Here is a 72,089-nt window from a genome sequence, read left to right on the forward strand (position 1 = left end):
TAGAGTGAAAGGGTGGAAACAAATATTCCATGCCAATGGATGAGAAAAAAAGGCTGGTGTGGCAGTCCTATTCTCAGATGATATGGACTTCAAAGTGATGAACTTCAAAACGGACAGGGAAGGGTGGTATATTTTCTTGAAAGGGAGGATCCAGCAAGAACCAATCGCCATTCTTAACATTTATGCTCCTAGCCTGGATGCACCCAGCTAAGTGAAACAACTACTTTTGGACTTAAAGGGAGACATAAATGAACATACAAAAATTCTGGGAGATCTGAATACCCCACTAACACCAATAGATAGATCAACGCAGCAAAAGCTCAACAGAGAAGCCACAGAACTCACACAAACAATAGAACAACTGGACCTAGTAGACATCTATAGAATATTTCATCCGAAGGCCACAGACTACACCTGCTTCTCAGCAGTACATGGCACCTTCTCCAGGATAGACCACATAATAGGACACAAAGCAAGTTTAACTAACTACAAAAATATCAGAATCATACCATGTACCTTCTCAGACCATCACAGAATAAAACTGGAAATCAACAACTCAAAATGTCCCAGGAAACATGTAAACTCTTGGAGGCTGAACAATGTGCTATTAAACAAACAATGGGTTGTCAGGAGCCAAGCACTATAGCCACACTGAAGCCATTTTGAATATAGACCTATGGGACAGTGGAAAACCCCCAGTTGGCTAGATGCTTGGGAAAGAAGTTATGAAACTAATCACACGCTTAGCTTCAATTGTTCCTAGCAACTGTTTCAGAATGTGATTGATGCTGTACTTACCAACATCTTGTTACTGATTACCTATGCTATTGTCGATATGTTGGTTACTATTGTTGATATGGTGGCTGCTCAAGAACAATCGGTTATGAGACCATGGCTTGCGTCCCAGTTTCTCTTTCCCTGAGCCTTAGTTACTGAAGAATATAAAAACCCTCAGTTGAAATCAATAAACAGACAGCTTGACCAGACCTACTGTCTTGCTGTCCATTCTTTGTGTCTCTTGTCCCTTCATTCTCTCCTAGGTGGCTGCGACCCCGTTGACTGTCCTGCTGGACAGGACAATGGGTCAGAAAAGAAATTAAAGATGAGATCAAAAAATTTATGGAAACCAATGAAAACTCAGATACAAAGGTCCAAAACTTATGGGACACTGCCAAAGCAGTGTTACGTAGTAAGTTTATTGCAATTAGTGCACATGTCAAGGCCCAAGAAAGGCAACAAATGCAGGAATTAAGCACACACCTCCAGGAACTGGAAAAGCAGCAGCAGAAGGACCCCACAAACAAGAGGAAACAAGAAACTATCAAAACAAGACAAGAACTAAATCAGAAAGAAATTAAAAAAACCATCCAGAAAATGAATGAATCATAAAGCTGGTTTTTTGAGAAGATAAAGAAAATAGATACCCCACTGGCACGACTGACAAAGAAAAAACAAGACAAAGCAAGAATTAGCAGCATTAAAGATGAAAAAAGCAACATAACAACAGACACTACAACCATTAAGGAAATAATTAGAAATTATTACAAAGAACTATACGCCAACAAATCAGATAACCACTGGGAAATGGAAAGATTCCTAGACTCCCACCACTTACCAAAACTCACCCCAGAAGCAACAGAAGACCTGAATAAATCCATTACCGAATCAGAGATAGAATCAGTGATTAAAGAGCTCCCAACAAAGAAAAGCCCAGGCTCAGATGGCTTTACCGCAGAATTCTACAAAACATTCTGAACAGAGCTAACCCCAATCCTCTACAAGCTCTTCAAAACAATAGAAAAGGAAACAACACTTCCAAACTCATTCTATGAAGCCAATATCACCTTAATTCCCAAACCGAATAGAGAATTAACAGAGAAGGAAAAGTACAGACCGATCTCCCTGATGAACACTGACGTTAAGATTCTCAACAAAATTCTAGCCAATAGAAAACAAAAAAACATCAGACAGATCATCCATCCAGACCAAGTAGGTTTCATCCAGGGAATGCAGAGATGGTTCAACATAAGGAAATCCATAAATGTGATACACCACATCCAAAAACTGAAGAACAAAAACCATATAATAGTATCAATAGATGCAGAAAAAGCCTTCGACAAAATCCAACACCACTTCATGTTAAAAACCCTAACCAGAGTAGGGATAGAAGGAACAATCCACAACATGATCAAAGCAATATATGAAAAACCCAATGCCAGCATCATACTGAGTGGAGAAAAACTGGATCCCTTCCCACTCAGATCTGGAACAAGACAAGAGTGCCCACTATCACCACTGTTATTCAACATAGTCCTAGAAGTACTTGCAGAGGCCATAAGACAAGACAAAGAAATCAATGGAATACAAATTGGAAATGAAGAAATCAAGTTTTCATTATTCGCAGACGACATGATTCTTTACATAAAAGAACCAAAAAACTCAATACAAAGACTCCTAGAACTCATACGAGAATTTGGCAGAGTGGCAGGATACAAAATTAATGAACAAAAATCAACAGCCATAGTGTATGCAAACAGCCCCAAGATGGAAGAAGATCTAACCAACAAGTTACCATTGAAAATAACAGAGAAAAGCATGAAGTATCTAGGAAAAAATTTAACCAGAAGCATAGAAGACCTTTATGAAGAAAATTACAAAAGACTTAAAAAACAATTATAACAAGACCTCAAACGATGGAACAACATCCCATGCTCCTGGATAGGCAAAATCAATATCATCAAAATGTCTATACTACCAAAAGCAGTAAATACATTCAATGCAATCCCAATCAAATTACCTACAACATTCTTCATTGAACTGGAAAAAATGATACACAGGTTCATCTGGAAACACAAAAAACCACGAATAGCCAGAACCACTCTGAAGAACAGGAACTTATCAGGGGGAATCACAGTACCAGATCTATGGACATACTGTAGGGCAGTGGTCATCAAAACAGCGTGGTACTGGCACAAAGATAGAGAGGAAGATCAGTGGAACAGAATAGAAACAACAGATGGAAACCCACACAGATACAGTCAATTAATCTTTGACAAAAAGACAGACAACAATCCAAGCAAATGGGAATCTCTGTTCAATAAATGCTGTTGGGAAAACTGGTTGATAGCCTGCAGAAACAAAAAGATAGACCCACATCTTTCACCATACACTAAGATCAAATCTAAATGGATAAAAGACCTAAACCTACATCCAGAAACCTTCAAACTTTTGGAAGAAAATGTTGGAAACACCCTGCAAGATTTAGGTTTAGGCCCTGACTTCCTAAAAAGGACTCCAAAAGCACTAGCAATCAAGTCCAAAATAAACAAATGGGACTTCATCAAACTAAGAAGCTTCTGTGCAGCAAGGGAAACAATCAACAAAGTAAAAAGGCAACCTACAGAATGGGAGATCTTCGCACACTACATAGGAGATAGAGGGCTGATCTCCAGAATATACAAAGATCTCCAGAGAAACCAAAACACCAGAACAAACAAACTACTCAATAAATGGGCACGGGAAATGGGCAGACATTTCACAAAAGAACAAAGCCATATGGCAAACAAACATATGAAAAAATGCTCAAGTTCGTTGGCAATAAGGGAAATCCAAATGAAGAAAACAATGATGTACCACCTAACTCCACGAAGGATGGCACACATACATAATACCACCAAACTTGCTGGTGAGGATGTGGGGAAAAGGGAACCCTACTCCACTGCTGGTGGGACTGCAGACTTGTACAGCCTCTATGGAAATCAGTTTGGCGAATACTCAAACAACTCAAAATCAGCATACCATATGATCCAGCAATAGCACTCCTAGGAATATATCCAAAAGATCTGCTACACAAGAAACCAACATGAATGCCTATTTTCATAGCTGCATAATCTATAATTCCAAAAACCTGGAAGCAACCAAAATGCCCATCAACAGAAGACTGGATAAGAAAGCTATGGTTCATCTACTCTATGGAATACTACTCAGCTATTAAAAAAAATGAAATGCAGTTCTTTGTGGACAAATGGGCCTGACTGGAATCCATTATGCTAAGAGAAATGAGCCAATCCCAAAAGATTAAATATCACATGTTTGCCTTAATCTGAGATGAAAAGATGTCAATCTGGAAGATAGTACCTGTATATTGTAACAGTATTGCAATCCCTAACAGTCTGTATCCAATGCAACAAGATAATACGATGTAATCTATAAACCAACAATTAATATCAGACTGCTTATGATCTGCATTGAAAAACTGTAAAACTTAATATACCTTTAATACCCTATTATACTCCGTAATGGAGAGGGAATGCAGGGAAACCTTTCAAAACCAAAAAAGAGTGAGGAAAAAGTACAATATAGCCTATCAAGATCAAATCTCGTAATTCGTAGACAACAGACTCAAATCAGCACTAGACAATTGTAAAACTACTATACTAAGGCATGAGGGGCCAATCGGGAGCGATCCTGACAGCCTCTTAACAGGAGGTCATGTGCGTGGAGCGGGGGGGTACTCCAGAGTGGAGCAGATGGAAAGGAGGAGGCTTGGATCCCAACCCTGAAGACTCCCAGATCTTCACCACGGACTATTAATACGAGCAACAAGGACTATCACCCAACTGCCAAGGAGGCCACGGGGAATTGGAGTGCCCTTGGAGGCCGCGAACTCTGAGGTCACCCACCCTCAGCCGGAGCTTCTGTAGGGCATGGAAGAAGTCCAAACACTACCGTGCAGAAACCAACGTCATCGGAACGACAACTAGAAGCCCTGAGCGGTCCGCAGAAACAGAAGAACAATAAGCGTCCTTCAGGACCAGGGAGGAGAGCTTCCTCTGGTTCTTGCCTGGTTCCAGCTCTGGACCCCCACCCTCCCTTGCAATGACCATCGGGATCGCTCCAGAAACCCCTCATAACAAACAAACAAACATACAAACAAACTAAAAAAAAAGCCTAGAATAAATAGACAAACAACGAAATGTAAAGCTTAGAATCTGACAGGAAAAGCTAGCGTAGATTTACTCATACCTCACTACTAGGTAGGACACAACACCATGGTGTTGAGGACTTCTCTGCACACCCCTCCAAAAACAAAATGTTCTGCACCTTGATTGTAGACAAATGTCTTGTTAGAGTTATAAGCCAGTCTAGATTATCCCCAAATCCGCCAAGTTCAGCAAAATTATACTTCAACACTATAAACTGCTAAATATCAAAATGAAAACAGAAACGAGACAGCAGAATAGTACCCTATAGCCATTTTAAGGTGTATAGCAGCCGGTTCTGTATATAAACTAAAATTGAAATGTCAATGAGCTAATCAGAGGATGTGGTTAAGAACTTGCAGTTTTTCTTAACATACTGGTTACTCAAAACCATGTCAATTCCATAATGTTGTAAATTGTTGTTGATGTTATGTTAGGGCTCTTAATTGATTGGGATGATACTCTGCCAGCTCTACCTTCAGACCAGAAATGGTCTCCCCAAGAAACTGTTGAATTTATCTGTAAAATAAGATGCCTGACTCTATGCTTGGTATAAGTTTGCAAAGAAAGAATCATGATTGAATTTGAACTTTAATACTGCAACAAGGTGGAAGAATCCACCATGGGGGAAGGGCATGGGGAGGGGCTGGGGGATTCCCAGAGGCTATGAAACTGTCACATAATGCAAAATAACTAATAAAATTAAAAAAGAAAAAAAGAAAGAACAAATATCAATTTGTCTCCAACTATCAAAACAGTTGAATGGGAGAATCCCTTCCAAACACATCCTTATGAGAACCAGAGAAAGACACAACAACAAAAAGAGAATTACAGACCAACATGCTTGACCTTGATGCAAAAATCCTCAGTGAACTACTAATGCAATAACACACAAACACACTGACCAGATGGGATTTTGCCCAGTGATTCAAGGATGGGTTAACATAAAGAAAGCAATATACATGATATATCACATCAACAACTAACCTTTAGAATGAAAGCATTTGGTAAAACAATATTCTTTTCTGATTAAAAACAAACGAATGAACTTTTGAGAGTTGAGTATAGAAAAGGCTTAATTTTGTTGCAGTATTTTGGCCACATTACAGTGAGGAAGGAGCAAAAACCCATAGGGAACCAAGGCCCCTCTCCCAGAACCAGGCAAGTGTCCTACCACCTGAGCTAGTTCCCCCACTTGCTTCTAAATGTCAGTGCACCACAAGCAGAAATATTGAGACTGTTTGAGAAACCAAAGGACTCTACTGTAGGAACATCTACATTAAAATAGCTAGGGTACCAGTGAGGACTACTCAGCGTCTGGGATAGGGAAGGAGACCTTCAAAAGAGAGTAGATTTTTTTTTTTTTTTTTTGCTTTGTTTTTTTGTCTGAGGTAAGGGCCGCTTCGGCCTAGGTTGGCCCAGAATTTAGTTTAGCTGTGATCCTGGGGTAGCTGCTGGCTACCGCACTTCAGGGTCCTAGCGCCCTTCCAGTACCGTAGCGCTTCGTTATGGGGGAATGTGTGTTACTTAGCCGTCTCTGTCTTTGCCTGGGTCCCGCCAAGGTTATTAATATCGCCACCAGTGCTAGAGGTTTCAGCGCTCCTGCAGTCTCCAGCCGCCACTAGAGGGGCCTTGTGCAATGATCCCCCAAAATTGCCTGTATATTTTCCGGTCAAAACTCCCGCCGGCCTTTCCCCTGCTGGGTTCCCAACTCACCATTTTCAAGCTGCCGCGCCGCTGAGCCAGCCGCTGAGCGCTGCCTTGGTTTTTTTGTTGTTGTTATTTTTGGTTGATTCTCCAAATTGCGTGGGTCTTGTTGATTCCGCAGTGTCCTGTGGGATTCGCACACCTGTGTATACTATTTTTAACTAGACTTGCTCCTTCTTCTGGCACTTTTTAGGCCTCTTTCTCTGCCTTCCCCTTTACATCAACCCTCCATACAAACTAAAAAAAAAAAAAAAAAACCTAAAATAAATAGACAAACAACAGAAAGTAGAGCTTGAAATCTGACAGGAAAGAGCTGGCATGGATTGGCTCATGCCTTGCTGGGTGGGACACAAAGATTAGTCACTCCTCACCATGGTGTTGAGGATTTTCCTGCACCCCCCCCCCAAAAAAAAATGTTCTGCACATTAAATGTTGACAAATATCTTGTTAGAGTTACAAGCCAGTCTAGATTATCCCAAAATCTGCCAAGATCAACAAAATTATACTTCAACACAACAAATGGCTAAATACTAAAATGAAATAGACACGAGACAGCTGAATGGTACCTTATAGCCATTTTAAGGTATATAGCAGCCGGTCTGGTCCTGTATATAAACTAAAATGGAGATGTCAATGAGTTAATCATAGGTTGTGGTTAGGACTTGTTTTTTGTTTTTGTTTTCGTTTTTTTTAACATACTGGTTACTCAAAACCATGTCAATTCGATAATATTGCAAATTGCGGTTGATGTTATATTGGGACTCTTAATTGACTGGGATGATATTCTACCAGCTCTAACTTCGGACCAGAAATGGTCTTCCCAAGAAACTGTTCAACCCTTCTGGACAATAAGTAGCTGGACTCCATGCTTAATATATGTTTGCAAGGAAAGAATCTTGATTGAATTTGAACTGTAATGCTGCACCAAGGTGGAGGAATCCACCGGGGGGGGGGAGGGGAGGGGGTGGGGTGTGGGGATTCCCAGAGCCTATGAAACTGTCACATAATGCAAAATATTACTAAAAATATAAAAAAAAGAGAGTAGAGATGCTGGAAAAGAGTCGGGTTTCCGCAATTTGACTGTTCAGGCTAGTGTGTGAAAAGACTCTGGAGTTAAGACACTGGTGAGCAGCCACTGGAAGGGCAAGGCTACAACCTGGTGTTGAAAGGAGTGTTGCTGTCATTTCTAGAAAACAGGCAAGAAAAAGTCCCTGAGTGCCTCCGAGGTCAAGCACTACACTACAGAAACAACAATGGTGGTTTTCTGTTTGTTTGTACATAGATGTTTGAGATTTTTTTTAAATATTAAGCTAACAAACAGATATCCTAGATCGTTGCTGTACATATAGTACTGGCCTGACAGAATTCTGACCTCCATGCCTTCTGGAGGGGAAATGACCATTATTGAATTATTGTTCCCTCATTTTTTCTGGCTCTTTTCCAGTTCTTTCTTTCTTCCTCTCTCCCACCAGCCTTCCTTCTGCCTTCCTTCTTTCTTCCTCCTCTTCCTTCCTTCCTTTCTTCCCTTTTTTATGTAGCATCTTGCTTGTGTTTTACCACATGTATGTTTCTTTGAATTTCTCCTGCTTGATATTCATTTAATTTTTAAAAAAAGATTTATAGGTATATAGAAAGAAGGAGAGAGAAACACTTCCCTTCACTGGTTCACTCCCAAAATGACCACAATATCCGGAACCAAGCCAATCTAAAGCCAGGAGCCAGAGGAGCTGGATGGGAAGTGGAGTAGCCGGGATATGAACCGGCATGTGCAAGGCAAGGACTTTAGCCATGAGGCCACCATGACGAGCCCTTCATTTTTTTTTCTTCTTCTCATATTTAGGATGATGCCTTTGCCGAACCTGGAAGTTTTTAGCCCCTAATCCTTCGAATAAACTCATTCCCTTTCTCTCCTTGTCTGGTATTAAGGATGTGTCACGAACACCCAGCCCGGTCACTCAAACAACGCCACCAGTCGAGAGAATGTATGCTTGCAATCAGAGCTTTATTCAGCCAGCACACACCAAGCAGGATGGGGGAAGCCACCAAGAGCACTTCTTAGCTTATCTGTCCTGGAAGCCTGCTGGGCGTTGGCTCTGGTCTGGTGGGAGCCTGTTGGCTTCGGGTGGAAGCCAAAGGGGGTTTGGCTCTGAGCTAGTGGGAGCCTGTGGGCTGCAGGTGACTCGGACCAAGGCATGGGTTTATATACAATTCAGGGGGTCAAGCCATTAGTTGTTTACAATGTTTTTGGTTGGTTATTATTTGTTTACAAAATATTTCCATTGGTTACTTTCACTTTCACAAACATGTTTACTTATTTTTAATTGGTTATAACTTATCTATTGGTAACACTCTTTGCTTTTTCTTAAGTCTGCAAAACATGTTTTTTTACATATTTGTCAAAACATATTTTTCTTCTTTTATAGTTTTTAACAGAACTTGTTTTTTTAACCTGTTTACTTGCATTAGAGCGTCTTGACAGGTGTGATATCAGAGGTGACTCCATTTCACCAGTAGTCTAGGAAGATGGAGTCACTTCTGTTCAAGAGTTCCAACATACATACTATATCCCTTATTAAGTCACAGCATAGTTTACATAAAAGGTCTATTATTGTAGCTATTTCTAGATCATCAATCTCGGATAAAAGTGTAGTAATATTAAGAATACAAGTAAGATTATTGATAATATTACTACCCATATTTCCCATGGATTCATTTTTATCTATACCCATTCAGGTATGTATTGATGGAGCAGTGTAGATGGAGATGGGAGTAAGTAAACACTTATAATCAGACTGTTCCTATCAGGATGTAAATTTTGTGTGGGCTGCATTCAGCTCATTTGAGTGTCTGACACTGTTTCTTCCTTTTCCCCCTGCCTTGATGCTATTGGTTTTTGTTTGTTTGTTTGTTTCCTTATCAATACACCAAGTGTGGGACTCCTTGTCAACTCGATTTGCAAACCTTCGAACATTTTTCTGGAATATGTGCTTATCACTTGACACAGCTCTCAAAGTGTGCTCTGTTGTGGCACATGTTCACAGACAGAGGTCTGCCCAAGGTGTTCACAGGAGAGGCCAGACTGTGCGTTTGTTCCTCTGATCGTCAGAATGCTCCACTTTGCTCAGACGAGTTTGAAAGCTGGGACTATTATGCTGCTGTGGGGCTTAGATCTGTGCTAGGTTTTGCTTTTGTTTTAAAGATGTGTAAGTTTTATTGGAAAGGCAGATTTCCAGAGGATGAGATACAGAAAAGAAGACCTTGATCCACTGGCTATTTTCTGCTGCTTCCTCAAGCCACAGCAGGGAGCTGAAGGAGACTGGAGCAGCCAGGAAAGAAATCAGTGCCTGTATTGGATCTCCTCGCATGCAAGGTGAGGATTGAGCCTTGAGGCCATCCAGCTGGAACCTGTGTGCTATGTTTTAAACCACAGTACAGAAGGAGACAGACACACTACAGTAGAATTATTCCCTTTCTGTAATCATTTCTCTGAATTCCTCTAAATTAAGTGGAAGGAGTAATTCAGTAATTCTAAATGTGCATTTTACAATGGATGCTTGAAGAATTTTTCTGGATGTTTCTTCTCCGTTTCATAACATTTCTCCTCGGTTTCATATTAAGGAGTGTGGAGAATGCGGACATGGATCCCACCACCTCGCCCATGCTAAGCCAGCACTCAACCACCTGAGTTAATTTCCCACCACAAAGAACTAGCCAATGTCCCTTGTCACTAGGAGGCAGGCCAGCCGCGCCCGCACCTCACTGCCTACTGCCAGAAGCACCCAAGACCTCAGGGAAAGCCCAGCCTCTTCTGGAGCTGCTGCGATTTCCCAGGCGGAAGATTTACCTCTAAACAGCCAAGGCAAAACCAGGACTGCTCACCCTCCGCCAGGAGGAGAGACAAAGGGTGCGGGGAAATCTGTGGGGCCGCCAGAACGGGACCACTTCCACTAGCGTACTTGTTAAGGTGCTGGGCAACGGCTGGGCTGCGATTTCTCCCTGGGGTTCTGTGAGGAGGGTGGGATGGTGAGGCGAAAAGCAAGAGAAAAAAAAATAATAAAGAAATCCAACTGTTTCCACCTGGTTTCAAACTGGGAACCTCTTGTGTATTAGGTGAGCATGATAGCCACTACACCATGGAAACTTGACAGGAACATGTTTTCTCTTCCTTGATGGGTACGTTTTCAAGATTTTCTTACTACTGAGCACATGGTTTCCGGTTTAGTTCTCTGCAGGATTTCAAAATCTTTTCTTTAGCACTTTGGTTCATCAGTAAACGTCTTTGACTTTGTCCTGCTCCAAATACCTGTGATTTGGGAAGTATGTAGAATGATATTTTCTGACAACTTGGGAAAATTTTAGTGCTATCCCTTCAAATCATTTCCACCAACCTCCCCCCTCCACCCCCTCTCCAATCTTTGTGGCAGATTATTTCTGACTCAATATTCATGCTTTAAACAGAGAAACATCCATATGTTGAAGTTGCTAATAGCTCATGCGTGTTTCCAGGCACTCTGAATGACAGAGGCTGAGATGTCATGTTCTTAGCCAGTGATTTGTTGCCCAGGGATTTTCTCTATGACTTGTATCTCTGAGCACCAGGTGGATTATCCAACTGTACTTTCCAGACATCCTCACTTTGGAAATTGTTTAAATGTGGTCTAGGTAGCTATTTAGAATAAATTTCAAATATCTCCATGGAACTTAATTTTAAAAATCATCTTTGGGCACTTACTATGAATGTTTTAGTGTAGGAGCAACCAACTCAAAGGTTCCTGTGTGTAGTAACAACAGTCATTTAGGGTTTTATTTGATAAGAAAATTCCTAGAAATTCACACTGCCATGTCTCGCATTCCATCAGAAAGGCCTGCAGTGTCTGTGAAAGCAGGCGCACTAGTTCTGGAGGGACATTGGGGGTAGGGGTGGGCCCTGCTTCCCAACTTTCACTCGGTTTAGAGAAACCCAAAGCTGCAGAGACCCAAAAGGCAGGTTGGTGTGCTTTCCCTTCTGGGGTACTTCCACTTCCCACTCTGGGTTCTAGGCAGCAGTGAGCAGGATGGAAGCTTTTCCAAGCTATAATTGAGTTAATCAATACTATGATCTTTCTTTCTGGTCACCATGGTTTCTAGTAAGAAACACACTGCCTCTAGAACTATGGTTTCTATTTCATTTTCCTTTAGCTGCTTTCAGGATTTTTGTCTTAGGTTTCAGTAGTTTGATTGATGTTTTTAGATATGGATTGTGTTGGGTTTATCCAGCTTGAGCTTTGCTGGATTCCATTAATCTGGTTTATGTGGGACTTATTTTGTCAAATATTTATTTTTTATTCGTTAGTTCTTCACAGTTCTCCCCTTCCATGGATCATTTCTCCTCTTCTTCTTTTTTTTTTTAAGATTTATTCATTTTATTACAGCCAGATACAGAGAAGGAGAGACAGAGAGGAAGATCTTCCGTCCGATGATTCACTCCCCAAGTGAGCCGCAACGGCCGGTGCACGCCGATCTGAAGCCAGGAACCTGGAACCTCTTCCAGGTCTCCCACGTGGGTGCAGGGTCCCAATGCATTGGGCTGTCCTAGACTGCTTTCCCAGGCCACAAGCAGGGAGCTGGATGGGAAGTGGAGCTGCCGGGATTAGAACTGGCGCCCATATGGGATCCCGGGGCTTTCAAGGCGAGGACTTTAGCCGCTAGGCCATGCCGCTGGGCCCCGTTTCTCCTCTTCTATGGGTGCAGAGATGTAACTACCAGATTTCCTAATTTTCAGATTATTTCCTGGTGATCTGCTGATTTTTAAAAACAAGCTCTGTCTGTTCAGATTGGTGGGTACTCTCCTCTAGTTTTACATTTACTGCCTGCTTCTCACACATCCACATTCTGCTAGTAAACAAAACAATTCCCTCCATTAGTTCTGGTTAACACAGGGTCCCAAGGCTTTAAGTCATTCTCTACTGCTTTCCCAGGCCACAAGCAGGGAGTTTAATGGAAAGTGGAGCAATTAGGACATTAGCCAGTGCCCTAATGGGATTCTGGTGCTTAAAGGTGAAGAATTAGCCAGTTAAGCCATTGCACCAGCCTGAATGGTAGGTAGTTAAAAGTAGCAGAAAGGAAGGAAAAAGCAGTGAAGACATTGGGAGAACGTGCATGATTCGTCACCCAAGTATGACATCAAATTTGTGAGTTGATGAACCACCACTCAGAAACCAAGGGGCAGAATATGTAATATGCTTTCCTAGTGTATGTCCCCACTGAATATTAGTTATTTTAGTCTACAGATAACACGTTAGCTGTTTCTTGACTTTCTCCTCCTCTTGGTGTTTCAAACTTCTAAACTCTCACAAACCCAGCAGCAGTGAGGAGAGGCTCTGGCCATGACTATTCTCTCACTGCTGCTCTAGAGAGGGTCGCGGCTCTAACCCAGGCAGTGAGCTGAGTCAGACACCTGCACCCATGGCTCATTTGTATTGTTGCATGATGTTGATACTGTTACACAGTTTTAAGTGAATATGTATTCATTTTTTGTTACATTTCTTGTTTAGTTTCCTTATCATTCTTAAGTGCTACTATGTTGGCACTACTTGAGAAAAACATTTGTCAATGCTTTCTTCTAGGGAGAAGTTAATCAACCTTTGCTGTGTTCTATCTCTTTTTTAAAGATTTGTTTCTTTTTATTGGAAAGGTAAATTTATAGAGAGAAGGAGATAGGGAAAGATCTTCCATCAGCCTGTTTACTCCCCAGATAGCCACAATGGCTGGAGCCGACCTGATCAAAAGCCAGGAGCTTCTTCCAGGTCTCTCATGATAGGACATGATCCCAAGATTGGGCCTTGCTCCATTGCTTTCCCAGACCATACTCAGGGATCTGGATGGAAAGTGGAAAGCTGGGACATGAACTGTCACTCATATGGGATGCTGGCACTTGCAGGCAGCACCAGTTGAGGCACAGCCCCACACTGAGTGTGTTCTGTGTTACTCCTATGCCTTACTTCAGCACACCATGCTTGATAATTTGTATCACCACGAACTAGTGTAGAGTTTTCTCTGTGCCAACACACCGCAGCTGGATGAAAGCTTCAGTTTCGTGGGAGATTTTTATCTTCCCTCTAAAAAGAATCTAAGTCTGAGACATAAAGTAGTTAAAGAAAATCTATATATTTGATAGGTTGGACATGTGTCTCAGATTGAAGAGGGCACCCATCCTGTGTATACCTGACAGACCAGGTAGGTAACTCAGTGGAGATTTAAAAGTATGGTCTGTATTGAGACTGGCGTTTTTCTGGATATGCCAATTGGATCTCCATTTCTGCTTTTCCCCCACCTTTTCTCTTCTGGTGTATTTCTGGGTGGAGGGGGCTTTCTGGGTGTGGAGTTCCTAGAATTCCTCCCTGCTGTTGGATTTAGTGCAGGCGAGATTTCCCCTAAACTGCCCTTGCAAGAGGACGGGGACGCACCCAACCCACTGACACTGCTGGTCTGGTTCTAAGGCATGTGCTTACATTTCTTTCCTAATTCAATGGCAGAAAATTTCCCAGTTTCTTCTGCTGTCTCACATACAGGTTAATACCTACCCTGCTAGTTATTAAAAACATTTTCTCCAGTTCTGTGAATAGTTTTGTTTTTATTTTCAGTGTCCTTGGATGCACGAAAATGTTTTAATTTTTGATTAAGTCAATTTTATTCCATCCTTTTCCTTGTTAATAGAGCTTTTGACTCATATCCAAGAAGGTGTTGTCAAATTTAATTAATTGTTTCTTTAAAGAATTTTTAAGAGTTTGCACTGCCTAACGTATGTCCTTGAACTATTTTGGGTTTATTTTTGTACCTCGTTCAACGTCATTCTTTTGCTTGTGGACATCTAGTCTTCTAAATACCATTTGCTGAAAACTATCCACTCCCTTTCCCATTGAAAGACCCTTGTACCTCATCTATATCATTTGATTACATGTATGAAGACTCATTTGCAGATATTCAATTTTCTATTCCATTGCTTTATATGTCTATTGTCAGTTCAATAACACAATTTAGTTAATGTATCGTTGTAGGTTTTGGTATCTGGAATGTGAGACCTTCAACTTTGTTCTCTTGCAAAATTCTTTCAGCTAATCTGAGTCCCTTTAGATTCTGTAAGAAATTTGTATTTGGACATTGCTATTTGTGCCAAAAATATCATTGGGCCTATCATGGGATTTGCATAAAATCTATGCATTTCTTTTGCCAGTATTGATAGCTAAACAATATCAGCTCTTCCAGTCCACCAATATGGGGTGTCCTACCATATATTGTTTTGTTTTTGTTCGGTAGTTGTTTGTAGTTTGCAGTATACAAATTATTTTGCTTTTATTTTTAGAGGGTATTCCTAAGGTTTTGCTTTTGTTTTGATGTTAAGAATTGCTTGTTTGAAAGGCAGCATGAAAAACAGGAAGGAAAAGAGAGATCTTCCACTCAACGGTTCAATCCCCAAATGTCTGCAATGCCTGGAGTGGGCCAGACAGAAGCCAGAAGCAAGGAGCTTCATCTGGGTCTCTCATGTGGACACAGGGGCCTAGCACTTGGATTTTCTGCTGCTTTCCCAGGTGCATTAAGAGGGAGCTGGGTTGGAAGTGCAACAGCTGGCTGCAGCTTCTGCCCTGTGATTGGCCATACGGGATACCATTGTCACAGGCTTAATCTGGTAAGCCATAATGCCAGACTCATCCCTACATAGTTTGCTCATATTGATGGTTTTTGAAATAAAATTATTTTTCTTAAGTTCCTTTTCAGATCGTTCTGTTTGTGAGTAGAAAAGTAGCCAGTTTCTAGTGCTGACTGTTGTAGAGTGAAACATTGCAGAATTTTTAGCTCCAATTAATGTGCAATCATCATGGTTTCTACATGTAAGACATACTTTTGCTTTTTCTGATCCAGATTGTTCCTTCTTCTGTAATTACTCCAGCAAAACCATCCAGTCTCATGCTGAACAGAAGCGCTTTTTGTAGGTCATCTTGCTTTCTCTAAATTTACAGGAGAGCTTCAATCTTACCATGGTATATGATGTAAGTCTAATATTGGCATCTTTGGCTTTTACCATTTAGAGATAGTTTCCTCTTAATAACTGTTTTATTTCATGTTTTTGTCTTGACAGAGTGTTAATATTTTTCAGTTGCTTTTTCTGCATCATTTGACATGGCTATGTGGTTTTAACTTGGCTCACTGTTACATTCATAGCCTACTATTTCATTGCACCAGCACCAGTTATAATATACTTTTCATGGTGGAAATAAACTCTCTAATTCATACACAAATCTAACATGCAATGGTGAACAAATGACTCAAAATGTCAAAAAATATATATATTTTTCTTTCACTTAAACTAATTAAAAAATTTCTGTTGATTATTAAAACTCAGAAACAATCTATGAAATAAATGAACACCTAATACAAGTGTTAATGCCTTCACAATCTCTATCCTTGACCAATTGATCATGCATTTTCATTGCAATAGTTCTAAACAAATGCTATGCAGACATTTAAACTGTGCATCATTGGAATGTAAACTAAAGAATTTAAAATTTCAGAAGCTCATGCTGTTATAAATACAAGGCAGAATAAATAAATATAGACAGCACAAGTGTTAACCAAGACTTGTGTAGGTACTCCATCTTCCAAGAGCTATATCTGAAATCATACACTCCATCTTGTGAAGGAAAGCACCACTTGGGGGCTTACTTCCCAAGCACAGAGCAAGGTGGTTGTTTCCCTGAGTGCTGAGAAAACTGCAACTCAGCTGAATGAACGCTGGGCTGGGACAGGGTCTGAGGGTTGTGGCCAGCTTAGAGGAGTAGGCAGAGGGCAGACTCCGGAGGAGGAGATGGAGGGGGGCAAGAGGCGGGAGGGGTGTGTTCTGGGCTGGGGCACCCCACAACTGACAGTGTCTTCTCAAATGACTGGTATAGCTTCTGCCCTGTGATTGGCCACTACCAAGCTAATGCACAGTGAAACCAACCTCACAAAGACAGAACTACGGAAACAAGGTGTCCAGGAATCCAAGCCCGGGAGTCCAGAATGCCACCGCCCACCTAGCACTCTTCAGGTTTTCCCGTCATTCTCTTCCGGAGCCTGATGGTCCTGCAGCGCTCCCTGAGACAGACCTGGGGGAGCGTCCGTCTGGGCACCCAGGTCCAGAGGAGCCAAACCTACTCCCTGAGCTGCCCTTCCAGCCTCTTCTGTGTCGCCTCCTTCAGACTGAGCATCCTGTAGGGTGCCTGTGCATGCCCTGTTGGAAGGGAAGGTATATACAATACCCTCAGGGGACCAGGTGGCCTAGTGGTTGAAGCGATGGACTGCAAACTCATTGTGCTCTGCATGCATAAGTTTGATTCCATCCCGTTTGTCAGTTTCCTCATTTTAAATTGTAGTTTGTGAATGGCTTCCCTTGGAGGCTGCAGAGCAGGTTGAGCTGAGCGTTCCTTCTGGCCTCCCTCCTCCTGAACCGGCTGCTTTCCCAGGAGCTACTTCCCTCCTCTCTCCCTTTCTCCTTTCAGTAACCCAGACTGTTCTCACACTTACGGCATTACATTGGAAAATGTCAGAGATCTTCCCTATAGTCCTCCCCGTTTTGCTCCAACTAACACATTGTTCCTTCGATACTGGCCATACTCCTTCGTTGGGTTGTTTTCAACACTTTCATATGTAATATCTACATAGAATCGTGCAGAAAGGTTCTTAGTTGAAGAGATGAGAAGTGCACAAAGACACTGGAAAGGAAGATGGATGGTTAGGGCAGTCCAAGCTGCATCCTTTGTTTATCTGCATAACTACCTTGCAAAATACATCATGGCTTTTTCAGCCAAACATGTTTGAAATGAAATTGATTTTTTAAACATTTTTAAAATATTTTTTACATAGCTAAGCTGAATACACACTCATATGAGCCTCTGATTAGAGTGTAAAGGGTCAGGTGTGAAGGAAAGTGGGTGAGATAAATGTTTTAGAAACCTCACACTCAGGATCCCAACCATTTGCCCTTTGCTCCTTGCTAACTGCAGTGTTTTCTGCTTTTGTGCCTTTTGCTTTGCTTGCTTGACTGTGGGGCTGTGTGAGCTCCAGACCTGACAATATATGTGACATTTGACAGGTCACATGGACAGAGCATTGCTCAGGAAGGAGGACCCTAGTGTGCTTTCTAGATAAAAGTTACTCATTAACCCACAGCCTGCCAGGTTGTACTATTTGAAAGTTGTTCACTTCAAACCCACCAATAGCAGCCTGCCAACTTGCTCTTTTTAAACGTTCATAGTAAAATCGACCAATTGTGACTGCGGAATTGTCCTGAAGTTTATGAAACCCTGTACTGCCCAACCTCACTGCTGCTGCCACCCCCCAGTCCTGCTGGTCTGGATGATGACTGGGATACCAGACAAGCCTGAATAAACTGCCCTGATGTATTTGCATCGACTTCAGACTCCTGATGATTTTTGAGGATCTCAAAAGCTGGGTACAACATTTTAATTTATATTTCTCCTGTGTTTGCAGAGGAAGAGGAGGGGACTGCTCCTTGCTGTCAAACTACATCAGCACCCAGAGATGGGAACAACCATTTGATGACTCAAAGACTCTGGTATGGGGAAGAGTGTTCCAAGGGTGTTACTCGAGTGATTTTAATAGCTATGAGAAGTTGTTGGTTCATTCATACAGGGTTCAGAAAATCTTTCCAAGGTTTGTTGGTTGACAAAGTCCACCTTACTGCATCCACAGACTCAGAAACAAGTTTGCAAAGGAGAGTGTTCCAACTTATTCTTTCCATCCTGTGATGGAAACAACAACCAAGGATTCCCTGTCCTGATGCATGCATTCCAAAGCTGGACCACATATTCAGATATTTTTCCCTGTGACCACCATTTGAACCAGCGATCCCCCAAGAAATCTCCTCTGGGTTGACCTCAGAATTGACTCTTAATATAAGCCAGGCAGTGCAGCATCAGGCTTTATCTGTCGCATGCACCAGCCAATGCACAGAGGATGCAACTGCTAGGTCAGTTCTGCTGCATGAGAACCAATGGGTGCTGTGGTCCAGCCCAGCCAGCCTCCACAGTTTCAGTACTCACACATACCAATGGGGTGCTGTGTGCTAGTTGGGGGCAACCCAATAACTCACACCAGGCCTGGTTTTTGAACATACCAGCCTCTGCTACAGCTTAGTCTGGCCCAACCTGCATCCCATCCAGTTCTTGTAAATTCCCACATGCACTGCAGTGCAACTCAGCTTGCTCTGCCCCAAGCACTGGCTCTCATGTATGCTCATAGATGCAGCTGCCTTGTCCAGCCTGGCTCATCCACAGCCGTGGTTCTCATGTGTGTGTGACAAGGCCCGGCAGAATGTCTCTGGTCACCTCATTGCTGCCTCACCCCATTGTATGGACACTCAATCACCTCTCTTATGTTTCACAGAATTCTCCTGAGGGTGTTGTTATTTTTCTGCTAATGTGAAATGATTCCTGTAACTGGTATAATACCTCAAACTGATCAATCATGTTATGATAAAAACATCTTTAGTGATGTAAGGCAATGACACACAGCTTAAAGCATACAATACTACAATTGATCTCACAATGTCTCCAAACTTCCAGTTATGTGCCCACCTTTTCCTGAAGCTTGCCCTAATAGAAGTAATTTTTTCCTTAAGAAATAGCTTGATAATATTTTGGAATAGATAGCAATCATGTAGGTACAAAGAGTTTGTTTAACCATGTGCCTCAAGCTGTTACAATACATGATATGACGCATTTTGGTTTCTCACTAAGCAAAGCATAAAGTATATGGGGCATCTTCTAAAGGGAGACAAATGTGAACCCCTCAAAATGGCTTAAAATTTCTACCTTATATTGGCACTCATATTTAGGGAAAGAAAACAGTTTATAAAACGTCTACCTTATATTGGCACTTATATTTAAGGAAAGAAAACAGTTTATAAAATTTCTACCTTATATTGGCACTTATATTTAGGGAAAGGAAACAGTTGGTAAAGATAAAAGGAAGTTTCTTGCAAATGCCCTCTGTTGGTAGATTGGCTGAGTTGCCCTGATCCCCTTTACTGCCCTATAACAAAAGAATAAAAATAAAATTGAATCAGGTCTGGTGCAGTGGCCTAGTGGCTAAAGTCCTCGCCTTGAATGCTCTGGGATCCCATATGGGCACTGGGTCTAATCCCGGCTGCTCCACTTCCCATTCAGCTCCCTGCTTGTTGCCTGGGAAAGCAGTGAAGGACGGTCCAAAGCCTTGGGACCCTGCACCTGCGTGGGAGACCCGTAATAAGCTCCCTGGCTTTAGATTGGCTCAGCTCCAGCTGTTGCAGCCACTTGGGGAGTGAACCAGTGGGTGGAAAATCTTCCTCTATCTCTCCTCTCTGTAAAATCTGCCTTTCCAGTAAAAATAAATAAATCTTTAAAAAATTGAATCAGCACTAGGTGAAGGTGGTGGTAATTAATGCATGATCGATTATAAGATTTAATAATCTATGTTATATGCTTCTATAAATTCCTTTCATTTATGATCTTTACTTTTAACTCTGTACTATTGATATTTTAAGCAATAGTAGTTTGTTTTTGTCTAGTGAGAACTGATTTTGGATATAAGTAAACTACTTGTCACTATGTGACTGGGCTAGGCTGGGCTAGGCTGCAGCCCCATCATTTCACATGAAATGGGGTTGTGACACAGCTGAGCAGGCAGCTATATCCACCTATATATGTGTCGGTTGGTACAGCTGGTGGACCCTGCACTAGCTGGCACACATAAGACTCAAGTCTGAGATCACCCTTGGCAAGATTTCTTGGGAGACTCTCCAGCTAGATTCTTGGACTCAAATCCCAGCCACAGCGAACATCACAATATAATATTGTCCAACATTGGAGTGCACATATCAAGGCTGGCCCTCCTCAACTGCTTATGCCTGTGGTTATTCCGGATGTCTTTTTTTAAAAAAAAGATTTATTTATTTTTATTACAAAGTCAGATATACAGAGAGGAGGAGAGACAGAGAGGAAGATCTTCCGTCCGATGATTCACTCCCCAAGTGAGCCGCAACGGCTGGTGCGCGCCGATCCGAAGCCGGGAACCAGGAACCTCTTCCAGGTCTCCCACGCGGGTGCAGTATGCCAAAGCCTTGGGCTGTCCTCGACTGCTTTCCCAGGCCACAAGCAGGGAGCTGGATGGGAAGCAGGGCTGCCGGGATTAGAACCGGCTCCCATATGGGATCCCGGGGCTTTCAAGGCGAGGACTTTAGCCACTAGGCCACGCTGCCGGGCCCATACCCAGATGTCTTAGGAATGACAGATGTCTTATCTAGGCCAGCAGGGTCATTAATTACCTTCTCAAAGTATGGAAATCAGAACAGGCCAGACCTCTTTCCTGGCCAAGCTTTGCAGCAACTGTCTTGGTCTGTGGATGCACTAAGCCAATAGACCTTGCAAAGGTTTTCTCAACCCTGGAGCAACGAAACTGGCAACATCTCAGAAGTATCAATACACTCAAGTAACACGCTCAAATCATTCTTCTGTACATCAGAGTCTCTGAAGCATCATAAAAGATCATTTCCCATCCCCAGGTACTGATGCAGTTTAACAGCTAGAAGAGGATCCCTCTCTTTTCCTACTCTCCAGCAGACAGAGGAGGAAAAAAAGAAAAGTACTGAAACAATTGTCCCAACTACCATCCTCAATACCTTGACCTTCCCCACCAAAATTAGAGGCCCACATGGGCATGTATCCCTTTCAAACATGTGAACAATATAAAAATCAGGTAAAATGTTTAAGAGAAGTACTCATGAAAAAATTTGTATAAATAAAATAACAATTTCATTCATGCTTTGGTTCATGCACTACCACACACACATTTTGTCTCAGAAATATGCAAATCATCTTTTTTGCTTTTCTGCATAAACATTGGCACATTTATGAATGATTTTGTGATTTGATCTGCAAATGCGTCCTCCCAGCGGAGCTTGTGCATGTTGGTACATGGAGAACTTCCCATCCCCCTAAAGTCACAGAGCACTCCACTCTGTGATGCAGCCAGATGCACTGGACCCAGGCTCCTCCTGATGGGTGTGTGTGCTGCTTCCAGTTGTTGTTAAAAAAGACACTGACCCTGAAGACATGCATCACTTCTCATGTGAGAGTAGTCACAGTATTGATTTCCAGACAAGGTTCCTGAGTCAAAGTGTACAAACATCCTGATTTTTTTATTGCCCAATTATTCACTATAATGATTAACTGAATGTCACATCCTTCCCTGAAGTCATGCTTTCGTGGATGTCTGAAGTTTTCTCTCCAAGATTTTCCCTGATCATATCTGATTTTGTCTTGTGCTTGCATTCAAGAACACTATTTACACAGAACATGTTTGATTTGTGTTGCACAGAACTTTTGCTGCATTAAGCAAATCATGAAGTGATTTTTTTTGTTACTGGAGAACTTAGTAAGGAAAGTATTTTTCTGAATTTTCAGTGAATAAACCAGCAGGTTACCAGTTTGGCATCCCTGCTGATCAGGATAAAAGGGCTGCGACTGGCATAACCCAGCTCTAGAAATACTTTGATACTTAATGCACTTGGTTCCTCAGACCGTGTGATTCCTGTGTAGAACGAAAAAATGAAATCTGCCCAATAAGACAACAGGAAACAGGTCATGAGAATGAGAATACTCTGAGTAGCTCTGATCTCCTGGCTGGGATATTTAGCATACCTGGAGCTCTGGAGGTAGACGACACGCTTGTAATGTTTGTACAGATGGAGAGTCATGTACACACTGCTACAGCCCATGAGACTCTGAAAGGTGAGGTCCTGGAGAGCCATGAGGCAGAGGAAGAGCCATCTGACCACTTGTGGAGCTGGCAGCATGTAGGAGTACCCAATGTATGTTTTAACACTAGACCCGGCTGGAGGGGGGGAGGAGCTAGCTAGCACGATCCAGGCGGGGGCCCAAGCAGCTTGGCCCCGGGCCGCCATGCGGCCCGGGTGCGAGGGTCCCTGCCACGATTCCAGCCCAACACAGCCAAGCTTTCCACCACCTGCGCAGGTACATGGGGTGCGAGGCTCTCGGGCAGCTTTCCGATTTGCCGGGGTCCTGGTCTGATGGCCTCCTTCTGGGCGGGAAGGTTGTCCCAGGACCCTGAGAAGCGGGTTGGGAACGCCTCTGAGCCGCCATGCCAGGGGCTGGAGGGGGGGAGGAGCTAGCTAGCACGATCCAGGCGGGGGCCCAAGCAGCTTGGCCCCGGGCCGCCATGCGGCCCGGGTGCGAGGGTCCCTGCCACGATTCCAGCCCAACACAGCCAAGCTTTCCACCACCTGCGCAGGTACATGGGGTGCGAGGCTCTCGGGCAGCTTTCCGATTTGCCGGGGTCCTGGTCTGATGGCCTCCTTCTGGGCGGGAAGGTTGTCCCAGGACCCTGAGAAGCGGGTTGGGAACGCCTCTGAGCCGCCATGCCAGGGGCTGGAGCGGGGGAGGAGCTAGCTAGCACGATCCAGGCGGGGGCCCAAGCAGCTTGGCCCCGGGCCGCCATGCGGCCCGGGTGCGAGGGTCCCTGCCACGATTCCAGCCCAACACAGCCAAGCTTTCCACCACCTGCGCAGGTACATGGGGTGCGAGGCTCTCGGGCAGCTTTCCGATTTGCCGGGGTCCTGGTCTGATGGCCTCCTTCTGGGCGGGAAGGTTGTCCCAGGACCCTGAGAAGCGGGTTGGGAACGCCTCTGAGCCGCCATGCCAGGGGCTGGAGGGGGGGAGGAGCTAGCTAGCACGATCCAGGCGGGGGCCCAAGCAGCTTGGCCCCGGGCCGCCATGCGGCCCGGGTGCGAGGGTCCCTGCCACGATTCCAGCCCAACACAGCCAAGCTTTCCACCACCTGCGCAGGTACATGGGGTGCGAGGCTCTCGGGCAGCTTTCCGATTTGCCGGGGTCCTGGTCTGATGGCCTCCTTCTGGGCGGGAAGGTTGTCCCAGGACCCTGAGAAGCGGGTTGGGAACGCCTCTGAGCCGCCATGCCAGGGGCTGGAGGGGGGGAGGAGCTAGCTAGCACGATCCAGGCGGGGGCCCAAGCAGCTTGGCCCCGGGCCGCCATGCGGCCCGGGTGCGAGGGTCCCTGCCACGATTCCAGCCCAACACAGCCAAGCTTTCCACCACCTGCGCAGGTACATGGGGTGCGAGGCTCTCGGGCAGCTTTCCGATTTGCCGGGGTCCTGGTCTGATGGCCTCCTTCTGGGCGGGAAGGTTGTCCCAGGACCCTGAGAAGCGGGTTGGGAACGCCTCTGAGCCGCCATGCCAGGGGCTGGAGGGGGGGAGGAGCTAGCTAGCACGATCCAGGCGGGGGCCCAAGCAGCTTGGCCCCGGGCCGCCATGCGGCCCGGGTGCGAGGGTCCCTGCCACGATTCCAGCCCAACACAGCCAAGCTTTCCACCACCTGCGCAGGTACATGGGGTGCGAGGCTCTCGGGCAGCTTTCCGATTTGCCGGGGTCCTGGTCTGATGGCCTCCTTCTGGGCGGGAAGGTTGTCCCAGGACCCTGAGAAGCGGGTTGGGAACGCCTCTGAGCCGCCATGCCAGGGGCTGGAGGGGGGGAGGAGCTAGCTAGCACGATCCAGGCGGGGGCCCAAGCAGCTTGGCCCCGGGCCGCCATGCGGCCCGGGTGCGAGGGTCCCTGCCACGATTCCAGCCCAACACAGCCAAGCTTTCCACCACCTGCGCAGGTACATGGGGTGCGAGGCTCTCGGGCGGCCAGTGCGCCATTTTGCGCCAGGCTTCGCCTGCTGGCCGCCCGGCCAGGAAGTTCTGGAATTTGGTTTCTCTGATATGCTGCATGAGACGCTCCGTGCTGAACCCACAGTACTCTGAGAATATGTATTAGTCCTTAAGCTTTTCAAAGGCATTTAATCTTCCTCTGAAGAACCTGTAGTCACTTTATAGTGCCGATCGCCAACATCAGCTCACTTAAAAGGCAAAATTCCGGGCTTTTCCAGCAGGATGCCCCATTACCTGATAGGATGAGGGATCAGCAGAGGGGTCACAGAAGGCATTACTATGACACTGACTGGCATTCAAGCACCATACTCGGGGCTAGAATGTGTAAGGCATACGTGGACCAATGCCCTGACACTCTGACCCCATTGGACGGTTTAGAAGGGCCGGTGGAGTCTATGCAGGAGGCATGACAGTCTATAGGACGCTCTGGGCTGACCAGAGCAACCTCTGGCGTAGTTAACACTGGCTGGCAACAGGCCTGGTTGGAGAGCGTGGTGGAGGCCTTGGCTGCGTGGAGCCTACCACTAAGGGGCACAGGAACTGGAGGGAGGCTGAGTTCTGGTCGGGTCACAGTTGTAATCCCTTGACACAAATATCAATTCGGCTTTGACGCACCATGCCGGATTAGACCACAGCACAGTTTGGTGCTCTGGAGGACCAGGATAGACGTTGGACGGGCTCGGCTAGGCCTCAACCCCATCTGAGCCATATATGAGATATGCGTGGGTATGGACGAGCCGTGGCTGGGCTGAAACTCTCAACAGCAGGAACCAGAATGGATTGAAGAGCGGAGCTGGCCGAAGGACCTGCTGGAATGTGTGAAGCCCGACACCATGAAGGAGTCGGAGGGAGGAACCTGAACAGATCCTCTGACAGGACACTGACTCTGCAAATAAACGCAAGAAGCATGGAGGTAAATAACCCAGAAGAGGCTTTGGAATGTGACCCACTGGAATACACTTGGCTCGGGTGGGGCAGACCAGGCTGAGTCAGTTCACGTCATCCACTGGCAAGCCCAAGTGCTGAAACTGTGTGGGGGCCTGGCCGTGTTTGGTTGCGATAAAAGAAAAAAAAAAAAAAAAAAAAAAAACAGTACAAAACACAAAATGCCAAGGTGAAATGGCCTGTGCTAGCAGGGAATGCAACACCCGACCAGCACTCCTCCCACTGGTTTAGGTGAGGGACAAGAGTGTGATGGGCAGAGCCGGGGAGAGATGCGATACTCATTGGTTCCAATAGAGGTCGGGGCTCAGAAGAGAACCAACCCAGGGGTTAAAACCATCAGCTGATCGGAGTGATGGACGGTGGCGGGCACTGTGCTTACTAGTAGTACTTGTAGGAGCCTGGACTGGGAATGCCTCAAAGTTTTTTTTAGGGGGATTCCCCTGAACAAAATGGAGGAATCAAAGCATTTATCAAAAAAAGATGGAAAATGGAGTAGATGAATCAACCACCTCAGCTTTATGCTTGCAGCGGAAAACTGGACAAGGGGAAACCCTAAGACGGACTATGTCAATCAGTGGACTCTGCACCAGCCTCATCATACCTGGACTGTTGCTGATGATATGTTGGAGCTTCTAATTGATCGAGGTGACGCTCTGCTGGCTCTGCCTACAAACCTGAGAGGGCCTCCCTAAGAGGCGGTTGAACTTGAACTGGACAAGTGGGATGCTGGACTCTGTATGGTGTAAACTTTTAATTAGGGAATCTCAACGGAACTTGAGCTGTGGTTATGCATCAAGGTGAAGGAATTCATGATGGGGGAAGGGTTTGGGGTGAAGGGGGGGGAATCCCAGTACCTATGAAATTGTGTCATGTAATGCAATGTAATTAATGAATAAATGAATATTTAAAAAAAAAAAAAACACTAGACCCATTGCTCTTTGTGATGTGCTAGAGTAATTTAGAGCTTATGAGAAAGCTAAGAACCTGGAAGAGGAGGAGGTGGGGAAGAACCTGCCATGCAGTGCGTGGTTTGAACTTTCTCCACAAGGTGTTGCTGGGACTGATGGTGATGGCCTGGACTACACTGAGGAGGCAGGTGGTGCAGATGGAGAGACTTCGAGCCACTCTGTTCAGGTAAATCACATTTTTTACAAATAATATTGCCTAGGAAGTTACTGAGACAAAAGTGGACAATATGCCTGAGATTACTCTGGCACAAGGTGTCATAGTGTTGCTTGAAGCCAGGTGGATGAGAATGATGTCTGTAGGAGCTATGACAACCTTGTGCACATGTTTCACAAACAGAAACAAATTCCCTCCAAGGCCAGGTCCAGTAAAAAAAAGGAAGATCACTCTCTGGATGAAGCTACTCCAGATCATCTTGAACCTTCATGGAGCAGAGCAGGAAAAGCTTTGGAGAAAGACAAATGAGCAAAGTCACGGGCTTCTCTGATCTGATAAAATGGGAAAATGGGAAGACAGCAAGAACACTGCAATGCATAAATGCACATGGTTGAACTAGTATCTTGCTCTCAAAGATCTCTGCTCTGTGTGTTGTTATCACTTTTCTCCTCATTTCTACAGTTCGGTGATTCTAAAGTCCACATGCCTAGATATTCTTTCACTGACCAACTGATCCCACCAACATCGCCTTCTGTGTAGCTGCACATTCACATGTGCGGCAACCCTCCTTCTCTTCACATACTTCTTGGGCACAGTCTATGCCCTGTAATCCTGCATGCCATATCTTCTCCCTGTCATATACATTCTGCTCTGTTCTGCTGTGAGTTCCCTATTCAGAGTGCTTTAGTGGCCTCTGCTCCCTACAAGAGTATGCTGAGTGTGGTATGCAGGTGCTTACAGCCCGCACCTTCTCTGCAGAGTTGTCCAAAGGAAATACACCATCAACCACTAATGGAAAAGTCTCTGTCTCTGTCTCTGTCTCTCTCTCTCCCCCTCATCTTTGTCTGATATCCTGAGCCAATTATAACTGATGTTGAAGAGCAAGTTGCCCTCTGCCTGCTGTCTGGGTCATTGAAGGAAATGGATACATTTCTAAGCTGGAACTGAATGTCAGACCATATATATTTCTTGTCCTGTAACTCCCTCTATATTCATGCCAGTCCAAATCTCATATTCAGAATCTGTTCCAAGCCCTGCAGACAGGGACCTTGCGGTTCACTGTGGTAAATGCATCCCAGCTGAGAGTCCACAGCCTACATCTTGTGCAAGCTTCAAAAGTGGACTCCCTGAGTGAGAGGGAAGGCCTGACTGGAGGGAACCACAGCTGGAAGTGCCCAGCAAGCATGTCAGAGAAGACCTTGCAAACTGCCCAAGAGACTTATCTGTGCCAAATAGTGTCCTGTCTTACCAGCTGCAGAGAGGCAAGGGAAGAGGAAAGCAGGCCACAGGCATCACTTGGCTTAAAACTGCAGGCTCTGCCTGTAACAGGAGAACGTATACTTCTGATCTGAAGGGCCTTTTGCTTTAAACCATCTGTGGGCCATTAGACCATTCAGCATTGAAAATAATGGTTGAGTTGGAAGCCCAGCAAGCTTATATTTGACAATACAAATACAATTTTCTTCATAAATACAATCACAAGATTTGTCATTTCAAATGTACAGTTTTTCCAAGGTTTTTTCCCCTGTTAAGGCTGAGAGCCCAATCCCCTTGAGACTCTGAGAGAGTAATGTGAGAGGTGTCAGTGCAGCACCCTTGGCTGAGCCTGGGTTTGCATCCTCGACCTGGCAGGTACCTGTTGTTTCATCTGGTGACCGTATGCTTCCTTCCCTTGGGGTCAGCTTCTGCATCTTAAGATGACCACAGCATAAGCCAAAGATGGATCTTCTAGAATATGTTTCTCTTCATAGGCTCCATAAATAATTTAAAATTGGAAACTCACAGCAATAACAAAACAGTAAGTGAAGGTTATGGATGCATCTTCTAGGTTGGACAAGACACAGAAAATGTTCATAAATAATTTCTAGATTCACTCCCGTGACTTACTTTATTCTGTATCACTGGGTCTGGATGGTGTGACAGTGCAGAGTCACAAAAATGAATTTGCAATCAGGCACTCTATAACTCAGAGCCTGACCTCCCCAATCTCTGTCCGCACACCACCTATGTAAACTCCAATGTTGTGAAAATTCAGGAGTACTTTGTCTGGGACAAGTCTGCAGTGAGGAGCAGGGCTCAGGTGAAGGGTGCTTTTGTCTGTATCTCAGTACACCTAAGAATTGTCTCTAAACTGCAATGACTCACATTATTTTTATGTGCTCCTCACGGCCAATCTTCCTCCAATGTCTCTGTAACTCAGTAAAAAAGTGTCCTGTACTGTGTTTTCAGAGCTGGAGTGTTATTTTAAAGGAATGGCACAAAATGAATGTCAAATCCTAGGATATCAGATAAAGTTCAAAGGATCCTACGCTGAAACAACTGAAGGACACAGGGACACCCAAAGTAAGAGAAAAATGAAGCAAAAGTAAAGCAAGTACAAAAGTCCCAGAGCTGCAAAGTGCACAAGGGCCAGGAGCCTGTGGAAGGCCAAGAGCCATGCAGGCTGAGAGCCCACTGCTGTCTGATGTCCCCAGCCTGCCACACAGCTGAGAAATGCAGCAGCCTCAGACTCAGGGCATCAGTGGCTCTGCTGCACACAGTCTCCCTCCAGGGCCACACAAGCAGGTGCTACTGGATGCACTGGGAAGTGATAGCCAACGTCTCCCTGGCTGCTCTCACATTCCTCTTTCACAGGGACAGGGAAGCTGAGACAATGCCCCCTCCCTACCTGGTCCTGAACAACAGCCATGTCTGGGACTGCTTCCCTTCCAGAGAAAAGGCAGCTGCCCCTGCACACGGATGTTGTTGGGTGTCTCTGTCTAGTCACCCCAGCCCCTGTCCTAGTTTTTGTGGTAACCCAAGAGGGAGTAGCCCACTATTTCCCTCCTAGGCCACTCCCACTCCCAGATTATGCACTCTCCAGGTGTTTCTGTGGTTTAACTTGACAGAAGTAGCCCCCAGTGCCAACTTCTGCCAGCTGATGCTGTGGCTAAGCCCCAACAACCCTCACCCACTCTAATTTTGTTTGCACCAGTAGGAATAATTAGCCCAGTCTGGCTTTTCCCTGATGTAGTCCATATGAGGCGCACAGGTACAGTAGCCCTGCCTAGTCTGGTCTACCCTCATCCCAGCCCATGCTCTCCAGTGGGAGTAGCTGTTCAGCAAGGGAACCACCCCTTATTCCCCTGCCAGTTCTGCCCCTCCCTTCCTGGTTCTCACGTGTGCTGGTTGGGTGCTGTGGTCACATCTGGCACAGGCAAACTCATCTTGGCATTTTGTAATGTGTACTGCCTTTGTAGCAACCAAACCTGGCTCGACCCACACTCTGTTCTGGCATTCAGATTTGCCAGTGGATGATGTGAACTGATTCAGCCTGGTCTGCCCCCTACCTATGTCAAATGTATGCCAGTGGGACACTTTCCATGACATTTCCTTCCATGCTTTCCTTCCATGCTTCTTGTGTTTACCTGCAGGGTCTGTGTCCTGCCAGAGGAGTTGTTCAGGCTCCTCCATCAGAACCCCTCCAACTGCCAGATTTCATGCATACCAGTGGGTCCATTAGCCAGCTGTATTCAGTTCACCTCCTGTCCTAGCAGGAACAGTGGCTTTTCCTGACTGGCCTTCAACCCATTCTGGTTCTTGCTGTTGGATGTTTCAGCCCAGCAATGGCTCGTCCATATCCACATATGGCTCACACATGGCTCAGTTGGGGTTGAGACCTAGCCTAGTCCGTTCCGTATCTATCCTGGTCCTCCAGAACACCAGAAGGTGTTGGGGTCTGGCCCAGCCCAGTGCATCTTGTCCCAGTCCACACTTGTGCTAAGGGAGAGTACACCTGTATCCTGACCAGAACACAGACCCATTTCAGCCCATGCGCCCCTTGGTGGGAACCTCCACCCAGCTAGGTGTCCCCTTAGTCCCTCAACCGGGCCTGTTCCCAGCCAAAGATCGCACACATGCCAGTGGTTGCTCTGACTCAGCTTGACACAGCCCCTCACCTGTCCTGACCCCTGCGTTAGACACTGTGGCTCAGCATCCATGGCTCACGCAGAACAGTTGGTGCAAAAACCCGGCTGGGCATGTCCTGTGCTCCACCCTGGTTTCCAATCTTACTTGTGGACTAAGGTTTGCTCAGTACTGCCCAGTGCACCCGTTCCATTGCTTTTTCAAACATTGACGAGCTGTTGGTGCAACTTTGCCCAGTGTGTCTGCTCCCCAGGTCCGGACCACCTGTTCACCAGTGGGAGCTATAACTCGCCAGAGGAGCTTCCCAAGTTTCTCCCCCTGATCCCCTCCCAGACCCAGTTCTCATACATGGCACTGGGCTTTAGGCAGGCCAGTATCTGATGCAGTCCAGCCCTCCCCTTGGCCTTGCATGAACTGGTGAACATTGCAGTCCGGCCAACCCCACACCCCACTCAGGAGGTACAGTCAAGTGCCGCTGCCCTGATTAGTTCAGACTGCTGTCGGTTCTCCAATATGTGATCAATGGCAGGCTCCCTGGTCACACCTGGCTTAGTCCACCAGCACTCCATCTCTTGAAGTAACCTTTGGGGCTAGAATTTCCATAGGGTTTGGCCCACACATCCCCCATAGAATCTTCCCCAGGATATGGTTCTCTAGTGTGTTTGTTAATGTCATGGCCCTGCTTAATGTGACTGGTCTCTGCTGGGTCAGTTCTGTTTCCAGTCCTGTCACCCACTTGGACCAATGGGTATTGTTGTCCAGCTCGATTCTACCCACTTCATACTCAGTCCTCACGCAAACCAGTGGGAGCTGCCACCTAGTTGGGGCGACTCCCCATAACCCCCACCAGACCTGCTCCCTTCCCTAGTTCCCATGCATGCGAGTATATACCGCAGGCTTGTTCAGTCTGTCCCACCTCCCATTTAGCTCTCATACATGTCAATGGGCATTGAAGCCTAGTTCGACCCAACCAGCCTATTATCCAGCCCAGGCACATACTGGCAGATGCTTTTCTGTTTAGCAACCCTGCCCCTGTCCTGGTTTTCGTGTTCTCCAGTGGGAGTGGTAACCCAAGAGGGAGGTGCCCACTATCTCCCTACTGGGTCACTCAAACTTCTGGATTCTGCACTCTCCACATTGTTCTGGCATTTAACTTCACAGAATTGGCCCTCAGTGCCAGCCTCTGCCATCTGATGATGTGGCAAAGCCCTACCAACCCTTGCCACTCTAATTTTGCTTGCACCATTAGGAATAGTCAACCCAATCAGGGCCTTCCCCGATCTAGCTCACATGAGGCCCACAGGTGTTGTAGTCCTGCCTGGTCTGGTCTGCCCCCATCCCAACTCATGCCCTCCAGAGGGAATGGTTGTCCAGCACGGGAGCCCACATTCCCCCTGCTGGCTTTGCCTCCTCCCCGCCCCCATTTCTCACATGTGTACTATTTGGATCCTGCAAACATTTCTGGTACGGTTCACCTCACTTTGGCATCCCGTAATGTGCACTAGTATGTGTTGCGACCGAAACTAGCCCTACCCACACTCTATGCTGGTGCTGATTTGCCAGCAGTTAATGTGAACGGGTTCAGCCTGGTCTGCACCCAACCTATGCCATATGTATGATGGTGGGTATCTTCCTCTCGCCTGGTCTGAGTTGCTCCATATCGTGGTTCTTGAGCTCACCCGTAGGGGCTGTGTTCTGACACAGGAGTTTCCCAAGCTCCTCCATCAGAACCTCTCCCTGTGCCAAATCTTGTGCATACTGGTGGTTCCATGGGCGAACCTTCTTTGTTGGCCTTCAATCCACTCCAGTTTTTGGTGTTGGCTGTTTCAGCCCAGCCAAGACTTGTCCATACCCAGACACTGCTCACACATTGGCTCACGTAGGGGCAGAAACCCAGCCTAGTCCATCCTACATCTACCCAGGTTCTCCAGAGTGCCAGATGGTATTAGCATCCAGCCCAGTTTGGTGTGCCCAGCCCGAGTCCACATTTGTGCCTAGGGAGATGGCAGCCATATCCAGATCAGAACGCAGCCCCCACTCCGTGGGAATACCAACCCAGCAAGGATGTTCTCTCACAAGTCCCCAGCCAAGCCTATTCCCAGCGCTAGATTGCGCAGGTGCTAGTAGTTGCTCTGACCCAGCTGGCTTAGCCCCTCCCCTGTCTCAGCCTTTGCCTTTGATGCTGTGCCGTAGTATCCCTGGCTTATGCAGACCAGTCAGTGTTACAGCCTAGTTCAGCATGACATGTGCTCCATCCTGATTTCTTTCCTTTTTTTGTGAGTTGAAGTTGCTTGACCCTGCCCAGTCTGCTCACTTCTAGTTGCAGCTTGGCCCACCCTACTTCCTATTTTAGGATGCAACTTCAAGTGGTGCTGCCTTGACCTGCCCAGATTGCATCAATTCCTTTACCCATAAGTGATGGCAGGTGCCATGGTCACACCTGGCTTAGCCCATAGCCACCCCAGCTCGAGAGCTAACCTGCGGGACTTGTATTTCCACAGGGTTGGGCCCACAATTCCTCCACAGAGTTTACTCCCAAACCTAGTTCTCTTGCATGCTGGTTAGTGTCTTGACCCTACCAAATGTGACTAGTCCACTATTCCACCACCCAGTCCAGTAATGGTACCTAGCCCTGCCAGACAGGCCCCCATCCATAGCTTTGGTGTGGACTGGTGTGTTGCAGTCAGTGATGCTCTATGCTAACAGCCCATCTCCTAATTTGGCTGGTGAATCAGTCTGGCCCAAATAGATCTGATGGACACTCCCCTCCAAACCATCAGGTCTCAGTCCCCATGCTGGACCAAAAGTTTCATCACCCTGTTACTGCAAATCACGCAAAATTCATCTCTCATCTTCACTAAAGCTGGCCTTATTCATGGGTGTCCCTAAGCAGCAATTACCTATCCTAAAAACCCCAGGGCTTGCTGCTGGGCGGCCAGCAGGCAGAGATTGGCACCATTTGCTGCACTGGTCGCCCAAAGCCAAGAACTCAGCCTTGAGTCCCCAGCCTTGGATCTGGCCCAGCAGGGACACCCCCCACAACTGCCACACTGCAGGGAGCTGCAAGCCACTCCAACCCCAAGGCCCTGACCACTCCCAGACTTGTCCTGCTGCAATGTGTTCCAGATAAGGTCTTACAAAAATTTACCTATATTATTTTTAAAGTATTTATTTGTGAATTCATATTTCATTTTAATTATATATGTGTATGTATATACATTTATTATGCATTTATTTGTGTATTAGGTATAGGAAAGGCTAAGGGACAGGGAGAAAGAGAGAAATCTTTCATATATCCTTTTACTCTCCAAATGCCCATATCAGGTGAGGTAACAAAGACCTAAGCTAGAATCCCAGAACTCCATCTGTCACTCATATGCCTAGCAGAAAAACAAGTACTTGAGATGTTATATGCTATTTCTGACACATATTAACAAGAAGCCAAATGAAAGTGTCCCGTGACCAAGAACAAGAACTCCCATATGAGATACACTCATCCCTAATGGCATCTTAAAATTTTGCCTTAATATCCATGCTTTTTTTTTAATGCTAGTCATGTGAAAATGACTATTATCAAAAGAGAAAAGATAGCAAGTTCTGTTACTTTGTGAATGAAAGGGAATTCTTGGGTATGTTTGGTGGGAATATAAATTAAAACAGCCATTATGGCACACAGGATGATGCTGCCTCATGAAGGTAAAAGAGAACTCCTGGCAGCAGCATGATGGCTCAACTGGCTAATTCTCTGCCTGCAAGGGCCAGCATGTAGCTCTGTCTGCACTCCCACATTCATTGCAAGGGTTATTTCCAACAGCCAAGGCATGGAATTGACGTCAGTTTCCATGAGCAAACAAATGAATAAAGAAAATGTGTTGCAGACACACAGTTACAAACCATTTAGCACTAAAGATCATGGCATTCTCTCATTGAAGAAGTAGGTATGAAGCTGGAGGGTAGGATGTTATATGAGATCAAGCAGGAATACAAAGGTGAATGCTATTTGATTTGTCTCAGATATGGAGTTGAAAAAGTCCCACTCACAGAAACAAGGAAGAGAATGCTTGTCACCCCTATCTTAGAATAGATAAGGATGGGCCTGGTGGCGTGGCCTAGCAGCTAAAGTCCTCGCCGGGATCCCATATGGGCGCCGGTTCTAATCCCGGCCACTCCACTTCCCATCCAGCTCCCTGCTTGTGGCCTTTGAAAGCAGTCGAGGATAGCCCAAGGCTTTGGGACCATGCACCCACTTGGGAGACCTGGAAGAGGTTCCTGGTTCCTGGCTTCAGCACGGCACTGGCCATTGCACTCACTTGGGGCATGAATCATTGGATGGAAGATCTTCCTCTCTGTCTCTCCTCCTCTCTGTATATCTGACTTTGTAATAAAAAATTTTAAAAAAGAATAGATCACCATAAGAACAGAGGTAAAGATCTGAAGAGATGGTGGACAAAGAACACATTTCAATTAAGGATGGATAAGTTAAGTTCATCTGTACAGTAGAATGACTGCAATTAATAATACATTTATGAAAATTGCTGAGAAATTAGATTGTGTCAATCCCACCTAAATAAGCATAATGTGTGACCTAGCATTTTTCATTCATACCACAATATACATATACATATATATATATGTTCATATATATATATATGTATATTATGGAAAGGAAAGCACATACACTTTGTAAGTCAATATAGCAATTTTATTAAAACATTAAACTCCTTACACATGATGAGACATTTGTGTTCCATGGTGTACCTGTCATTCACAAGAGTTACTTGGTTCAAAACAGGAAGAACCAAATGATAACACCACTCTCCCAGAGAAAGGCATCTCAAACCCCAGCAAATAGTAAAATTAAGCTGAATGGTTTTCAGAGGGTGTTCCCCAGCTGCTTCCACAGCCTGTTGAAATCTGGAGGCAGTATGATTTTTCAACATCAACTTGTTCCTTTTCCTCTCATGAAGAATGGAAGGGGTAGTCCTTGAATTTGCCCTGCCCTTGGTCAACTCAGATTGTTGATAAATGGCCTCGACCTTTCATCTGTCCTTGGATCCACAACAACAGACAATAGTGTGCACATCCATCTTGCTTACTGCCCTCACAAGAGCAGCAAGTCATGCCACATAATACAGTTACTTAAAGTGGTAGAGCACTTGCTCAGCAACCAGGAGATAGGGAATGAGAATCCACATTCTCCATCCTTACTCCTACAGGCAAAAGAAGGCAGAACTGGGACATCTCCATGCACATCCAACTTATCGTGTGTATTTTGTCATTTTTCCTTCCATGTTCAGAGGAACTGTGGACACAGAAGTGTATAACAAATTCCATGGTTCTTTTACGCCAGTTCCCACCTGTGGAATGGCTGAAAATGCAGCACAGTCTAGGAGAACACAAGGCAAAGCCATCATAGTATGGAAATGAGAGCCCCAACCTTCTGGTCAAGGGGTGTGTAAGTGGAGAACTATGTACACTAAGTGACCACCAGGCAGGTTAAATTGTGGGAGCAAACCCAAAAGGAGGATGCCCTTGTGAACTCCTTGTGCAGACTTCTGCCCTATACACATGTGATTATGAACACAGATATCAGATTTTTAAAACTGGGACAGTGAAAAGCCACACAGGTATGCACAGTAATTAATGCCTATCAGTTACCATTATGGATCAATAACTCAGAAAGCAGCTTCCATTCCTAAAAGATGTATCTCAAATCAAGAAAAGCCTTTGGAAGTCAGGTCCATGAATTCTGAGAAAGCAAAGAAAATGCCCATAACCTCCTTGATCTCTGTCCTCCTGCCTAGAAATTGATTTGCCTCTTGGCACCAGGAACATGAATTAAATACTTTTCCATGCAGAGAACGAGTAGGCTGAACTAGGATATCTTGTGAAAAAAATACGTGTCAGTTGATGATGTGTGCCAGTAGATGACAGCATTTCTGCCAACCTTACCTTTGGAGGATGCATAGACTATAATTTTACCAACATATAAAATGTGCCCCAGAAATTTCTCAAAAAGTGTGTGTGTGTATTTGTTTGTTTTTGTCCTACAAATTTTGGGCTTTCTCTCTCTGTTTCTCTTTCTTTCTATATATGAGTGTGTGTGTGTATGTGTGTGTGTGTGTGTGTGTGTGTGTGTGTGTGTTAGCAAACACACAGAGTCTCTTTTTCTGTTATTTTCCTTTTTCTTCAAATTCAAAATGCCAACTAAACAACAGCCCCAGTTGTATAAGCAAGAAGGAAAAAGCAATATGGCAGACAGAACAGAATGGGAAACTGGGACAAATCTGTATTTTCCACTTCCTGGAAGCCCTGAACAGGCATAGATTGTCTGGTAGCAAATTTATTTTTAAAATAAAGTTCATCAAATCTCAACTGAACTTGAACTGTGGTTATGCAACAAGGTGGAGTAATCCACCAGGGGGGAGGGTGTGGGAAGGGGAGGGGAGAACCCCAGTGCTATGAAACTGTGTCACATAATACAATGTAATTAATGAATAAAAAATAAAATAAAGTCCATCCGCAAGACTATTATGAATTTAATATTAGGATGAATGAAAGGAAAGGCAATCTCTAGAAATAAATCTCTCATACCTGAAGGATTGCGCAGAAGCAGTTCCTTGAGGTTCTCAGTGAGCACTCCAGCATCCAGTAATATGAATATTCCTGCTGAGCAGTACAAAGGGACTCAGACTGCAATAACCAACTTCTAGAAATATTTTAGCATGTAGTGTTGTTGATTCCTCTGACAATGTGATCCCTGTGTAGAAGGACAAAATGAAATCTGTCCAATAAAAGAACAGGAAACAGGCCATGAGAATGAGAGTACTCTGAGTGGCTCTGATCTCTGGGCTGGGATATTTGGCAAACCTGGAGCTCTGGAGGTAGAGGACACGTTTGTGATGTTTGTACAGATAAAGAGCCATGTACCCACTGCTACAACCCATGAGAGTCTGAAACATGAGGTCCCGGAGAGCCATGAGGCAGAGGAAGAGCCACCTGACGATTTGTGGAGCTGGCAGCATGTAGCAATAACCAACATACATTCTAACATTAGATTCATTCTTGTTGACTGCTGTGATGTAGTGCAACAGGTTAGAGCTGATGAGAAAGCTAAAGACCCAGAAGAGGAGGAGGTGGGGAAGAACCTGCCATGTAGTGTGTGGTTTGAACTTTCTCCACAAGGTGTTCCTGGGACTGATGGTGATGGCCTGGACTACACTGAGGAGGCAGGTAGTGCAGATGGAGATGCCCCGTGCCACCCTACTCAGGTAAACCATGATTTTGCAAACAATGTCACCTAGTAGGAAGTTACTAAAATACACCATTGTGGTTATGTCTCTGATCCCTGTGGTACAAATAATGACAATGTTTGAAATAGCCAATTGAATGAGGATAAGGTCTATGGAATTTTTTTCATGACTCATGACTAAAGTACGTACATGTTTCAAAAGCATAAGGAAGTTTCCCAAAATTCCAGGCCCCGTGAGAGAAAGGAAGCTCATTTTCTGGATGATGTGACTCAGTGTATCTTCATGGAATGACCTAGAGAAAACTTGCAGAATGCAAAAAAGTGAGCATGACAGTTTCAGATCAGTGGATGTGCTTTGGACTTAGTGACAAGAATAGTATTGCTGGAACAACATGTCCATGGTTCATTCCTTGTTTATAATATAAAGCTTATCTTTCCTTTGGATTTATTTGTTTTTTAAATGAAGGTATACAGAGAGAAGGAGAAACAAAGAGAGGGCGAGTCCAGCATTCCCAATGGCTGCAGGCACCCAAGGTCTTGAGTCATCCTCTGCTGATTTCCCAGTCCATAAACAAAAAGAACCAGAAGTGAAGCAACCAAAGCTAGAACTTTTAAGTGGAGTAATGGTGCTGCAGGTATAGGATCTGCCTGTTGAATCACCATGCCTGCCCTAGTTTCTCATCTCTACTTGGTATCTTCTTTTTATCTTCTTTCTGCTAAAACAAAGATGGTGAGAGTTGCAATTTAAACATAAACTCCGTGTTAGTGCATTATCCTGATTCTTCACAAAAGCCTTCTGTGTATCTGCTACATCTAAATTTACTAGAGGTTGTTACAAGAAAGATGTGGGTTCGGTGACAACAGCCCTTCATCAGGTCTAAATCCTGAGGTCCTTGCATTTCACTGCTCACATTCAGCAACTTATCCTCTGGTCTGTGTCGGTATCTGATGGGCATCCTCCCTACCACTCCACTGAATATTGGGAAACTAGCCATGCACAGAAAGCGAAATGCTGCATATTCTCACTTATCTATGGGAGTGAAAATTTCATAGCAAAATGTCAAACACACACAAGTAGGTGCATAGGAGGGAAAGGAAAGTCAGTGGAAGAAGGATCAGACTTAACAGGAGGAGTAACTTTGACATTCTATAGCTCAAAATGTTCCCAACACAGGGAATGGCAAAATGGGAGGTATTTAAACACAGCAGTTGTCAAGCTAGGCTTTTTTCATATTTTATTTAGGACTGAAATGTCATGTTCTAGCCTGTGAACTGATGCAATTAATATATGTATACTGTTAATAAACTCTAAACTTCAGAATCATATGTACCTTTAGTATGAGTGGAAGCATCTCAGAAGAATTGCACTTGACCTTTTCAAGCCGATTGCCCAGGAGCTAACAGAGGGAAGGAAAGGCCCCTTGCCCAAGGTGGGAGTGGCAGAGCTGGGGCTTCCATGCTTCTCTACCTCTGGGGATTTCCGAGGAAATGCTTTTTCCTGGCTTTGTTTTGTCTGTTTTATATTCCTGCATACCTTGTCCTTACTCTCCATCTTCTTAAAGAAAACTACCATGTATGAACCTAAAACTAACCTGGCTCCCTCCGTCACTAACCCATCCTCTGTAAAAGAAAGGTGCGTTCTATCACCAAGGTTCACTGTGAGAATTAAATGGGTAGATGCATGCAATGCTCATGTCAATACCCAACAACAAAAAAGGCTGATTTGCTAATCACACCTGTCTGTGTTGTCCTTAAACTAGTTATCACTTTTGATCGATTCTCTAAACTTAGGTACTGTGACATATATTGGGTCTAAAAAATGCCAGAAAACAATTAATCATAAAATGCCACAAAGTACTGAAGGACACCAGAAAGAAGAGACACTAAAATGAAAGTAAAAAAAAATCCTAGTTTTGGGAGGGAAGGTATACAAAAGCCAGGAGCCTGTGAGAGGAAGAGCTCCCCATCTGGGCTCAGAGTCCACTGCCTGACGCATCCTGCCTCCCTCACCTGAGAAATGCAGCAGCCTCAGACTCAGGGCATCAATGGTTCTGCTGCACACAGTCTCCCTCCAGGGCCACACAAGCAGGTATTGCTGGACACAGTGGGCAGCGATAGCCACCCTCTCCCTGGGCACTCTCAACTTCCTCTTCTACAGGGAATAGGGAAGCTGAGGCAATGCCCTCTCCCTACTTGGCCCTGAACATCCCTACCTGGAACAACTTTCCTTCCAGAGCAAAGGCAGCCACCCCTGCACACACACTCTCAGCCTCACTCACTGAGCAGTCTGCAGGGCTGTGGTAGGACCTGAGGCAGAGCAGCACAGCCAGACCTGTTTATCCTTGCTTGAGTCCCAGCACTCAGGGATGCTGTCAGTGATGTCAGCATGTCAGTGTGATCAGTTTGGCTCATTCAGCGTGCTGTGGGTCCCTGGGGCCAGCCCTGCCCTCTCCCTTGCTGAGCCCTTGGCTGTTGAGTCCATAAACACCCAGGTCTTAATTACACTGAATGTGCACTAATGAGCAGAAGGCAGCTTGATGATGAGCAGGTCTCAGAGGGTCCAGGTTCCTTGGACTTGACTATGATCTCATCCTACCTCTGCCACTCTCCACCATGAGTCAACTTGGAAGAGATATCTGAAAGTCAGAAGTGGTCACTTCCTCAAGCTAACTTTTTGGCGCATACTGTTTTCAATGTCTGAAAATGTTCATCAGGACCAGCTTTTAGGTTGATCAAGTCGCACAACTTACTTCAAATTTCATAATCTCTTTATTCTCTGCTGATATATATACTTATATTTGCAAAACATTTACTTTTATTCTGAAAAGAATATTTTCTACTTAAATATATGTAATATATGTAATAAATTTAAAATATATGCATATAATATATATGTATAGTGTATATAATCATATTTTGTATAATATTTTACATTTTTCTGAAAAGAAGATCAGATTTACAGAGAAACAGAGAGTCAGAGAGAAAGATCTTCTATCCACTGATTCACTTCTTCAATGACCACAATGGCTGGAATTGAACTTTTATCAAGCCACGGTCCAAGAGTTTTCTGGGTCGCCTATGTGGGTGCTGGGTCCCACTTCTTTATGCCATCCTCCACTTGTTGCAGTAAGCAGGGAGTTGAATGGGCAGTGGAACAACCAGGACATGAACCAGCACCACTATGGGGTCCTGGGATTTACAATGTGAGGCTTTAGTCATTGACGCATCACACTGTGCCCATTACTGATATATCTTAACTATATCCAACCAATCATACATAGAAAATCATGCATAGAAAATGCTGAAGTGTAGTAACTAGAGTCCTCACTTTGCACACTCTGAGATCCTATGTGGGCACCTATTCAGGCCCCTGGTGCGCTACTTCTCATCCAGCTCAGTGTCTGTGGCCTGGGAAACCAACAGAGGACAGCCTAAAGCCTTTGACTTGTACTTGAAAGACTCTCCTGCAGCCTGACTTCAGATTGGCTCAGTTCTGGACCAATGCAGCCGTCTGGGGAGTGAACCAGCAGACTGAAGACCTATTTCTCTGTCTCTTCTTTTCTCTCTCTAAATCTGACTGTGCATCTACATCTGGTTACTTCAGATATTTACCAAATAAACTACTCAGGGAAGCATGACTGTCTCAAGTCACTGTCGCAGTTTAATCTCTCAGTCAGTCTTTCAAAGGTGTGTATTTCTCTGTACTCGAACTGTTTTGATTTTGAGCCTATGTGTTCTAAATTTATCTGATATTCATTTTTTAATATCCAAAGACATGTTGTATTAGGTAACAAATGAGTTTTTCTAAGTTTATTCTTTTTATGCTGTCCTGTGCTATCTTTAAAAAAAAACTGTTTTTACATTTTAGTTGTTTTTATTACTATTTTATGACATAATTCCATAGGTTCCGAGATCCCCCTTACTTCCTCACTAAATGCCTCCTCTTCCACAATTTCCCTATATTTTATAACACTATAGCTCTTCATAAAAAATCATAAGTCCATCATCATAGCAATGGAAAATAACAGAGTCAAGCAATTGATAATATATTGTCAAGATATATTGAATAGTTTCAATGGGAGTCATCTTTGATCTGGAAGCAGAGATGCACATTGCATGGGATCCTCTCATCTGAATAAGATAGCTCCACTACACAGTTACTGTGCATCCGTTTAAATCAAAAGCCACAAAACAAAATCCACAACAGGAAGACAAATCGAAATTTACATTGCCATGAAGGGAAATAGCATGCTACTGAATGGCTAATATATCACTGAAGAAATGAAACTCAATAGCATTCTTGAACAAAATGTTGTTACTATATAATATATAAGTCAATAAAGGATTAAATATGAAGGCCCAGTGTAATAGCCTAATGGCTGAAGTCCTCACCCTGAATATACTGGGATCCCACATGGGCACTGGTTCCTATTCCAGAGACCTCGTTTCCCATCCAGCTCCTTGTTTGTGGCCTGGGAAAGCAGTCAAGAACAGCCCAAAACTTTGGAACCCTGCATCACCATGAGAGACAAGGAACAAGCTCCTGGCTCCTGGCTCCTGTCTTCAGATCGGCTCAGTTCCAGCCTTTGTGGTTACCTGGGGAGTAAACCAGTGGACAGAAGATGTTTCTTTCTCTGCTTCTCTCTGTATCTCTGACTTTCTGATAAAAAATAAATACATCTTTTAAAAAAGTATTAAACATGAGAAAAAAGTTTTGCATAAATGAACACAAAAAGTAGCAAAATCTGTGTGATATAGTTTCCACTGATTGTTGGTGTGTGTCTCCTGCAGGCAACAAATTGATGTGTTTGCTTTTTGACACAGTCTACTAATCTATGACTTTTGTTTAATGATTTTAAGCAATCTGCACTCCAAGTTAATGCAGCTAGGTTGTAATCTGCTCCAGAAATTTGTTCATTGTTTGATTTAGTCTTCTGTTAGTATTTTATTGGGACGTTCTTCACACACGGCTTTGGTTTTGGAGGGTACTATTCCTTTTCTCTGTCAAAAGAACATCTTTAATTATCACTTGTTGGGCAGTTTTGAAATAGGCAAATTCTTTGAGCTTTTATTTACTGAGGAAGATTTTATTTCATTTTCAAAGACAAAACAAAGTGTCTTTTATTCTGGGCTGACAAGTTATTCCTTTTAGAATCTGGAAAATGTTGCTCCATTCCCTTCTGTTCTGTAGTTTCTTGTGAGAGGTGATTGATGTTCCTCTATATATCAATTTTTTTTTATCATGCACACTTAAGAATCTGTTGCTTATGTTTGATTGAAGATAGCTTGATTCTCATGTGTCATGGTGAAGATCACTTTTGATCAACTCTGTTAGGAGATCTATGTCCCTCCTGTGTTCTGTTTGCCAATTATTTCTCCTTAGTATGAAAGTTTTTATTTATTATTTCATTGACGACATCTTTAAACCCAGCTTCTCTTTCTGTGCCTTTTGAAACTCCCCTAACTTAAATTTGGCCTTTTAGTAGTGCCCCTTAATTCATGAATATTTTTCTTAGTTTGATTCAGTTCTTTCACTGACTTTTAATTTTCTCTATTGTGTCCTTCATTTCTAGCAAATCTGGATTTTGTTTGTGTTGTCATTTCTTGTATGAAATATTCCTGAAATCCTTATCTGAGCTTCTCATTGCTGATAAGAAGCTTTATAATGAGTTTTCTGAATTCTTTATCGCCAATTTCTTCAGTGCATTTCTCAGTTAACTCTGAGGTTGGCAAAGACTTTTGCTCCTTTGCAGGGGAGTTTTCAGTAATATTCTTTGTGCCTTTTTTATCTACTTTTACTCTTGGTCATTGTATTTCTGCTTGTCAGAGTCTTCTCCTCAGGGCAGGTTTCTAGACTGTGTCACCCACAGACCTGCTGTTCAATTTTATTGCATTTGGTACCCAGTTCTTCCTTTCTAGTCACTTTTGCTACTTCCCCCAGTGATTTTCACATCTGGACACTTGTGTTAGTTTTTCACCATAGTCTCCATAGCTCCAGCTCCTGGATTACCACACTTTATCTCCTGTGGTCTTGTCCTGTAACTACACCACTATTCATACACTCTTCCTCCCACTTCCAGTTTGAGCAGTTCCCAGGATTAGGTCTCCATGTGTCCTACGTAACTGGGTTGTCAGTACTGCTGATCTTGCCAGAACCTGCTCTTTCCTAAGTTTGAGAATCATCTGTCCTATTTAGATCCCAAAGTCCTACTACCTTATTCTTTTTTTATTAATATTTAGCATTATGTGACAGTTTCATAGGCTCTGGGAATCCCCACACCCTTCCCCCTCCCCTCCCCCTTGGTGGATTCCTCCACCTTGATGCAGCATTACAGTTCAAATTCAATCAAGATTCTTTCCTTGCAAACATATACTAAGCATGGAGTCCAGCTACTTATTGTCCAGATGGGTTGAACAGTTTCTTGGGGAGACCATTTCTGGTCCGAAGTTAGAGCTGGTAGAATATCATCACAGTCAATTAAGAGTCCCAATATAACATCAACCGCAATTTGCAATATTATGGAATTGACATGGTTTTGAGTAACCAATATGTTAAAACAAACAAACAAACAAACAAAACAAAACAAAAAACAAACAAAAAAAAAACAGAAAACAAGTCCTAACCACAACCTATGATTAGCTCATTGACATCTCCATTTTAGTTTATATACAGGACCGGACCGGCTGCTATATACCTTGAAAAGGCTATAGGGTACCATTCAGCTGTCTCATGTCTATTTCATTTTAGTATTTAGCCATTTGTTGTGTTGAAGTATAATTTTGTTGATCTTGGCAGATTTTGGGATAATCTAGACTGGCTTGTAACTCTAACAAGATATTTGTCAACATTTAAGGTGCAGAACATTTTTTGGGGGGGGGGGTGTGCAGGAAAATCCCCAACACCATGGTAAGGAGTGACTAATCTTTGTTTCCCACCCAGCAAGGCATGAGCCAATCCACGCCAGCTCTTTCCTGTCAGATTTCAAGCTCTACTTTCTGTTGTTTGTCTATTTATTATAGGGTTTTTTTTTTAGTTTGTATGATTGTTTGTTTGCTGTGAGGGGTTTTCGAAGCGATCCCGATGGTCACTGCGAGGGAGGGCGGGGGTCCAGAGGTGGAGCCAGGCTCGGACCAGAGAAAGCTCTCCTCCCTGGTCCTGAAGGACATTAATTGTTCTTCTGTGTCTGCTGAGCGCTCAGGGCTTCTGGTTGTCTTTCCGATGACGTTGGTTTCTGCGCGGTAGTGTTTGGACTTCTCCCATCCCCTGTGGAAGCTCCGGTTGGGGGTGGGTGACCTCAGAGTACTCAGCCTCCGAGGGCATCCAATTCCCTGTGGCCTCCTTGGCAGTTGGGGTATAGTCCTTGTTGCTCGTATTAGTAGTTTGTGGTGAAGGTCTGGGAGTCTTCGTGGTTGGGATCCAAGCTTCCTCCTTACCACCTGCTCCACTCTGGAGTGCCTCCCTGCTCCACGCACATGACCTCCTGTTAAGAGTTTGTCAGGATCGCACCCGATTCCCCCCTCATGCATTGGTATAGTAGTTTTATTGTTGTTTAGTGCAGGGAAATCTTTCAGGACCATAAGAAGAGTGAGAGAAAAAAAAGTACAATATAGCCTATCAAGGTCAAATCTGGTAATTCATAGGCTAGTACCTTATTCTTAATGCAATAGATTTACCAGCTAATGACATGAACAAGTTAAAAGGGTGTCATTCATAGTGGAATTTGTAGTTCACAGAAGCACTGAATTGAGGAGGATAGAAAAGAGTACCAGTCTCAGCAACAGTGTATAGGCTAACTAGCAATGGCTTCAAGAGGGCATTTAGGGAATCTTAATGCTACTGCATTGCCCTACATTCCAGTGTTGAGATGTTTCCCTCTAAAATATTTGCTAATTTATATTAGCAAAACTATTCTAAGTAGTAATTTTATTCTGTAATTTTTATTTAGTGTATCTAGCGTCAAACAAATGGCATGTGTCACAGGTGTTTTTGAACAGTAATGTGAAAGCTAGGTTTACCAACAATGTTTACAAATTTTGTACAATTTGGATTTTTTTCTGTGTGAATTAACTGTAAAATAATGTTTAAGAAATAAGAAACTTTTCTTCAAAAATCATTTTATACAATTACATAGCCATATAAAATAATGGACAGAAAAGTATCTATATCTAATCTCTAAATATCTGAATATAAAACTATAAAGTTTATTATAACCATCTATAAATATTAATGGGAAAAAGAGTAGGCAGGTCAGAAAACCTCACTGCAATGTTGGTTTTGCAATGTAGGTTCTTTGAAGTTGTGTACTCTGTTCTGAATACCTATGTTTATATCATGCTGACACTTAAGCTAGAACAAATTATTAATTCATGCAGATTCGAACTAGTTGCTTACAAAACTGTCTCAGTTTAAGTGAAGAGTTGAAGGACGTAAAGCAAAAATACCAAAACAATGATAGAAAAAGGATTTCAAAATCTTTTTATTAACAAACACAAAAACAAAATCCTATTAAAGCCTAAACAAATGTTTAGTGGTTAAGAATTTCCATTTGTATTCCACGTTTTCAAATTCTGTTATTGAAATGAAAAGTTTTAAAAATGGAAAAACTTGAAAAATTACATATATATACAAATACCTATAAGGAAAATAATAATAATAATAGCATTGAGGCTTAGAATTAATCAAAGTAACAGACATCACACCTGGGAATGGACTTGAGTGTGAGTAACTGTTGCGGAGGGGAGTAACGTCAACAGCAGACACATGGCTATGTTCTGATGGGTTAGTTTCACTGTTTGAACTGAATCTGTCCCCCTAAATCTTAATTTTTTCTTTGTATTGTTCCTCTATGTATTTGTTTTGTTGAAATCCAGAACACTGAAATGATGAAAATGTATTCTCTATGGAGTAGCTCAACAGAAGAACCTTAAAGGCTCTGTGTGTTTCCCCAACTCTCAAAACAGATATACAGAAAATTAGCAGAGATGATTTGAAGTCACTCCAATGGTGGTAGGTAAATCTGAAGTGGAAAACTCATGATTCCTCCAAGATTTTTAGTGTTCAGCAGATCCAAGTCCTTCTTACAAAATAATAACAAAAAAACTGTACAAGTGAAACAGTACCAAATTGTAATCAAACAATGCGATATTCGGGTGTTGCTGATAGTGTTTATACCCCTGGATTTGGAGATTCAGTGGATAACAGTAGTAGCTGACAGCATATTATTCACTACATTGATACTAAATTGGAGAATTATCAAAATTCAGAATCTTAAGCAAATAGACACCAGATGGCTGATAATAAAAAGCAATGCTGTTTATATTTCAGTCTTCTATCAGCACTTGGACTGGAATCACTGAATATTGAGTTTTCAAAATTTTGCATGAAAAAATGAGCATTTGCACACTTAAGCCAAAGCCGACATACACCAGAGGAATGCCAATAGTTTTATTAAAAAAAAAAGATAATAAAAGAAATCCAAGAGATCCAAGGATGAGAAGCTGGGCAGTGCTAAGTTCCAGCTCCCTCTGGAGACATTTTGGACTGGGGACAGGCTAGACCAGGCTAAGATGCAGCATCCAATGGCCAGTGCCAAGAATAAGAGTGGGCTAAGACAGGCTAGGTGAGAGCAATCATCAACACATGCACGATCCAGGGATTGGATTGGGTCTGATAGGAAAATGAAGGGAACTCTCCTGCTAGGCTGCAATTTAAATTGGTGAGGTAGAGGGCCAGTGTGGATCAGGCTGAACATGGCTGCAAGTGTCCCTTAGCCTGTGAGTGGGTTGGGCCCAGGGGAGTGTTACCTTGTGCTAGGCCCCAGCACCAACTGGTACTCACAAGAGCAGAGTGGGTGCAGGACAGCCTGGGCTAGGTTGTGGCACTCACCAGTTGCACAAGAGAGCCAGGTCTGGGGGTAGACCAGGCAGGATTGGGATGTAGTACCCACATAGTGAGAGCTCGGACTAGAGGAGGGCCATGTCAGGCTTGGCTGAGCACCAACCAGTTCGTGTGAGATCCATAACTAAGAGCTGTTAAGACTCCCACTGGTGAGTGCAAGAACAGAATCAAGGCTAGGGACAGCCCAGAGTATGGGCCAGGTCTAGGGCAGGCTGAGTTGGACCAGTCTCCAGCACCCTGATGATATGTGCAACAGCCAGTGTGGGTTGTAGCCCAGGCCAGATTGTGCTAAAACACATGAGGATTATGACTAGCAGCTGCCTTCATTGAGCTAGTATTCAGCACTTGCCAGCATGAGCTGGGACTGGAGCAGACAAGATGAAATCAGGCTATAGGACCTACTCTCTGTGGGAGATTAATCATGCATCTATGCTTATCTAGCCCATATGGGAGGAAATAGGCACATGGCACACTGTGTCCTTGGCTAACTGAGGCCCAACATTGTCTGTTCACTGGACATGCAACAAGAGCCATGGGCTGCACTTCAGTCTTTCTTCTCTACTCTGTTAGGACTTCCTTTGTAAACAACTCCAGGAAACCACATGTAACACTCCTCATGCTTTTCAGCAGGTAACGAGTTTGCCCTGGACACAGCTTCCTGTGCTTCCTGACCTTTAACTTCAATGGAGGGTCCAGAGAGATAGACATATCTGTTAGCCAGTCACAATGTTGTTGTCAACTGGAACTACTGTCAGGACCACCCTTCTGCCTGCCCCCTTCTGCAACATAAGCTTGTGATGTCTCTCAAATAAATGGACATTCTTCACCAGATTTTCTCCAGAGTTTCTGCTGCAGAACACTGTCATCTCACCCATTAGTGGTCTCTAGGTCTGCTGGACAGAAGACCCCTGAGAACTTACAAATTATAAGCAAGATGGGCCATGCCAGGCTGGGCCACAGCACCTACCAGTATGTGCAAAACCCCATGCTGGGGGCAAACCTGACAGGAGAGCACTGCTCACTGGATGCTATAACCTAGCCTGGCCAAGCCTGACCCCATCCCTGGTATTCATGTGAATGGACAGGAGCAGCTTGCTAGGTCACTACTCCCAATGCTGAGCCTGAGAGCTGGGACTTGGGACAGACCAGATTGGGCAGGGCTGTAATACCCATTAGCCTGAATGTAATTTGGGTTTGACAGAGGGTTAGCCAAGGCTAAGCCAGTGCATCTGATGGCACCTGAAAGAGCCAATTTACGTGTGCACCCTCTGGACTTTGCTGCAGTTTCCATTAAGACTGGGTGCCAGTCATTTCAGGCTAAATCAGTATCCCCTAGTAAGCACAAGATGCAGGGCATGGGATGGCCTAGTAGAACTATGCAGACTCCTCTGCTAGGCAGCAGCTGTCACTGGTGAGCATGAGAGCCTAGGCTAGGGTGGCTGGACACGCATTGTGCAAGTGTGCCAGGTTTAGGGGTGGATATGACTGGACTGAGCTATAGCACCCATGGGTGTATATGACAGCCTGATGGGATGTGGGAGGAGCTGGACTAACGTTCTGCACTAGCCAATATGTGCAGGAACCAGGGCTAGTGACAGACTGTAGTTTTCAGAGGAGATGCCACTGGGGGTGGAACTGACTAGGCAGCTGAATTCATCATTTTGGGCATAAGCTGAAGCTGGTGGTGTTAGAATGAACCAGGCTCTGCTCTGGATGGCACACACAAGACCCAGATCTGGGGTCACTGTAGGCTAGGTTTCTTGCGGGACTCTCCAACTGCACCACAGGTCACACAGGTACATCTATCAGGATTGGGCCTCTTCAGTTAATGTGTACAGTGGACAGTGTGCCCAGAAGCACACATGGGACATAATAGCCAAGTCATCTAGGGCAGCAAAAGACACCAAGTACTTCATTAGAGGATAGAAAGCAGCCTGTTGAGCAACTTTTATAACCTAGCTTTTGCAGTAGGTGTCTGAGTGTGTGATTGCACTAGGTGGACTTTGGAAAGATTTTTCTCAACCTTGGAGTGATGAAATCAACAACAATTAAGAATTTTCAAAACCAGTCAAAAAACACCCTCAGAACATTTTCTCCTACATTAGGGAATCTAAGAGGACATTGAGTGGTCATTTCCTATCCCAAGATGCTGATGTAATTTGGCAACAAAGGGTAACCCATTTTCAGTCCTCCCACTGCTGCTGCACAGGAGAAGGAAAAATCAAAAATTAAAAGATATTTGTCCCACCCAACTTCGTCCTTCATAATCGTCCCTACACTAATCAGTGGCTGAAAAGGGTATGGATTCTTCTCAGCTATGTAAACAATATAAATAAAATAAAATAAAATAAAAAATTAAATTAGATTTTAAAATGAAAACACATATGGGAAAATAGATACGCCAGCCCTGCCCAGCCTGCACCCAGCTCTGTTTTTCATAGAAATTGGTTGGTATTATAGCTCAGCATAGCCCATGCCCATCCTGGTCCTAAACACGTCAGTGTGATACAATTTGACCCAACCCTGTACAGTCCATCCTCACAGCACCCTAGAGACAGCTTTGCCCTGCCGATACGTGGAACAGTTTTGCCCAGCCTGACCAACGCCCAGACATGACTCAAGTGCTTACGACTGAAAGCTACAACCCAGCAGAGGAATTCCACAAGCCACGCACCTGGTCCATTCTCAGATTCAGATCTCACAGATTCCAGCAGGTATTAGGCCCTTACCCAGCATTCAGCACCCAGGTTCAGCCTTCATGTGTGCTGGTGGATGTTGTGGCCAGTCTGACCTGACACACTATTGTTGGGTATGCTGCAGGTGCTGCAGGCTGGATTAGTTTGGTCTGTTCCCAATCCCAGTTTCAGTGAATGTTGGTGAATTCCATGGTCAGACTTACCTCAGCCCATCACCACCCCCAGCTCTTGAGAAAACAAGTGAATACTGCAGGTTATTCTTCAGTGGAGCTCACAGGTTATTCACAGACTCTGCCTGCATACCCAGTTCTGTCACATGCTGTAGTGTCAGAACACATCCTAATGTGCCCCATCCCCTGTTCTGACACATAACAGTGGGTACTATGTTCAAGTTTTGCCTGGTATGCACCCTAGCTCTAGCTTTTGTGAGTGGTAGTCAGCAGTGGTGTTGCAGGGTGCTAGCGAGATCACACCAGACATGTCTAAGGTTTATAAAGGAGTCTTTATTAATCAAGCTTGAAGTCAACAGAGCACAATAGCAACGTACAAGTCCATACAGCAATCTACCCAATTATAATCCAATCAATCATAATCCTAAAAGGAACAAATGGTCATTATCCTTAAGTCCATCCATTACGCTGAAAACCTATGTCCCAGCTTCCCCAACAATATAAGTTATCCTAAGAGACATGCAACAAATAACCTGGACACACTTACAACGCTGCAGACATTCACCTTTCCTGGCTTCTCTGCCCACATTCTACTAATGCTTGGCTTCACCCCTCCTGAACTCCAGATAGTACACAAACCAGAAACAGCATCACTATAACCATTGCCTCTTCTAAGCAGTACACAGGGACCATGCTCAGGGGATTACCTGTCCTGGGTCAGCCAAGAGTCGAGGTGCTAGCGTAATGGAAGCACCTGGCCAGAAAGAGAGTGAGAGCCCCTGCTTCACGGGCCTTTTAAAGGGGCTTGCGAGGGGAGTGGTTACACAACAATGCAATACCACCCCCTCTCAGTTGATAGGTGAGTCACAGGTGGGCAGGAGCGAATACTTAAGTGTTGTGGGCCAAGGAGTTGATTAGTGCTCATTAGGATGGACAGGAACAGGAACAGGGCTGGTAGCTAAAAATACCTAAACTAATTGGACTTCCAGTATCCTGGCTCATTTAGGATGTGGGGAAGTGGTTGAGGATGCAATTACTATTCCATTGCTGTTAGGATCCACCTTTAGGACAGAGGTTGGGGGACCCAGTCAAGTTTCATTTGTCCACTTGTTCATGGGTGCTGGCTATCACAGGCTGCACCCCATAACAGTGGTTGATGCAAACTAGTCCAGCTCAGGTCTCGCACATGGGCAGTTGCATTGGTTTGACCCTCGAAAGGCCCTCCAGGTTCCCTCTTTGAACCTACTTGGTCTCAGCTCCCTTGCTTACTTGCAAGTTCAGTGGCATTGTTGGTAGAAGTCTCCCAAAAGTCATTCCTCACCTATAAAGTATTCTCCCTGTGGTCTCTCCTCCCTCACAACCCACATTCACTTGCCTGAGCAATCCACTTCCTAAGGTTCAACAGGCATATGGGGTCCTACGCCCAGTCTTCCAACAGGGTAGCTGTGGCCTGGAGTTCTACTCCCCACAAATGACCCAAGCTCAGGCCCACTTCACTAGACCTTGTCCCCCAGTGCATGGGCTGGTAAGGTACCCTACCCTCTGCCCCAGAAAGCACATTCATAATTCCACAAATCTAGTTCCAACAGTACACCATGCCAACATGCCAGCCTGGGAGCTCCCTTCTTCAGTCCCCTCAACCCGTGCAACATTCAAATCCCTACACCCGCTATGTGGAATGGGTGGGAGACCTATGCCATGTTGGCATAAGCCCTCAGGCCCCTGCAACCCTGTATTAGCCCCCATTGTTTAGAATGCTTTAAATATTATTCTCAAGCCTTGCATAATGGCTCCACTGGTTAATCTTCAACCTCCAGTGCCAGCATCCCATTTGGGCACTGATTTGTGTCCCAGTTATTTCTCTACCCATCTAGCTCCTTGCTTATGGCTTGGAAAGCAGTGGAGGATGGCCCAGTGCCTTGCAACCTTGCAGCCAGGTAGGAGACATAAATGATTCTCATGGCTCCTCGTTTGAACTGAACTGAATTGAATTGAATTGGCTCATGTATCATCTTACCATTACTGCTTTTCCATATGATGTATAGGTCAAACAAGCCATCATTTTAGAAGGTAGGAGTAAATTACATGATGCTTTAAAATAAAGCATGGATTGACAAAGGTTCACTGTGCATAGTGGAAGGAGGTGGAGGGGTGGTTTTTAGCAAATATATATATTATATATATATTAAGGAAACTGGGCTGAATGGTGAATGAGGACTAGGCAGCCTACAGATGGTTACAGCCCGTCGAAAATGTGCACTGATTTCTCCTCTTAAGTTTGCAACTGGTAACACACAGTTGCAGTTTCTAGAACCAGAGAAACACAGTTTGTGGTTGTGCTTTAAATCCTAGACTAATCGGCTCCACAACCAAAGGGATATGAAACAGATCTGGACAGTTGATTCAGCTTCCTAAAATTGCAGGGGAATCCTTTCAAAGGATGTCCCCGATAGTCAACCTAACTCTTATCATTTGAAATCAATCACTCACTCAGAAGGGTGAGCCCTAGAAATAAGCGCTAGCTATCCCTGGCCACAGAACTGATCTGCGCAAGCATAGGGACTCACCTGCTACAGACACAGAAGTGCGCATGCGTTTAACGGAATTGCTTGGCAACAGTAATTGTGAGGCAAGAACGCTGGGTGTGGCTGGATGTTTCCTTGGATGTCCAGGTGAGACCGTTAGCTCATCTGCAAGTCTGGTCTTGGATTCACTAATCTGTGAGAACCGCTGGTATTCTATGCCTCAAAGGTTCTGCCTTGCCTTTTAAAAGGTTGAGTGTGTCTTGAATTACACCGGATACGACGATGTCGAATGGGATGAAATTGCACAGCCGGGACAGCCTCCCAGATGAGGCTCTCAGGAACAAGCACCTTGAAGACAATGAGGGGATGAAGGCAAAAAGCAAACGCTCCTCCTGCTTGCAAGACCAGACGTAAATCCTGGGCAACAGACCAGGTAACTTGGACTGTGAGCCAGGCAGTACTGCAGGGTTAGGTGCTAACCTGGACAAAGACACTGCTGTGACTGTGCACGCCGAGTCCCAGATGGCTCTGTGTGAGCTGTTTGTGTGTTTAGCCACTTTACATAAACAAAACATTGATAACACGGTTTTACAATGTTTTTGTTAACTGTATCGTTTTTTGTTTACTCTTGTGATAAGAGTTGGAAATACTACACAAAGATTCACCATTATAAATCTGAAAATGTGCTACCAAATTTCACAAGGTAATCATGTAAGTACTGCTTGTTGAAAACACAAACTAAGGAACTTGATAGGAAATTGAGAAACCACTGAATAGTATGTAAAAATTTAGGACTTGATACTGGCTATATTTTATATTAATACAAAATATGAATTAGTTATAACTGAAATATGTTGATTGGAGAAAATTAGGTAGGTTTTCATTGTCATAAATGAAGTTGTTGGTGGAATTAAACATTAAAATGCAAAAAAAGAGAGAAGTACAGGAAAAACACAAATTCTCATCAATAATTTTATGCCAAAAAGAGGTTTACTAAGAGAAGCATATTATGGCCTACTTCCCAAAGTAGTGAAACCTCCTGGGGTTGATGTGAGGCGCTGCAACTAACACACTTCCTGGAACAGCCGATCCCACACAGGAGTGCTGACTGTGATTCCCAGCACCACCTGCCGGCTTGTGAGCAGCCAGGGAAGCAGGATGAAATTCAAGTCCTGTATCTCTGCCATCCATGCGGGAGACCCATACTGAGTTCAGCCCACACTGTGACAGACATTTGGGGGGTGAAACAGTAGATAGAAAATCTCTTCCCCGATAAATACAATGAGAAAAAAAATAAGTATCTCACATGGATCCCACATCTTAGCCTAGACCTGCATGGTGTGTTGTCATTTGAAATTCTTGTCTTTTCTGCTGGAAAATACTATTTGCTGGAAAATAACTCTCAAGTTGTTGTAAATCAAAGTCATTTTTTGTTCTCTTACTTTTGATGTTCATCCAAAGGCCTTTTTGTACTGGATAACACCGTTTTCTTAGATTTTGGAATGCCCTTGTCACTGTTTCCCAGAGCAGACATCATGATGTGTTTGTTCCCTTAAGTGATCTGGTTTCCTTAGTGAACCCTAATGAGAAATCTCTACCTCAAGTTTTTAGATTATTTTCAGAGTCTATCTTACAGAGAAAAGCAGAGATGAGAAACTCATTATTTATTGATTGTTGAAGTCTGAGTTAGACATCGTATTATGCTATAACAATGGTTATTTCTCATTACAGCAGTTTTGAAAATAATTGGTTATCATAATTACTTATTACTAATTAAGCAACCATGGTTCCGGATAGTGGATTAATTGGGCCACAATTCCATAGTTAACAATTATCTGACCCATGACTTGGTGGTCCCCCTGATTCCAAATACATGCTTTTGCTTACTATCTAGATTTGTAATGACATGGACAGCACTGGATCAAGGTCCAGGTTCACATCAGATAATTTCTGAAAGTCAGTTATGTGTGCACTCTGTTTTAGCGATTCTCTTTGTATTATTGACAACTTCAGTGGTAACCAGTACCTTTCCACTGTTTAAGCGTTTATGGCACATCTGTGATCTGTATCCAGGATTCAAAGGTGATAAGCAAGGATAAGAACAGTATTTGGTAAGCTCTAGAGAGGAATAAGTTTACTGAAGGTGAGGAATATTCACATTTAGTTTGTGTCCATTACAGATAGCATGTAGTATAGTGTATTTCTAGGTGATTCATCTACTTTTGATTTTCCAGTTTAGTAGCAAAATACTCCTGTAGTTTTACTCCAAAAGGAGTGTTTTATTCCCCCAAGGCATTTTACATGACTTTCTCACATTCTATTCATGATTTTCTGTTTTCTGATGTTCTTGTTTCTTTCATCCTGATTTTTCCTTCTTCTAATTGAAATATTTTCCACATGTTTGTAAATAGAATGCAAAAGCACATATGATTTGGGGATTTTAATGCATCTCTGAGATTGATGAAATACCTTTTATTACTCCAGTATGTGTTTAACATGCAATGTATACTGATGGGACCCATAAAATTGGAAGAGTCTTTAGTGGGTTATTTAAGTACAATGTTTGAGAGAAATGAAGCATGAAGTCAGGTTCCTTAATTTTACTGCCAGAACTCTATACTATTTATCATCATCTAGATGTGTTTTAATACTAGAAACAGGAAGTGGATCTATTGCACCAGTGGGAAGATAATAGCAGTTGTTCCCTGCAGAAGAAGATAAGAATGGATTTAAGATGGAAATGCTGGGTCCAACACAGCAGCCTTGTGGCTAAAGTCTGTGCCTTGAAGATAAAAACAAAAATATCAAAGTCCTTGAGATGTAGTAAAAACAGCATTGAAAGTTTCAGGATGCTATTGATTTTATATTTTGCGAGGAGGTTGCCTTATATCAGAGAAAACATATGATATTTGTCCTTTTAGGATTGATTTATTTCTTTGAGCATAATAATCTCTAATTGGGATGATTTGGTTACAAATGGTAAAATTACATTCTTGTTCATGGCTGAGTAATATTCCGTGGAGTAAATGTACCACAGTTTCTTTATCTACTCCTCTTTCAATGGGCATTCTGGTTGTTATGGTGGATTGTGCTGCTGTGACTATAGGATTACACATACCTTTCATATGTGCAAATTTCCTTTGGATGTATTCGCAAGAGTAGGGTAGCTGCCTGATATGGCAGGTCAAGTTTTACTAATCTTAGCAGTCTCCATACTGACTTCCATAGCGGTTATAATAGCATAAATGCCACGGTGAAGGATGGTACCTTTCTCCACACATCCACAGCAGTAGGTGTTGTTAGTAGTGTTTTGAATGTAGGCCAATCTCACTGGAGTAAAGTGGAATATCAATGTGGTTTTCCTTTTTATTTCTCTGTCAGATATGGAGCCTGAGCATTTTTTCATATGCCTATTAATCACCTGAAATTGTTCTTTTGTAAAATGTCTGTTCATTTCCCTTGCCCACTTAGTCACAAGGTTGTATGTTTTGCTGTCATTGAGTTTCATTTTCTTGCTTTTTCTCTTTCTATCTTTCTTTCTTTCTTTTATTATTTTTAGATGATGTTTACATAGTTGATCAAGGTGAGAAGCATCTAGGGTTAGGGAGAAGTGGGTGTGATCATTGTTTACAAATTTTCTATTTTTTCTATCCACTTCTGAGGGGAGGGGGACATAAGAGGAAGATGCTATAGTTGGCCCCAGTACCAGAGGATGGAGAAAGACCACCTAATATCAACCCAGGGTCACAATGTGGCATATGATCCAAGGGTTCTGCACAGGTAGATTGATTGTTTTGAAATGCTGTCAATCTTGTGGATCTATAGATGGGGAATCCCTTCCAATGTCCACTAACTACACAGATATTTGCTGTCATTATCTAGAGTAGTTGTCAATATGTTCTCTGCTATGGTATTGAATGTCCTCTGCAGACCCCAATGGGCTGCCATGTCTTCCATGTGCACCATGGTCTGCTGTCCAGCACTCAATTATTTACACTGAGAAGGACCAGTTCTCCTAAGTGGGCCCAGTGACATAAGCCAGGGGCCAAAGCCCCGCAGAATGCTCCACCCTTGCACCACGGGGCTCATGGACTCACCACCCACCATGCAGGCTTGGTCATGAGACCTAGGACCCTCCGGACCCCCAACCCTGGACTCATGGACCCAGCACCTACAATGCAGGTGGGCCCAAGGCCTTGGACCAGGATACCCAGAACATGGTAGACCCCCAACCTGCAGGGTTCACAGACCCAGCAACCACCATGCAGGCAAGCCTAGTGATCTAAGCCAGGAGACTCAGAACCTGCCTAACACCCCACCCCTGGGTCTCACAGATCCAGCAGCCAGGGTTGAGGTAGGCACAAGGCCCTGGACCATATGACCCAGAACCTGCTGGACTTCTCACCCCCGGGGCTCATAGACCAAGCAATCACCATGCAGGCTGGCCCAGTGACCTAAACCAGGAGACCCAGGCCCATTCAGACCTCCAGCCCTTGGAACTCACAGGACCAGCACCTACCATGTAGGTGGGCTGAAAATCGTGGGTTATGTGGCCCAAGTCCTGCCAATCCCATCGCCCCTAGGGTTCATGCACCTGACATTCACCAAGCAGGTGGGCCTTTGACCTGGACCAGGTAACCCAAGCTCCGCCAGATCCCCCATTCTTGGGGCTCATGTATTCAACACCCACCTCACAGGTGGGCTGTAAATATCCTCCATCCCTGGGGCTCATGGGCCTGGCATCCAACATCCCCAAACTGGCATGGCTCATCTCCTCTTGGCATCCACCAGTGGGTGCTTCAGCCCCCAGTCCCAGCCCCAGTGTGAACTGGCTGGTGATGTGATCCAACCAAGCCCCTCTTGTACCTCTGCTTAGTTCTCAGATCTGCCAGTAGATGTTAGGAATTGGCCCACCGCCAGACCAGACCCACATGTATACTTGTGGGTACTGTAACCTGGCCTGGTCTGGCCTGCTCTTGCACTCATCTGCAGGAACTGCAACCTGACAAGAGTTCACAATGCTCCTCTATCCAGTATTCTCCAAGTGTTAGATCTTATGCACACCATTGAGTTCTTGGCCCAGGTTGACTTCGTCCACATCTTGTCCTGGCAGGAACGGTGTCCTTGACCAACTGACCCATATTCTTTCCACTTCTTACTCTTGGGTGTTGCAGCCTAGCTATGCCTGGTCCATGCCCAGACATAGCTGTTGCATAGTTCAATGGGAGCTAGACGTAGCCCAGCCTGTTCTACACCCACCCTGACTCTCACAATTACCCTGGAGTCTAACCCAGTCTGGCACGCCATAGACCCAAGTCCACACCTGTGCCAAGGGAGATGCTATCATTGAGTTTCTGAAGCTCTTTGTAAATCCTGGATATCAGTGCCTTGTTGGCTGAATAGTGTGCAAAGATTTTCTCCTGGGCTCCATTCTAGTGCTTCTATTCTGGTCTATTGATCTTCTTCTCTGTTACCGTATCAGTACAGGACTGTTTTAATGACCACTGCTCTGCAGTATGTCTTGATGTGTGGAATTAGGATTCCTCCAACTTGATTTTTATTCCTCAGGATCACTTTGGCTATTTGTGGTCTCCTGTGTTTCCAGATGAACTTTTGTATCATCTCTTCTGTTTCTTAGAAGACTGTTGTGGAGATTTTGGTTGGGGTCATGTTGAATATGTATAGTATTTTTGCTAACATGGACATACTGAAGATCTTGATCCTGCCAATATAGGAACAAAGTAGGTTTCCGCATCTTTTAATGTTTTCTTCTATTTCTTTTTAAATGTTCTTAATTTTCATCATAGAGGTATTCCACATCTTTGGATGGGTTAATTCCAAGGTATTCAAGATTTTCCTCCTTTGTTTTAAAGGGGCTGTACATACAATTCCTTTTACTGCCATGGAGTTATTTACATATAAGAGTGCCATCAATTTATGTTCATTGATTTTGTATGCTGCTACCCTGTCAAATTCTTTTATTTTATTTTATTTTATTGTATTGTTGTTGACAATCTTTACATAGTTAATTACGGTTCAAAAAACAGGTTCAGGGGGTATAGGGAAGTGGGTAATACTATTATGTCCCTATTGTTTCCATCATGTATCTGAGGTTAAGGGGGATATTGAGGGAGAAGCCCCACCCGGTTTCCCGCCCACCCCAAGTCCCGGATGTGGGGCATGCTCTGAGATATTTGCTCAAGTGGTTTTAATAATTCTCCAGTTATGAATCGCTGCCAGTTTCGCTCGATGAGGTCGTCCACTGATTGATATGGTCCATCATAAAGTCTCCGTTTGCCCCATATTTCGCTACCAACATATAGCTGAGATGAATGATTGTCCTGTTCTGTCTTCTATCTTTTCTTGGTTAGAGTTCTGAGTCCAGCAGTTCAATTGGGGAGATCTCCAAAGAAACTTTGAGGTATTCCCAGACTAGTTTCTTGTATGTTCTAGCAAGCACAGGGCCCGGCACAGGCCATCACAACGATCAGCTGGTGGTTTCAATTGCTGTGTTGATTCTGTTTTCAGTCCAGAGTTGCACTGGAGCTAATGAGTGTTGCAGTCCATTCTGGTTCTGCCCAGCACATACTCAGCCCTAACGTCAACCATTGGGAGCTGCAGCCTAGTCGGGGCGACCCACAATAACCCCCACCAGGCCTGCCCCCTACCCTGGTTTGCCAGTATGTGTAGCAGTAGACCAGTCTGTCCCCCATCCCATTTGGCTCTTGTACTTGTCAATGGGTATTAAAGCTTAGTTCCATCTAACCAACTCAACCATCCAGCCCTCACGGATGTTGTTGAGTGCCTCTCTGTCTAGCCACCCCTGCCCCTGTCCTAGTTTTCATGCCCTCCTGTGGGAATAGTGACCCAAGAAAGGGGAACCCACTTTTTCCCTCCCAGGTCTCTCTCAGTCCACGTTTATGCACTCTTTAGGTGGTTCTGTGATTTGACTTGACAGAATTAGTCCCCAGTGCCAGCTTCTGCCAGCTGATGCTGCAGCTAAGCCCAAACATCCCTCACCCACTCTAATTTATGCTTGCACCAGCAGGAATAATCAGCCCAGCCTGACTTTTCCCTGATCTAGTCCACATGTAGCGCACAGGTATTGCAGCCTTGCCTAGTCTGGTCTGTCCCCATCCCAGCCCACGCTCTCCAGTGGGAGTAGCTGTCTTGCAAGGGGACCACCCCTTAATCCCCCTGCCAGCTCTGCCCCTCCCTTTCTGGATCTCACATGTGCTGGATGGGTGCTGCAGTCAAATCCAGTACAGGCAACCACGCCCTGGCATTCCATAATGTGTACTGGTTTTGTCACGAACAAACCCGGCTCAACCCACACTCTGTTCTGGTGATCAGATTTGCCAGTGGATGACATGAACTGATTCAGCTTGGTCTGGCCCTGACCCATGCCGAATGTGTGCCAGTGGGAAACTTTCCATGGCCTATTCTGGGCTGTTTCCAATCATGCTTCTTGCGCTTACCTACAGGGACTGTGTCCTGCCAGAGGAGTTGCCCAGGCTCCTCCATCAGAACCCCTCCCAAAGGCAGGTTTTGCGCATGCCAGGGGGTCCTTGAGCCAACCCTACTCAGTTCACTTCCTGTCGTAGCAGGAACAGTGGCTTTTCCTGGCTGGCTTTCACCCCATTCTGGTTCTTGTTGTTGGATGTTTCAGCCCGGCCATGGCTCGTCCATACCCACATACAGCTTACGCATGGCTCAGAAGAGGAGTGAGACCCAGCCTAGTCAGTCCCATGTCTACTCTGGTTCTCCATGACACCAGATGGTGTTGGGGTCTGAGCTGGCCTGGTGTAGCCAATCCCAGCCCACACAAGTGCCTCGGGTTTCCTAGATAGAATGCAGCCCCCATTCCAGCACACGCGCCCCTTGGTGGGAACCTCAACCCAGTTAGGGTGTCCCCTTACCTCCCCAATTGGGCCTGTTCCTAGCCGTAAATCATGCACCTGCCCGTGGTTGCTCTGAGGACCAGTAGGTGCAAGAGCCTAGCTCCGTATGATCTCTGCTCCATGCTGGTTTCTAGTTTTGCTTGTAGGCTAAGGTTTGCTCAGTCCTGCCCAGTACTTTCCGTTCCATTACCAATTTCACAGCTCAGCATTGTTAAGTGATTAGAAGTTCTTCAAAGGAAGAGTTACTGGCATTGGGAATCTTTAGGATTGACTCAGTGGGGTCAGCCTGGAGCTACCTAAGCAGCCCAATGAGGGCGGTGGGTGGGCCCCGGACCCACCCAGTCCCGGAGACTCCCCCCACTTGGTGTACTCACCCGAAAAGAAGCAGCCCCCGAATCCAGGTGGGCCCGGGCCCACCTCACCATGAGCACATGGTGGCTGGGATTGGGATCCGAGCAAGACACTCCCTCCTGCAGCCCCACGCTGTCAAATTCTATTATGAGTTCCAATAGTCTCTTGATTGAATCTTCTGGTTCGCCTATGTAAAAAATCATGTCATCTGCAAGCAGGGATAATTTCAGTTCCTCAGATCCTATTTTAATTCCTTTAAGCTTTTCATGCTAATAGCTCTGGAAAGGTGAACATCCTTGCCTAGTTCCAGATCTTAGTGGAGAAACTTCCAATATTTTCCCTTTTAGTATGATACTGGCACTGGCTTTATATATATAAATGCATATGTATATATGTTTTGATTGTGATATGGAATGTTCTTTCTATGCCTATCTTAAGGTTTTAGCATAGAGTGGTGTTGAATTTTATAAAATGCCTTCTCTGCATCTATTAAGTTGCATATGGTTCTCCAATTTTTTGCTTTGGTATGTCACATTTATTGATCTGTAAATGGTGAACTGTCCCAGCATACCAAGGATAAATCAATCATGCTCCAAGGAAATGATCTGTATGGTGCATTTCTTCATTGGGAGGCATTTAATTACTGATTAAATCTAAGTCATTTCTATGGGTATATTAAGATTATTAATTGCTTTATGATTCAATTTTGGCAGATTGTATGTGTTCAAAAATCCATTTCTTGTAGGTATTCAGATTTGTTGGCATATAGTTGCTTGTAAAATCTCATAATCATTTTATGCATGTCCAAGGAACCTGTTGTTGTATTTCCTTCTTTGTCCCTGATCTTAATGAACTGCATCTTCTCCCTCATTTTTTGATTAATTGAGCTACTAGGATGTCTATTTTGTTGATTTTCTCAAAGAGCCAGCTCAATGATTCACTGATCATATGTCTTGTTCTTTTGGTCTCTATTTGATCTATTTCCCTCCTTATTTGGATTATTTCCTTTATCCTGCCAATCTTTCAATTGCTTTGCTTTTGTTTTTCTAGCTCTTTCAAATATATGCCTAGCTTATTTATTTGGTGCTATTCTCATTTCCTGACATAAGCATTGATTGCAATGAACTTTCCTCTAATACTGCCTTGATTGTGTCCCATAAGTTTTGCTATATTGAATTTCCATGTCATTACAATAGCATAGTCCCTCATAGAACTAAGTCCATGATTGTGGACATGGACAATGGCAGAAAGTCCATCATCCCATTGTCAAGACACATCCAAAAGTTTCACTGGGAGACCGTCCTCAATCCAGAAGTGGCGATGCACACTGCACCATATCCTCACATCTGGACATGTCAGTCTCTACTACACAGTCACTAGAAATCCTCCCAAATGAAAAGCCATAAAACAAAACCAACAACAGGAAGAAAAACAGAAATTTACAATGCCATGATGTTAAACATCATGCTATTGGAATGTGTGGGGGAGATTAGAAGAGGAGGTAAGGAAGATCCCAGAGCCTATGGAACTGTATCATAAAATGATCATAATATGATAATGATGATTAAGAAAAGAAAAAGTTTTGATATGTTGTGTTGATGCTTTCATTTGTTTCAACTAACTTTTTTTATTTCCCCTTGATTTCTTCTATTTATTGTTCATTGAGTAGGATATTACTCAGTCTCTGGGTATTTGCATGTCTTCTGGGTATTTTGATTTATTGGTTTCCAGTTTTACTCCATGATTATCCGAGGAAATACATGGTTTAATTTTTATTTTTTTAATTTGTTGAGGCTTGTTTTGTGGCCTATAACATGGTCATTCCTGGAGAAAGTTCTATGTGCTGATAAAGAAAAAGGTGTATTCTCTGAGGTATGAGGGGTGTGGTAGATATCAGTTATGTCCATTTGCTCAAATGTCTGGTTGAGCTTTGTGGTTTCCTTGCTGAGTTTCAGTCTCATCAGTCTGTCAATTAATGTCAGTGGAGTATCAAAGTCTCCCAGTATCACTGTATTGGAGTCTATTTCTCCCTTTAAATCTATTAATATTTGTTTCATGGAGCTAGGTGTCCTGGCATTTAATGCATATACATTTATCATGGTGATCACTTCATGCTAGATGGATCCTTTGATCCGTATGTTGTGTCCTTATTCATCTCTTTTTAATGTTTTTCAAGTCAAAGTCTATATTGTTTGGTACAGGAATGACTAAGCCAGCTCATTTTTCTCTTCCATTATTCTGGAATATCTTCTTCCATCTTTTCCCTTTCAATTTCCACTGAGCTTTGCTAGTGAGATGTGCTTCCAGTAGGCAACAAATAGGTTGATTTTGTTTTTTGATCAAGTCCACTAATGAATGATGTTTGATACATGAATTTAAGCCATTTACATTCTGGGTTAGTATCAATAGGTAGCAATTTTGTCCTGTCAATTTAGCAATGGGTTGTTCATTGTTTGATTAAGTCTTCTGTTATTTTACTGTGATGTTCTTCATTTTTGGTTTTGTAGGTGTGATTCCATATCTCTGTCAAAAGAACATCTTAAGTATCATTTGTAAGGCAGGTCTGGAAGAGGCTTATTCTTTAAGATTTTATTTATTGTGGCAGAATTTTATTCACTTTCTTTTTTTTTTTATTCACTTTCAAAGACAAAGGAAAGTATTTTGTGCTGACATGTTATTCCTTTAACAATCTGGAGTATCTCCCTTCATTCTTTTCTGACCTGTAGAGATTCCTCTGCGAGGTCAGCAGTGAATCTGATTGCCATTCCTCTGTGAATCAATTGATTTTTTTTACATGCACATTTTTTAAAACTTTATTTTATGACACAGTTTAATAGGCATTGGAGTTTCTACTCCCTCTACCACCACCCCCCATTGTTCTCCTCTCCAGTCTTTCAATAGATTTCTTCTGCATGTCCTCAGAAGTCCATCATACTGCCACAGGGGAATAGGTGCTTACCTGTTGTTTCACTGTGAGTCCATCCTTATATTGCCAGTACATGGATGTACTTCTCTCTGTTTCTGCCTATGGGCATATTTATTCCCACTGTGCTTCCAATATACCTTCCCTTAGGTACATTCTACCTCTGGCTGAGAGGGGAAAAAGAAGGAACAAAAGAAAAAAATAAGTAAAATGAAATAGGGAGCCTACATCTCTATGGTATTGTCAAACTCCAAGCAGGGGGTATTGATGTGACAGTAGGGTGGCACAAAAGAGTGCCCAATATCTTCCTATAGAAATTTATGTTAGCATATGACCTGTGTGGTTCAAATTGAAGTACAGTACAGACTAGATCATCTTATCCCCTGGATAGTAGTACTAACAATGATAACAGGGATATTAACAATCTCAGGTGATCATATGCATTCTGTGTCTCATTAATTATTGATTCATAGGTTACATTACAATATATTATTTTGTGCATTACAGACAGTTTGGAGGTATGATAATATATAATTGACAGGTACTATTTTTAGATTTCATATCTTATTAGCTTATATTAAGTCAGACATATGATATCTAACCTTTTGGGATTGGTTAATTTCCCTTATCATAACAGGTACTAGTTGGGCCCATCTGGCCACAAAGAAATGTATCATTTTTTTAAATAAATGATAGTATTTCATAGATGAACCACAGATTTCTTATCCAGTTTTCTGCTGATAGCATTTTGGTTGCTTCCATGTTTTTGCGATTATTGAGTGTGCTGCTATGAACATAAGGGTGCATGCTGCCTGCTCGTGTAATAGGCCTTTTGGATATATTCCTAAAAGTGATAAATTGATTTGTGACAAATCACCATTTTGATATTTCAAATCTTCCATTGCAATGGAACATCGAATTGTGAAGTCACATATTCTCCTGTGAAATCGATAACCTGGTATAATATTTTTTTCTGACACCAACATTATACTTTGATGAAATCATTATGAAGTCAAAGTCACTGGTTTGTTATACATGATGATTATAATATAAACCCAAATCTGATGTCATAGTCAATTGAAGAGTAAGAAAATTCATTGTGACTTCATTAAACCAACCATTGTGCCATTATAATTTACTGTGATACAATGAAACCAATGTGCCTTCTAATCAATGTTGACATGATAACAATCAGGATGTCATAAAATTACAATGACAAAGTCCTAGTCCAATAGCATGAACATTCCACTGTAATATCATAAGCAGCTCCTGGCTCACCACTCCCTACCTCTTGTGATCCTCTGTTGAGACATTACCAATGTCTGTACAAACTTTCTCCCACTTCCAGTTTGAGCAGTTCTGAGAATTAAGGAGACACCAGATGTCTTAAACAGCTAGGTTGTTGGTGGAACCTGTTGGCCAGTAGGTCTGAGGACCACATAGACCTATTCTGACCTGTTTGATGCAAAAGTCGGTATTACTCTCCCTGAGGTACTAGTGCAATGCACTGAACTCAGTGAACTTGATCACAGCTCAAAACATGCACAGTTCACTGTTTTTCTTTTTAATATTGTTTGAATTTTGAAAGGCATGCAAACCCACGTGCATCTGATTAATGTGAGGATTGTCAGCTTTGGAGGGAAGGGGTTGGGACAAATGTTTTAAGGACTTTTTTCCCTCCTGTGTCTTCAGGTGAGGAAGGGGGGAGGAGTTTGCTCCATACTGTCATGCTACATCAGCACCTGGTGATTGGCAAGTCATTTGATGATATCTTACAGACCCTGATTTGGGGAAGAATATTCTAGGGGTGTTTCTTAAGTAGTTTTGAAAGTTCTGGGAAGTTTTGCTTTCTTTGTTCACGATTGAGATAATCGTTCCAAGGTCTATTGGTTGACAAAGTCAGCCTTTGTGCATGCACAGATCCAGGAACAAGCTGCAAAGATTGGCTAGGAGAATGGTTCTACCATTCTACTTTCCATCTCTGACCAGCATCGAAATTCTCCAGCTGGTGTAGATGAGTTGAACATCATAATCTCATGTGCCTCTGGGCATGCTATCCAGCGCACAGGCATCAGTAACAGCAGGTTCGCACATGCACTCCAAGGTCCAACCACAAAACTTGTGATATTCCCTGTTGCAGTCTCATGAGTCCAGTGATGTGGTTCAAAGTCTCCCTAGAATTTTTGCCTAGGATGGCCTAGAATTGACTCTTGTGTGCCAGTCACTTCAGGGTCAGGTTCAGTCTATCATGTGCACCAGCCAGCACACATGTCAGAGGATGCAGCTGCCTGGTCAGTTAGCCTCATTCCCATATCGCTTGTAACCTGACAGGTGCTACAGCTCAGGTCAGACTTAGTCTTTACTCATGCCAGCAAGTGCCATGTCCTAGTCGGTGTGACCCCCAATAATTCAAACCATGAATTGCTCCCAGCCCTGATTTTTCAGCATTCCAGCAGAGCTGTGGCATGGGCCAACCCAGCCCACAGCCTGTCTGACACATCCATGGCTGCCACAGCTGATCTCAGCCTGATCCAAGGGGCTAAAATTTTATAATCATTATCTGTAATACTACGGATAAATAGTAAAGATTTGCATGAACAGATAAAATTTACTGAATATAACTTCTCAGCAGACATTTGAAGAATAATTTAAATATGTGGGTTGTAGGGCAGGACTGGGGTAATTACAATCCAGATGATGCCAGAAGAATACTAAAAGAGCAGACTCAGGAAACCACATAGCACAGTGAGAGAATATTGGTGCCATTTTATCCAAGATCACCACGGTAGTCAGTGATGGGTCTGGGACTTGAGATGCTTCAATCATTTAATAAGAACTATTGGCAGTGAAGGGGAGTCTGTGCCATCTAAAATGTGTTCAACTAGCAAACTGGTTACATGCTTGAAGATCATTCCTGCAGAGTTAGGGAACCCTGATGGGACTATGCAAAGAAAATAATTTATAGCTTGGACAAGAGTGCAAAGACAACAGTAGTACAGTAAAGAAACAAGTAGAACGCAAAATGGAAAAAAATCATGTACTGACAGGATTAATATTGGATTGTTTATACTGCTGAAAGTAACCCAGATTCAATGTGATATCCATCAAAATACCTATGATACTCTTCTCAGGCTTAGAAATAAATGATGCTAGAATTCATATGGAAACACAAGAGACCTGAAGAATCAAAGCAATCTTAAAGCACAAAATCAATATTGGAGACATCATAATACCAGACTTCAAGACTTAGAGTAGAGTAGTTTGTAATCAGTTCCATTAGATACTGGCACAGCAACAGACATGTAGCTGATCAGGAAACTAGAGAAAATATAGAAATTAACCCCACACAATTTACATTCAACTAATTTTGGCAAGGAATGTGAAATCAACCCAGGAAGAAAGCACAGTCCCTTCAGCAAATGTTGCTGGAAAAATTGGTTTGCTAAGTGTAGAATTGGTTTGCTAAGTGTAGAATTGTACTAAGACGGGAGACTCGCAAGATGGCCGACATAGGAGGAAGACTGTGAGAGAGCTCACAGACAGAGAGGGCTAGAACGCGACAAAAGTGTAAGTGGAGCAGCATAGAACTACAGGGAGAAGAACGTGAAGTTCCCTGGGCAGTGTGGAGCCAAAAAAATCCACACAACTCGGAAGAGCAACCAGGGAAAAACAAAACAAAGCAAAGGACAGGGAAGACGACTTTCCGCTCCTGACCTGCTGAGTCACCTCTGAGTGCAGACGCTGAAAGCCGCCGACGAACCCAAAGACCGACCCGCAGAGGATGTGGCCGTGAGGACCGGAGGTGATTGGGACCCGCTGGCATCTGCTCACCCTGGTCACCAGGACTCGCCAGGACCTGCCCCGCTGCGGACACCAGGACCCTGAATCACCGGGACCCGCCGGCATCTGCCCACCCTGGTCGCCAAGCCCCGGGACCTGCACCAGCCGCAGCCTCCAGGCTCCATCGCGACCCGCGCGGAGACCAGCAACGGACGCAGCAGTCGGGAGACGCACCGGCGGCCAGGATTCCCACCAGAGAAAGAGGCAGACTGCAAGAACCTGAGGTTTGAGTGAGTTGGGTGGGGACAGTGGTGGGTTGGAGGCTTCGGGAGTTGACCCCCCAGGGGCACGGACAGAGCCTGAACACAGGGCGAGTGCCTTGAAACTGCCAAAACTGTGTCTGGGAGAAAGGCAAAAGGCACACTGGATACTCCCCTGTGCCTTTGCGGTCTGGCACTCAGCTGGGCGGTGCTATCCCACAGGAACCCAAGCACGCCTCTGGGCTGGGCAGTTCCCTGCTAGCGCCGGGGCGGTCGGTCCCCTGCAAGTGCTGGGGTGGGCGGGCCTGCGCAGGAGGCGTTTCCAGAGAGCACCTGGAACCTCCACGCTCTGCAGTCCCTTGCTCCGAGCCCTGTGATCCAGTGCACAGGGGGCGCGCACAGAGAGTGCCTTCACTCCCCCACGCCCTGTGGTAGCATACCTGTAGGGGACGAGCTGAGAGTGCGCTTTGAATCCTCTGGGCCCTGGAAGTGGCGCCCTGAGGTCCAGTGTTCTGGAGACGCACCAAAAGTGCCTTGAAAATTCCCACACCCTGCTACTCCACGCCTGCAGACTCCGATCTCTACAGGATAGTGCTTGGAGACCCCTCAGCACACTGGTGCCTAGGTCTCTCAAAAAAGAAACACTAACACAATGGGAAGAAATACCAGAAAAGGTAATGATCCAGATGAGAGTGCCAACACCCTACCAATAAAGGATCGAAAGCCAATGTCTATTTCGGAGATGCGAGATGAAGACATAGAAGATCTACCAGACAAGGAATTCAAAAAAATAATGTTAAAATATGTCAGAGACAATGAGAAGAATTGGGAGGACTTCAAGGAATTCAAGAACCACATAGCCTCAGAAATACAACAAATGAAAAGTAAAATCCTTGACTTAGAGCACAAAATTGAGAGCCTAACCAACAGAACAAATACAGCAGAAGAGAGGATCTCTGAAACGGAAGACACACAAAACGAACACACCCAGTTCATGAAACAGCTGGAGACAAGTCTGAACAAAGCCAATAAGACCATACAAGAAATGAAAGACAACCTCAGAAAATCAAATATTAGGATTATTGGCCTTCCTGAAGGAGCGGAAAAAGAATCAGGAATGCAAAAGGTGCTCGACGAAATTATACAGGAAAACTTTCAAAACACTTGGAACATGAATCCAGCTCAAATCCAGGACGGTCAGAGGACTCCCAGCAGATATGACCCAAAGCGATCTTCACCCAGACATATGGTGCTCAAGTTCCACTCCAACGAAGACAAAGAAAGAATCCTGAGACAAGTACGGAGCAGAGAAAAGATCACATACCGGGGAAAACCAATCAGGATCACGGCTGACTTTTCTGAAGAGACCTTACAAGCAAGAAGAGAATGGACAAAGATCTTCCAAATCCTGAATCAGAACAACTGTCAACCAAGAATATGGTACCCAGCAAAGATCTCATTCGTATTTGAGAACGAAATCAAATACTTCCACAGCAAAGAGAAATTAGAAGAATATGCCAGCACAAAACCAGCTCTACAAAATCTCCTTAGAAATGCACTAATTCCAGAAAAAAAGGAGGTGAATCATAAGCAAAGATGGCAAACAGGAAGGTCTCCCCACTAAAGTCCACACAAGGAAGGGCAATAACACAGATATCAACACCCACAAAAACAAGTATGGCAGGGCAAAATCACAACCTCTCAATTTTAACTCTCAACACAAATGGCCTGAACTCACCAATCAAAAGGCATAGATTAACAGAATGGATTACCAAACAGCATCCAACTATCTGTTGCCTACAAGAGACACATCTAACCAGAAGAGATTCGAAGAAGCTGAAAGTGAAAGGTTGGAAACAGATATTTCATGCCAATGGACGAGAAAAAAAGGCTGGGGTAGCTGTCTTAATTTCAGATGATGTGGACTTCAATCTGACATACATCAAAAAGGACAGGGAAGGACATTATATATTGGTGAAGGGACTGATCCATCAGGAAGTAATTACCATTGTGAACATATATGCACCAAATTCAAACGCACCTAGCTACGTGAAGCAATTACTCACGGACTTAAGGGGAGACATAGATATGCACACAATAATAGTGGGTGATCTTAACACCCCACTAACAACTATAGACAGATCAACAAAACAAAAACTCAACAAAGAAACAACAGAACTCATACAAACAATAGAACAACTGGACTTGGTTGACATTTATAGAATTTTTTACCCTAAGGCTACAGATTATACATTTTTTTCAGCAGTGCATGGCACCTTCTCCAGGATCGACCACATGATAGGACACAAAGCAAACCTAAATAACTTCAAAAAGATAGGAATCATACCATGTACCCTCTCAGACCACCACGGAATGAAGCTGGAAATCAGCAATTCAAAATGCCCCAGGAAATACAGAAACTCTTGGAGGCTGAACAATATGCTACTAAACGAACAATGGATCAGAGAAGAAATTAAAGATGAGATCAAAAAATTTATGGAAACCAATGAAAACTCTGACACAACATTCCAAAATTTGTGGGACACTGCCAAAGCAGTGCTACGGGGTAAACTCATCGCAATTGGAGCTCATGTCAAGGCCCAAGAGAGGCGCCAAATACAGGAACTAAACACACACCTCCAGGAACTGGAAAAACAACAGCAGAAGAGCCCCACACACAATAGGAAACAAGAAATCATCAAAACAAGGGAGGAAATCAACCAGATAGAAATAAAAAAAACCATACACAAAATCAATGAATCAAAAAGCTGGTTTTTTGAGAAGATAAACAAGATAGACACTCCACTGGCCCGACTGACAAAGAAAAAACAAGAGAAGGCAAGAATTACCAGCATCAAAGATGAAAAAGGCAACGTAACAACAGACACCGCATCCATTAAGGCCATAATTAGAAATTACTACAAAGCACTGTACTCCAACAAATCAGAAGATCACCAAGAAATGGAAAAGTTCTTAGACTTCTACCACTTGCCAAAACTTAGCCCAGAGGCAACAAACGACCTGAACAAACCCATAACTGAAGTAGAGATTGAATCAGTGATTAAAGACCTCCCAACAAGGAAAAGCCCAGGCCCAGACGGCTTCACTCCAGAATTCTACAAAACATTCCGAACAGAGCTGACCCCAATCCTCTACAAACTCTTCAAAACAATAGAAAAAGAGGCAACCCTTCCAAACTCATTCTATGAAGCCAACATTACCTTAATCCCAAAACCAGACAGAGAACTAACAGAGAAGGAAAACTACAGACCTATCTCTTTGATGAACATTGATGCTAAGATTCTCAACAAAATCCTAGCCAACAGAATTCAAAAACACATCAGACAGATCATTCATCCAGACCAAGTAGGATTCATCCCTGGAATGCAGGGATGGTTCAACATTCGAAAATCTATAAATGTGATACACCACATCCAAAAACTGAAAAACAAGAATCACATGATAGTATCAATAGATGCAGAAAAAGCTTTCGACAAAATCCAACATCACTTCCTGCTAAAAACCCTAACCAAGGTAGGCATAGATGGAAAAATCCACAACATAATTAAAGCCATATATGAAAAACCCAACGCCAGCATCATACTGAATGGAGAAAAGCTGGAACCCTTCCCACTGAGATCTGGAACAAGACAGGGATGTCCACTTTCTCCACTACTATTCAACATAGTCCTAGAGGTACTCGCTGAGGCCATAAGACAAGAAAAAGAAATCAGAGGAATCCAAATGGGAAACGAAGAAGTCAAGCTCTCACTATACGCAGATGATATGATTCTTTATGTAGAAGAGCCAAGAGACTCAATACAGAGACTGCTAGAACTTGTACGAGAGTTTGGTAGAGTGGCAGGGTACAAAATTAATGAACAAAAATCAACAGCCATAGTGTATGCGAA

The 72,089-nt window shown here is 43.9% G+C and overlaps 1 protein-coding gene and 1 pseudogene across 1 annotated transcript; both read right to left on the reverse strand.

Moving 5' to 3' along the window:
* Positions 1–22,161: 22,161 nt before the first annotated feature.
* On the reverse strand, positions 22,162–26,774 carry LOC101520968 (putative vomeronasal receptor-like protein 4; annotated as a pseudogene).
* Positions 26,775–37,035: 10,261 nt separating this feature from the next.
* On the reverse strand, positions 37,036–38,074 carry LOC101521204 (putative vomeronasal receptor-like protein 4). Its single transcript, XM_012931225.3, has 2 exons — positions 38,058–38,074; positions 37,036–37,967 (listed from the first exon to the last, which is right to left on the reverse strand). Exons 1-2 carry the CDS (start codon positions 38,072–38,074, stop codon positions 37,052–37,054), a joined length of 933 nt encoding a protein of 310 aa, XP_012786679.3. The 3' UTR covers positions 37,036–37,051.
* Between the last annotated feature and the right edge of the window lie 34,015 nt (positions 38,075–72,089).

Source organism: Ochotona princeps, chromosome 1 (assembly GCF_030435755.1).
Source record: "Ochotona princeps isolate mOchPri1 chromosome 1, mOchPri1.hap1, whole genome shotgun sequence".
NCBI lineage: Eukaryota > Metazoa > Chordata > Mammalia > Lagomorpha > Ochotonidae > Ochotona > Ochotona princeps.